The sequence below is a fragment of the Zingiber officinale genome, chromosome 8A (genome assembly GCF_018446385.1).
Source record: "Zingiber officinale cultivar Zhangliang chromosome 8A, Zo_v1.1, whole genome shotgun sequence".
In the NCBI taxonomy this organism is placed as follows: domain Eukaryota; kingdom Viridiplantae; phylum Streptophyta; class Magnoliopsida; order Zingiberales; family Zingiberaceae; genus Zingiber; species Zingiber officinale.
In genome coordinates this window covers 111,421,270-111,493,358 of record NC_056000.1, presented here as the reverse complement: position 1 = coordinate 111,493,358, position 72,089 = coordinate 111,421,270, and the positions used below count along the sequence as shown (strand labels likewise).

At 36.8% G+C, this 72,089-nt stretch overlaps 3 protein-coding genes across 3 annotated transcripts; 1 reads left to right on the top strand and 2 right to left on the bottom strand.

The window, feature by feature from the left end:
- Window positions 1-15,111: 15,111 nt before the first annotated feature.
- Window positions 15,112-20,209, top strand: LOC122009957 (protein disulfide isomerase-like 2-2). Its single transcript, XM_042566281.1, has 11 exons — window positions 15,112-15,339; window positions 15,866-15,950; window positions 16,134-16,231; window positions 16,333-16,388; window positions 16,507-16,624; window positions 16,726-16,753; window positions 16,866-16,957; window positions 17,758-17,914; window positions 17,993-18,117; window positions 19,643-19,742; window positions 19,848-20,209. The coding sequence occupies exons 1-11, from the start codon at window positions 15,179-15,181 to the stop codon at window positions 19,914-19,916; spliced, it is 1,089 nt and encodes a 362-aa protein (XP_042422215.1). The 5' UTR covers window positions 15,112-15,178; the 3' UTR covers window positions 19,917-20,209.
- Window positions 20,210-20,833: 624 nt separating this feature from the next.
- LOC122009955 lies at window positions 20,834-37,555 on the bottom strand. Its single transcript, XM_042566280.1, has 6 exons — window positions 36,940-37,555; window positions 36,630-36,847; window positions 22,816-23,044; window positions 22,657-22,742; window positions 22,442-22,530; window positions 20,834-21,507 (listed from the first exon to the last, which is right to left on the bottom strand). Exons 1-6 carry the CDS (start codon window positions 37,300-37,302, stop codon window positions 21,242-21,244), a joined length of 1,251 nt encoding a protein of 416 aa, XP_042422214.1. The 5' UTR covers window positions 37,303-37,555; the 3' UTR covers window positions 20,834-21,241.
- Window positions 37,556-38,105: 550 nt separating this feature from the next.
- On the bottom strand, window positions 38,106-46,525 carry LOC122009954. Its single transcript, XM_042566279.1, has 7 exons — window positions 46,059-46,525; window positions 45,056-45,253; window positions 44,671-44,943; window positions 43,515-43,617; window positions 40,625-40,743; window positions 39,465-39,632; window positions 38,106-38,971 (listed from the first exon to the last, which is right to left on the bottom strand). The coding sequence occupies exons 1-7, from the start codon at window positions 46,404-46,406 to the stop codon at window positions 38,333-38,335; spliced, it is 1,848 nt and encodes a 615-aa protein (XP_042422213.1). The 5' UTR covers window positions 46,407-46,525; the 3' UTR covers window positions 38,106-38,332.
- Between the last annotated feature and the right edge of the window lie 25,564 nt (window positions 46,526-72,089).

Sequence of the window (72,089 nt, the reverse complement as noted above, 5' to 3'; positions counted from 1 at the left end):
CGTAATGCCTACCATGCCGTGATACCTATCACTACCTCGATCACATGTTGTTGTTGAATCTGCCAAAGCAGAGCAATACATATTATCTTGGTAGGGTACGGAGGGACAATCTTGGTCCCGCCTATCAACGCATGGGTGAGTACAACTCAATTAGATTGAGTAATTAGTTAACTCAATTGGATTGAGTTTAATTATAGGCATTTTTCAATGGTTGGTAGATAGGTCAAAATCACGTTTATATTAACTCTTGGGCGTATTAGCCAAAGCTAACTCGAGTTTTAATATAAATGTGGATCTTGATCCTATAAACAAGAGTTGCATAGAGATGTAATTGGTAATTAGTTATCTACCGATCATATTAAGTCTTGGGCGATTTAGCCAAAGCTAACTCAAGGCGTAGTATGATGTGGATCTTGTCCCACTTGAATTATAGAATTCAGTGGGAGCATCATTTAATTAAAAGCCTAATTAAATGATTAATAGAATATGATATTTATTTATTTTTCTGCATTTTTCTGTTGTAGATAACCATAACGTCAAGTACGAACTCTTTCTCCCTGCGTTCCGTCCTTGAGAAGGACAAGCTCAACGGAGCTAATTTCCTGGACTGGTACAGGAATCTGAGAATCGTTCTCACACAAGAACGTAAACTGTACGTTCTGGAGCAGCCCATTCCGGAGGCACCTCCTGTCACTGCCACGCGAGCTGACCATGATGCTTACAAGAAGCATCAAGATGACGCATTAGATGTGTCATGTCTTATGCTCGCGACCATGAACTTTGAGCTTCAGAAGCAACACGAGTTGATGGGCGCTTATGATATGGTTGAACATCTTCGTCAACTCTATCAAGGACAAGCGAGGCACGAGAGATTTGAGATCTCTAAGGCACTATTTCAGTGCAAGATGCAAGATGGGACTCCCGTAGGCCCATATGTACTCAAAATGATTGGGTACATAGAAAACCTACAGAGGTTGGGATTCCCACTTGGCCAAGAGCTGGCCACTGATCTGATCTTGCAATCCTTGCCAGATAGCTATAGTCAATTCGTTCTAAATTATAACATGAACGAGATTGACAAGTCACTGCCTAAGCTGCTTAGCATGTTAAGAACTGCTGAGCTCAACCTTAAGAAGGTTAAGCCCAACTCCATTTTGCTGGTGAAAAAGGGCAAAGGCAAGGGCAAGCCTAAAGGCAAGGCAAGGGCAAAGGCACTGAAACCCAAAGGAGGGATCGCCAAGGATGCTACCTGCTTCCACTGCGGTTAGACCGGGCACTGGAAGAGGAACTACAAAGTGTACCTGGAAGATCTTAAGAAGAAGAGAAGTGAGACTTCCACTTCAGGTATCTATGTTATAGAAGTCAATCTATCTATTTCTTCATCATGGGTATTAGATAATGGATGTGCTTCTCACATTTGTACTAATGTGCAGGCGCTGAGAAATAGCAGGGCATTGACGAAGGGCGAGGTGGACCTACGCGTAGACAATGGAGCACGGGTTGCTGCTGTTGCTGTAGGAACTTATCATCTATCTCTGCCTTCTGGGCTTGTATTAGAGTTAGATGAATGTTGTTATGTGCCTGCTTTAACTAAGAACATAATTTCAGTTTCTTGTTTAGACAAGAAAGGTTTTTCATTTATAATAAAGAACAAATGTTGTTCAGTTTATTTAAATGATATGTTCTATTGTAGTGCACCTCTGATGAATGGACTCTATATTCTAGACCTTGAGAACCCTATCTATAACATTAGTACCAAGAGGTTCAAGTCAAATGACATGAACCAAACCTATCTCTAGCACTGTCGCTTAGGTCATATAAATGACAAACGCTTATCCCAGCTCCATAAGGATGATTTGCTGGACTCATTTGATTTTGAATCATATGAGACATTGTGAGTCATGTCTTCTAGGCAAGATGACCAAGACTCCCTTTAGTGGACATAGTGAGAGAGTGACTGACTTGTTAGGTCTTATACATAGTGATGTATGTGGCCCTTTCAATGTCACTGCTAGAGGTAGTTATAGGTACTTCATTACATTTACTGATGACTTCAGTAGATATGGCTATGTGTATTTGATGACACATAAGTCAGAATCCTTTGAAAATTTCAAAGAATTCAAGAATGAAGTACAAAACTAGCTTGGCAAGAGTATTAAGATACTTCGATCAGATCAAGGTGGTGAATACCTTAGCCATGAGTTTCGTGACTATCTAGCTGGGTGTGGGATACTATCTCAACTCACTCCTCCTGGAACACCACAGTGGAATGGTGTATCCGAAATGAGGAATCGTACCTTATTAGATATGGTATGATCTATGATAAGTCACACAGATCTTCCTATGTATCTTTGGGGCTATGTTCTAGACACAGTAGCCTTCATTCTCAACCGACTTCCATCTAAGGCTGTAATAAAGACATCATATAGGATATGGACTGGGAGAGATGCCCAGGTGTCTTTTATGAGGATTTGGGGTTGTGAGGCTTACGTTTGACGTCAAGTCTCGGACAAACTGGGACCCAAATCCGATAAGTGCTATTTTATTGGATATCCCAAGGAAACGAAGGGATATTACTTCTACATTCCCAGTCAACACAAGATAGCTGTGGCTAAGACTGGGGTATTTCTAGAAAGGGATTTTGTTTCTAGAAAGACTAGTGGGAGTACGTTCGATCTTGAAGAAGTTCAAGATGTGAACCATAACACTGAAGCCTTGATGGAAGTTGAACTGGAACCACAAAGTATTGTGGATAATGTTGTTCCACAAAGAGTTAAGGAACAACAACCAGTTCAAGTAGACCTACCTCTTCGCAGATCTAATAGGGTACGTCGTTAGTCTGAGAGATACTCATTTCTCTTGTCTGACCATCATGACGTTGTGCTCATTGAGGATGAGCCTACCTCCTATCAGGAAGCTGTGATAAGACCAGATTCCAAGAAATGGCTAGAGGCCATGAGATCCGAGATGGAATCCATGTACACCAACCAAGTATGGACTTTGGTTGATCCACCTGAAGGGGGCAACCCCATAGGGTGTAAGTGGGTCTTTAAGAGAAAGACTGACATGAATGGACTTATTTATAAGGGTCGCTTGGTAGCTAAATGTTTCAAGCAAATTCATGGTATTGACTATGATGAAACCTTTTCTCTAGTAGCGATGTTTAAATCCATTCGGATCATGCTTGCTATTGCAGCGTACCACGATTATGAGATCTAGTAAATGGATGTCAAAACCGCATTTCTGAATGAAAACCTGCTCGAGGATGTGTACATGACACAACCTGAGAGTTTTGTAGATCCACAACATACTGGCAGAGTATGCAAGCTGCATAGGTCCATTTATGGACTAAAACAAGCTTCTCGGAGCTGGAATATTCGATTTGATGATGCAATCAAACAGTTTGGTTTCATCAAGAATGAAGATGAACCTTGTGTCTACAAGAAGGTTGTTGGGAGCACAGTTGTCTTCCTTATATTGTATGTGGATGACATACTACTCATTGGGAAAGACATCCCTTTGCTGCAGTCTGTCAAGACTTGGCTAGGGACTTGTTTCTCAATGAAGGACTTAGGTGAAGCATCCCGCATTCATGACATACAGATCTATAGAGATATATCTACGAGATTGCTTGGCCTAAGTCAGAGTACATACATTGACAAGGTATTACTTTGGTTTGCCATGCAGAACTCCAAGAAGGGATTTCTGCCGATGTCACATGGTGTGAGTCTTTCGAAGACTCAAGGTCCCTCTTCTAGAGAGGAGAGAGACCGCATGGATCAGATCCCTTATGCCTCAGCCATATGATCTATTATGTACGACATGTTATGTACTCGTCCTGATGTCTCGTATGCTTTGAGCATGACGAGCAGATACCAGTCAAATCCAGGTGAAAGTCACTAGATAGCGGTCAAGAATATTCTTAAGTACTTAAGAAGGACTAAAGAATATTTCTTGATATATGGAGGCGATGACGAGCTAGCTGTAAAGGGTTACAGTGATGCCATCTTCTAGACCGACCAGGATGATTATCGATCGTAGTCATGGTTCGTGTTTTTGCATAAATGGTGGTGCTGTGAGCTGGAAGAGTTCGAAGCAGGACACAGTAGTTGATTCTACGACAGAGGCCGAGTATATTGTTGCATTAGAAGTAGCAAAGGAGACAGTTTGGATCCGTAAGTTTATTACCGAGCTTAGGGTGGTTCCTAGCATAGCTGATCCCATAGAGCTCTATTGTGACAACAATGGAGCAATAGCACAGGCTAAGGAACCTCGCTCACACCAGCGGAGCAAACACATACTACGGCGCTTACATCTCATTCGAGAGATTATCGAGAGAGGAGATGTGAAGATTTGCAGAGTACCCACAGAGGCTAACATCGCAGATCCCTTGACCAAGGCTTTGGCACAGAGAAAGCATGATGGTCACACTAGGTCATTAGGCCTTAGAGCCTACACTGATTGGCACTAGTGCTAGTGGGAGATTGTTAGTTAGAGCCCTAGAGCCAATCATTTGATGATTATTGTATGGACTCATTGTATCATATTCTTGTATATAAATAAAGGCATTTGTTTTTGGTTATTATACTTACTTGTATTGGTGTCAAATAACTAAGTATAATAGCGTCCTTGAGTAGAAGGTTCTTACCTATATCAATCGATTAGTTGAATCGATAGTGAGATGATATAGGGAACACTACTCTTAATCATTCCTAGTCAAGTATTAGCATTCAAGGACAATGTTAATGCGACGAGACTAGCATGTAGGTCAACTCGATAACTTGATCTCATAAGTCATGGATATGGAGATATCAAGTTGACACATGGGTATGCATTGGAGAATGTATACTGAATGACCCGTCATGAGAAAGTATCATGGATCGTTATATGAGTGTCATATACTTTCTCATGTGGTTATTAATATGACTACTAGTCCTTGGACCTGAAGTCACCATGGTTCCCTACATAAGGAGTTACGTACTTTGGCTTCGTCAAACGTCACCCGTAACTAGGTGGACTATAAAGGCGATTACTGGGTATGTAACAAATTATGCGGAGGGATGTGAGTGATGTAGATGAGATCTATACCTCCTATATAACGGGAGTGATATCGATATTCTTGATAGAGCCACTAAGTGCATAGCCATGCCCAAATGAGTCAATATGAGATATTGAGCTCATTTGATTGAGTGAGTCTACTTGGGATTCAAGATTTAGATTGATTAGAGGATGACACGGTCTATACCTCACATTGATCAATCTAGATGTCAAGGATAGAAGGACACTTGTCATATATTGTGAGGAGTCACAATTAGTAGTCACAAGGTGATGTTGGATCTCAACATTCTTATAACTTGGGTAGTAATGATGTGTTGCTAGATATCGCTCATTACTTATGCTTCTAAATGAGTTTAGGAGCATTGCCAACGTTACAAGAACCTATAGGGTCACACACAAAGGGCAATTAGATGGAGATTAGGTTCATTTGATGAACCTAAAGGATTATGTTCATGTGATGAACCAAATTGGATTAAGAGTAATCCAAATTGAGCTAATTGAGTTGGACTCAATTTGGTTCATGTGTTAAGTGAGTCTAATTTGGACTTAGACTCATTTAATTAATTAAATTCAATGAATAGAGGTTCATTAAATTAAAATTGACTTGAGTTAAAATTAATTTAACTCCGCCCATGATGACCGGTCATAGCCGGCCCCAAGCCCGGATAAAGGAGGAGGGTTGCGTTAGGTTGCCAGCCAGCGTCAAACTATGGCAAATATTCAATGAATGAATCCATTAAACTATTGTGTTAATGCTAGGTTGTTCCCCAGAAGGAACGCGTTGCAGGGTCCGACTGTAACGTCTCGGCAAGGACCGCTACATCTCCAGAACTCGGGTGTAGTGATAAATATGCAAGAGTTCGCGTTACAGGGTCCGACTGTAACGTCTCAGCAAGGACCGCTACATCTCCATGAGAACATGGGTGTAGTATTAAATAGGCAAAAGTTCTCACACCATAGATTAGATAAGAACAAATATGATAGGAAAACTAATAATTTAAGATTTGGAACATGGAATATAGGAACTCTCACTGGTAAATCAATGGAGGTAGTAGATATGATGATTAGGAGAAAAATTAGTATTTTGTGTGTACAAGAGACAAAATGGATAGGCGAGAAGGCAAAGATGATAGAGAACTCGGGTTTTAAGTTATGGTACACTGTAAAGAGTAAAGCAAGAAATGGAGTGGGTATCATTGTAGATAGTTTGTTAAAGGATGAAGTTGTAGGAGTAGTTAGAAAAGGGGATAGAATTATAACCCTTAAGATAATAGTGGCGAAAGAAACTATGAACATAATTAGCGTATATGCACCACAAGTAGGATTAGATGAAGCTACCAAATCAAGATTTGGGGAGGATTTAGATGAAATATTACAAAATATTCCACCAAATGATATGATTTTAATAGGAGGTGATCTAAATGAGCATGTTGGAGTGAAAAATGAGGAATATGAGAGAGTACATGGGAGTTATGGGTTTGGAACGAGGAATGAGGAAGGGAAAACTATATTAAATTTTGTGATAGCATATGACCTTATATTAGCTAATACGTTTTTTAAGAAAAGAGAATAACACTTAGTCACATTCAAAAGTGGGAATAATAAATCGCAAATTGACTTTCTTATGGTTAGGAAGAAGGATAGAAAGATTTGTAAAGATTGCAAAGTCATCCCTGGAGAAAGCTTAACTACCCAACATAGGGTAGTAGTGTTGGATATACGCCTCTAACATAGTGTCAATAGAAAGAAAATATATACAATTCCTAGAATTAAGTGGTGGAAATTAAAAGATGGAAAACAAAATATATTTAAGGAGAAGGTAGAAGTACAAGCATTAGGTGAAATATACGATGACTCTAATACAACATGGGATAAGATGATATCAAAGTTGAAAATAGTAATTAAGAGTGTACTCGGTGAGTCAAAGAGACATGCACCACTAAGTAAAGAATCTTGGTGGTGGAATGAGAAAGTACAAGAGAAAGTGAAGGAAAAATGAATAGCTTATAAGGAATTATATATTTGTAAGAACGAGGAAAACTTAAAAAAATATACAATAGCCAAGAAAGAAGCTAAGAAAGTAGTGAGTGAAGAAAAAAAATGAAACTTTTGAACGCTTATATTAAAAATTGGATACAAAAGAAGGGGAAAGAGATATTTATAGAATAGCTAAAGTGAGAGAAAGGAAAACAAGAGATCTTAGCCAAATAAAATGTATTAAAGATGAATATAATAGGGTATTAGTAAATGATGGAGAAATAAAAGAGCGGTGGAAGAGGTATTTTCATCAACTTTTTAATTAAGGTTTAGGTGACCAACTTAACTTAGGTAATTTAATTAGGTCGAATGAGCATAGAAATTTTAATTTTTATCTTAGAATTCAAACTTCAGAAGTAAAACAAACTTTAAATGAGATGCACAATGGAAAAGCCGTTGGACCAGATGATATTCCGATAGAGGTATGGAAGTGCTTAGGGAAACAAGGTATTGAATGACTTACAAAATTATTTAACATGATATTGAAAACGAAAAGAATGCCTGATCAATGGAGGATAAGTACCCTAGTTCCCTTATATAAGAACAAGAGAGACATACAAAATTGTGCAAACTATAGAGGTATTAAACTAATAAGTCATACTATGAAACTTTGGGAAAAAGTAATAGAAAAAAGATTAAGGAAGGAGACCATAGTGACAGAAAATCAATTTGGGTTCATGCCTGGAAGGTTGACAATAGAAGCTATACATCTCCTTAGACAATTAATTGAAAAATATCGAGAGCAAAAACAAGATCTACACATGGTATTTATTGACTTAGAAAAAACTTATAATAGAGTCACAAGAGAAATTATATGGAGAATTTTAGAAAAGAGAGGTGTTAGCGTAACATATATTGAACTAATTAAGGATATGCATGAGGATGTAACGACCCGAGTAAAGACTTCAGGCGGAGTAACTGAAGCATTTCCAATAAAGATAAGGTTACATCAAGGACCAGCCCTAAGTCCCTATTTTTTTACACTAATTATGGACGAACTCACTGCGCACATTCAAGACACAGTACCGTGGTGCATATTGTTTGCAGATGATATTATTTTGGTAGATGAGACATGTGAAGGAGTAAATGCTAAGCTAGAATCTTGGAGGGAAACACTAGAAGGGAAAGGTTTTAAGCTTAGTAGATTAAAGATAGAATATATGAAATTTAAGTTTAGCAATATTAGAAGTAATGAAACAATTGTTAAGATAGGAGAGAACGAGTTGCCCGTAACCGAGAGATTTAAATATTTAGGATCATTTTTACAAAATGATGGAGGGATTGAGAGAGATGTCTTATATAGAATACAAGCAGGATGGGTGAAATGGAGGGGAGCGTCGGGTGTTTTATGTGACCGTAAAGTACCTCTTAAACTTAAAGGTAAGTTCTATAAAACCGCAGTTAGATCTACTATGTTATATGGAGTTGAATGTTGGGCTATGACTCGAGCACATGAGCATAAGATGAGAGTTACAGAGATGAGGATGTTAAGGTGAATGTGTGGACATACGAAGATGGACAAAATAAGGAATGAGAGCATTAGAGAGAAAGTCGGAGTTGCATCTATTGAGGACAAACTCCGAGAGACATGTTTAAGATGGTACGGACATGTACTTAGACGACCAATAAATGCTCCAGTTAGGTGATGTGAAACTATGATAAATATGCATATTAAACGAGGAAGAGGACGACCAAAAAAGACTTGGTTAGCAACAATAAAACAAGATAAAATTTATTTAAATATAGATGATGATATAATAGGAGATAGAGCTCAATGGCGTAAAAGGATTCAGATAGCCGACCCCACCTAGTGGGAAAAGGCTTGGTTGTTGTTGTTGTTGTTGTTGAACCAATGGTTAGATTAGATCAACCAAGGGAGAGAAGTGATCAAGTTTGACTTGACTTGAGAGGAAAATGAAGAGTCAAGTTTGACTTGACCATTTGCCACCTCATTGGTGAGTTGGCATTAAGTGGCTAATGGTGATATGCCACATCATCAAGGTTGCTTAAGTGGAGTGCCACCTCATGTGGGAAATCAAGAGCCTTGACTCTTGATATTCCATGGGGGTTACAAGCCATTAAGTGGTCGACCACTTAAAGATGTGAATTAGTGCATTTTGTGTGCTAATTGATTTTCATCTTCTTCACTTTGTTTTTCTTCTTCTCCCTCTCCTCCTCCTTGCCGAGACCATCAAGGGTGCTAGCACATCCTAGTGGTTTCTCTCCACCTTCTTGCTTGTGTGGATACACATAGAGGAGTATCTACTTTGATACTCTCAAGATCCGGCGAACCGTGGACGAGCGGAATTAAGCGAAGGGCTTCACATCAAGGGTAACCTCCTTTCCTTTGTAGATCTAGTGTAGATCTAGGTTAGAGAAACTCGTACACGAAATTTTGTTTTATAAACTTCGCATGGATTCGGTGGCATGGGGATTTCGGGGGTTCCACAACGCAAAAAGCGGTTTTTACGGCCCGAAAAACCCAACACCTACTAGATTTATCAAGAATTTTTTAGGAACACGTTTTCTAGATAATTTTGTAATTTACCCCTTGTGAAATTTATAATACCAATTCAGCTTTCGATGATATTTGAAATTTCTTTCTGGAGCAAGAGAAACATTTATGCATGAATTATCCATTTCTAATATTTCTATTTTATCTTTTAATTTTATATTTTCACCTATTAATTTCTCAAATTCTTCTTTTAGACATGCAAATTATTTATTTGATTTGATATACTTTTGTTCTCTTCTTATACAATGATTTACTTAACATTTGCACAAATTTATATATTTGCTCTGGAGGAAGTTTACTTACCTGACTTACCATATTGTTTTCTAATGCTTCTCTTGTAGTGATGCTTTCTTCTGACGATGCTTCCTCTTCATCGATGCTTTCATTGTTCATTGAGGATGGGCTTGCTTCGTCTTCTGGTAGGTACTCAGCTATTAGAGTTGTTCTCACGATTTCCTTGGTTTTAGATTCTTCTGATGATGACTTGGTGTCCATCGAGGAGTTGGATTCGACTTCTTTTGGTTCTTCATGGAGCTTCAAAAACTTTTCCCAAAGTTCTTTTGCACTTTAGTAGTCTTCGATTTTGTCAAGATCTTCAACCGATAGTATGCTTAAAAGATGAAATTCAACCTTACCATTTGAGGTAAAATCGTCACATTGCTTTTTGGTCTAGAGGTGTTTTTCGATTTCTTCTCTGTTCTTATTCTTCGGTTCTTCATAACCATATTTCATTATTAATAAAATATTAAAATTTGTTCTGAGAAATACCTCCATTCGTCGCTTCCAAAACAAAAACTCCCCCTCGAATGTTGGTGGGTAGATGCTTGGTCCGACCATTTCTTGTTTGTTTCAGTCGGCGGTTAGTCCTTCTGAGGCGTCCTAGCTCTGATACCACTTGCTATGACCCTTTGGCGGCTGACTAGAGGGAGATGAATAACCCTGCAAAATTAAAATAACCTTTCTCAATTTTTAATAGCTAAATTAAACTAACACTTGCATATAATATATATGAGACTAAAAGAAAGAAGAGACTCAAACGATTTACTTGGTTATAACCGGGGAAGTTATTAATCCAAGATAGTTGAAAGTTACTATCAAAGTCTCCTTCAGGCTGAGAAGCTTCTTACAACGTTGATGGCTCACAATAACAAAGTTAGAATCAATTACAAGTGTTTCTCAAGTTCTTTATCTAGCTTCTAGGACCAGAGCTGTATTTATGACCCTAGTCGGAGCGCCTAGAAGGGTTCCAGGTGCCTGAAGGGGGATAAAACTTTATCCCCATTGCAACAGATCTCATTTAACATGTTCTGGATAAACATCACAGTCCAGGCGCCTGGAAGGGTTCCGAGCACCCCGAACTAGGTCGGGGCGCCCCAGACCGAAAAGTTAACAATTTGTTGACTTTCGGTCTCGATCTTCCACTCCGGTTCCACTCGCATTGGTCCGGATCTTCCGCTCTAGCTCCACTCACTTGGGTGATCTCGACCATCTGGAATAGGGCTCACTCAAAACCAACTTCCGACTTTCTCGTGCAACCTTCCGCTCCTGGCTTCTCGTCCCTCGGAATCACCGTGTTCTTCCATCTCATCTGCCGGCGTACTCTTCCGCAACGCCTCGTCCCTCAAACGCACCGAGTTCGTCAGCTCTCTCCCGCGTCGTCCTTCTCGCTGGCTGGGTCTTTTGCTCGTCTCCTCGAGCAACCTTCTGCTCCAACTTCTCATCCCTCAGAAACACCGCACGTTTCCTTCTCATCCGCCCACGTACTCTTCCGCAGCATCTCGTCCCTCGGATGCACCGAGCCCGTCAGCTCTCTCCCGTGCTGTCCTTCTCGCTAGCTGCGTCTTTTGCTAGACTTTCTATGCTCCTAAGTTCCTGTACACTTACACACAGGGTTAAAAATCAACAGGATCAAACCTGACTTGATTGATCACATCAAAACCATCTTGGGGTACCAACACATAATACCTTGACCCCCTTTTTGTAGGAATAAGAGAGAGTCCTCACACATCAGAATTGATAAAATTAATAGAGCAAAAGAAAAAAAGAAAGACTTTTAGAAAATAGTAAGATAAAAAATTTGACCAGTTTACAACCACCACAATCATAAATATCAGAACTTTTAAGCATTCTAATACTCCTATAGAAGCTAAAAACTGTAAACGAGACGCTGAAATATGACCTAAATGAGAGTACTACAAATAAAAATCAGAAGATGAATGAGTTAGATGAAAAGATGATAAATCCACACTCGAAACTACAACTTATAGTACTTCGAGTTGATCCAAAACATAGAGTCCTCCTTGCCTAGGACCTGTCCCAATCAGTCTCTGAGATCGCTAGTCCTAAACATAACAATTAGATGAAGAAAAAGAGACTAGGTATCCAGACTCACATAATTAACTAATAGAAATAAAATTTAAAGTAAGACACGAAATATAATAAACATTAGTAAGAGATAAATAAGATATAATAATTGAACCTAGGCCTGTTCAATCGGTCGGTTAACCGGTTTATCGGTTCCGGTTAATTCCGGTTTACCATGGTTTATTTAAAACCGGTTAACCGACCGATATCTTACCGGTTATATCGGTTTCGGTTGAACCGGTTCCGATCGGTTAACCGGCTCCAACCGAGAACCGGTAAAGATCATTGGGCTTGGGCAAGTGTACTTAGTGAAGTGGGTTATTGGGGGATTTTTTTTTACAAACTAATTAACTAAATCAGAATAGTGGATGGTGATCTGACTAAATCGGTGGGTTTAATTCGATCGATTAGACCCAACGCAGGGAGATGGAAGGCGAGGCTTAAAAGGGAGCGAGAAAAATAAACAAGGCAGTGACATAGAGTTACCTTGCGAAGTCTGCGCTCGAGAGCGGAGAGAGAGAGTTTGGGCGATAAAATCTGCTTCGAGGTGATAAGAATATGTATTACTAAAAGAATAGAAATCTAAGGAAAACTAAGTTTACAACCAAATATAAAAAGTAGCTGGAACACATGATTTATTGCTTGCTTTGGTTAATATTGTCATTTGCTGTTAACTTTGACGAATAAATCAATTGTTTAAACAAAGTTTGCTCTCACATGTCTTCAAGTTATTTTCCTCTTTATGCATTCTAACAAGTCCAAGCACACGTTCTTCATCTTTTAATTCAGTCTTTGTAAAGAAGTGTTTTTTTCTGACAATATTCATTGCAACATGTGTTTTTTTATTATATTTATTTCCTTCCCTTATTTTACCTCAGCTGTCGTCGGTGGAGACATTGTGGAGAAAGGGTTTATGTGCTAGTCTTTTTGAAGGATGCTGGATTTATAAGATATTTAATTCAAAAGTAGCTGGAAGGATGAATGTAAGTATTATTTAGTTTTTTTTGTTGTCAACACTGGTGTGTTTGATGCAAATTTCAAGTTTATTATCTCCATTCAGATTGAAGATTTTCTGAATCGGTTCAATCACTGCTTCCTTTTTTCTCTCGATTTGGATTGTCCCTTCCTTCTCTCGCGCTTCCTCCTGCAATAATCAATAAGACAGCTAGACTTCGTCTTCCTCTTCCTCTGATTTTTGCTGCCATGGTGCTCGAGGAGCAACAACACAAGTCGTCGAAGGATCAATAAGACAGCTAAACTTCGTCTTGGTAAGAGGAAGACCCTATGATATACCAGTTGATGCCTAGTTTTACCGGTTTACCGGTTAAACCGGTAAAAAAAATCCAAAACCGGGAACCAACCGGTAAACCGGTAAAAATCGGTTAACCGGAACCGATTAAAACCGATTAACTGGTTAACCGGTAAACCGGAACCGGTAAGCTACCGGTTCCGGTCCGATTTTCGGTTTGTCAATTTTTTTTGCACAGCCCTAATTGAACCAACTACGAATGGTATAGGAGTACCATCAGCAGTCACAATAGATATAGATGAACTAGGAGAAAAAGAAACAAAAGATGACAAATTAGATGACATATGATAGGGACACCAAAGTCCAAAATCTACAAGAATGAAGATATACCTGAAATATCAAATGATGACAAACATATATAAGAGGAAGTTGATATGACGGAGGATTGTGAAGCAAGAAATTGTTGAAACTACTCCAACATATACGGGATCAGATTTACATGAAGCAGTTGTACAACCAAGCATTGCAATAAAACGAATAGTGCACAAAATAATCAAACTATACGGAAACCTTGACACGAATAATGACAGGCATGGTGATGATCCATGAAAACTGGTGTCAGGACGACCCATGGTCACATAAAAAACCTGAGATAGAAAAGGACGTCAGCGATAAAATCAACAACAATAGTAAGAGGCGGCAGTAGCAACAGAAAACAACAAGAGGCGGCTGAAAAATTAGGTCAATAAATGAGAACTTGACTCTAATACCATATAGAAATAAGAAGAGGAAAATTAATCATATTATTGAATCTAAAAAAAACATTAGAAATACAGAGTATAAAATGTTATATAACTTAGTCAAGAAACTCTAAACCCTAATAAAAAAGAGAAATATATTAAATTATCATAAAAATTATAAATAAATAAATAAATAAATAAATATAAAATAACAACTTCTTTGTTTTTTTTTAAATTTTATTTTAGTGTTTAATCCCTTCTTTGTGCACCCAAAGTTGTGCAAAGTTACATTCATAATATAGAATATGAATACTGCAAGCAGAAAACCTAATATCCTCATGCCTACAGTATAAAATTAATCATATAGAAATATGAAAAGAAAAATTAATCATATTATTGAATTAAAAAAACATTAGAAATACAGAGTATAAAACATTATATAACTAAGTCGAGAAACTCTAAATTCTAAATCGTTATATAACTAAGTCGAGAAATCCTAAATCCTAATAGAAAAGAGAAAAATATTAAATTATCATAAAAACTATAAATAAATATAATCTAACAACTTCTTTATTTTTTAAAAAAATTTATTTTAGTGTTTAATCCCTTCTTTGCGCACCCAAAGTTATTCGCCCCTTGTCATGGGCAGCAATGTTGGTAGGCTCATAGGTCGATCATGTGAGCTTGCCTGCCACACTCCAACTCTAACTTTTTCTTGATAATTAAACTAAGGCAAATCTTTATTTCTAAGTTGTGATCTAACCCTCTATTATTCCTCATCCAACATATTATTTCATTGTTTTCAACATAACTGCTCACGACTTTGAAACATTACATTACTATTTCATTATTTTTCACGATTTAGTTTTTATTGTTTAATTTTATTTATTTTCTTGGTTAAATATCAGACCGACATAAAATAAATAAATAAATTAAATAAAATAAATGTAACTTGACAAATTGAGTTGTTGCGATAGAGGATGAAAATTATTGAAAATAATAGCCAAAGTAAAAATCCTGACAGCAGTATCAAACCTGATCGGACGGTCAATTTGCCCTCGATGAGGTGTATCGAACAATCTCCACCTTTGAATCTACTCACAGTCAACATTTAGATTTGCACAAATGTCTATAAAGCAATCGCCGCCATCGTGCATCGAGCAATCTCTACTATTACTTCGATCGGGGGACGAGGGAGAAGGAAGAAGAAGAAGAATGGGGCGATCTCAGATTTGGTTTGCTCTTGGAGCCGTAAATCTAGCTTTGCTCTTCGCCTACGCCTTCGCCGACGGCGACGTGGTCGTCCTCACCGAGGCCAATTTTGAGAAGGAGGTCGGCCAGGATCGTGCCGCCCTTGTCGAGTTCTACGCTCCATGGTATTCCCTTTTTTTTTTTCTTTTTTAACTGGATGATCTGCCGAAGTTTTTTGCAACCTTCACCCGGAAGAATCTTTCTGTCAGATCCTTGATGGTCTAAATAGTCTGGTTTGCGGTTGTTGATTTTCAGTGGTTCTTGTAGTTTTCGTGATGGATTTGGGGACGCTGAGTTCGCGTTTGATGGAAAAATTCGAACGGAGAAAGATAGAACATGAAACTGTCTCATATTTATCTTAGCTTATTGTTCGGAAATCGAAACGTACTTCTGTGCCCTTGATGTCGAAATTCTTATTTGCTCTTCACCATTGTTTCTTCTTGTGTGGAAATTGAAACCGCGACTTGTATTTCTCTTTAGAAGATACACTTGAAATGCACTGTATATGGTCGATTCTTATAACTGATTGTTTGCCAAGACTATAGAAGATGAATGTAGACTCCATTAAGTATCTAGTTTAAAGCAAAGGATCTCCGTGTGTGTGTATTTTAATTGCATAATTTTAGCCCTTCTAATACTATTTTGTCGCAGGTGTGGACACTGCAAGAAGCTTGCCCCTGAATATGAAAAGCTTGGATCGAGCTTTAAAAAGGCTAAATCTGTTTTGATAGGGAAGGTTAGCATCGTTCTAAATCAGGCCAAGAACCATCATCTCTTTTGCTGAACATGACATGCTCAGATTCCTTTTTTGGTTTTATCTTTTCTGATCATTTTGAGTCTAAATGTCGCACATTACATAGTGTGCTATACTGCCATGTAGTGATTGGGCTTAATTTACCTTTTTTGTTGTTATATTTAGGTGGACTGTGACGAACATAAGAGCATATGCAGCAAGTATGGAGTGTCAGGATACCCAACAATTCAGTGGTTTCCTAAAGGGTCCTTGGAACCAAAAAAGTGTGTATGATCCTGTCCTGGAATTATATACATCATTTTGGTTTTATGTTTTTCTTTAATCTTTCGCAGAACATGCATAATAAATATGAACAATCATGCAGATATGAAGGTCCACGAACTGCAGAAGCACTTACTGAGTTTGTGAATACTGAAGGGGGTACAATGCAAATTATATTTACTAAAAATTCTTGAAATGACAATTTCAGATATGGTCAAATATTATTCTTTCACCTGAATTAATTTTTTACCTTTTATTTGTGGGCTTTTTGTTGTAGGAACAAATGTGAAACTAGCAACTATCCCTTCTAATGTAGTAGTATTGACTCCAGAGACATTTGACCAGATTGTTCTTGATGTAAATAAGGATGTTCTTGTTGAATTCTATGCACCATGGTTAGTGTATTTGCTGAGGTTCCTTTTTTTCTCTCCATTTGTAGCATTAGATACTTTTCCTTATCCACTGTAGATGACTAAGTTTCTTAATCTTCAAACAGGTGTGGCCACTGCAAGCATCTTGCTCCTGTGAGTATTTTTGTTGAGACAGTGCTTAAGCCCTAGATTAGCCTAAGGTCATATTTGCCATGTTTTTAATTATGAGACTACTAGATCTAACCTGATTTTTTTTTTGTTGCAGATATATGAGAAGTTAGCCAATGCATACAAATTGGAAGATGATGTTGTCATTGCTAACTTGGATGCTGATAAATACAAGGATTTAGCAGAAAAGTAAGTCTTGAATATGCAATTTTCATTTGGTGTACACTGTTAAGTTTCATGCACGATCACAATCTAGAATCTGGTTCTTTATTCTAGTAGCTAACAAATTGAGGTTGAAAGTTGATTTATTCATTGATGTGGATTCAGTCAATTGTGTACCTTGAATGCTTCATTAGTTCTGCTACCTATTTAGATCTTGGAGAAATATTATATGATGTTAATTTAGAGTAAGTTGAAAGTAGGCATCAGTTATTGAATTATATGTATTTTGAAACTTACATTTTGATAAAAAGTTGTCGAACTAAGAGTTTTGTATTTCTAATCACCTATGTACTAGATTTACATTTGGGGAATTGTGGTATTGTGATGCCAGTTGATACCTTACATGCAGAATCAACATCTGATTGAGAGGAGGATCAGATTCACTCACAATTCTTGTTTTCTACAAATTTAATACTTGAATTCGTTGATGTTTGAGAAGAAGTGTGATCCTAAAATGCTTCCAACCTTATCCAACATCTGACATGAAAATTGTGTGAAAATGTGCATTATGACCTGCTATATTTTGTGCTTAATCATTATTATTTCTCAAATTATCATGATGAAGTCCTCTTCAGTCAATTTTTTTTTTGGTATATCATCCTTACTATGATAGGGTGTTAGCAATAATTTGGTTTGATATGAATGATTTCATCTAAAAATTCACTATACTAAAGACTATTTAGTCATTTCCTATGTGGGAGGACCAGAATTTTCAACTTTTTCATTCTGAAATTAGTTTGTTAAGTGGGATGCCTTCTGCGTTTCAGGTATGGAGTTGGTGGTTATCCTACCTTGAAGTTTTTTCCCAAGGAAAACAAAGCTGGTGAAGATTATGAGGCTGAACGGGAGTTGGATGATTTTGTTAAATTTATTAATGAGAAATGTGGCACTAGCCGTGATGCGAATGGTCAACTTACTTTCCAGGTGAGTGATAGATGTGAAGGATCATATTGACAAACTTTGTTCTTCAGCCGTATTTGAAGATTGGTTTGACTAATGCAGGCTGGTATTGTGGCAAGCTTAGATGCTTTAGTGAAGGAGTTCGTGAGTGCTTCCAATGAAGAGCAAAAGGCAATTCTCTCTAGGATGGAAGAGGAAGTTGCAAAGCTAACCGGTTCATCTGCAAGGTAAGGCATTTTTTAAGTCTTTAGCTATTGCACTCACTACTACCGAATATGTTTATGAATGTGTTGTCAGCTGGTTTTCTTCAATGCATTTCTTTTATTACAGCATATGTTACTTTGTTTTGGTATTCTCTCTCATATTTAAGAATTTCTCTCCCCTTAGATGATATATATAACATAATGCATTGTACATTTATACTTGATAAGGTCGAACAATGATTAGGAGTGATCCTGGGATGTTATAGTTGATATTTTTTAGTTTATGTTGTGTATTTTTTTTAAAAAAACTACACCAGTTAGACACTGTTTACTGTGTAGTTTTTGACCCTTGACGCTCCTTTTTAGCCCTCAAACCTCCATTTTTTCCTTGGAGCATCCAGAACTTGGGCAAAACATGAGAACGTTGTGTCCATTATGTGGTGCCTATTCTTAACTCGACTTTAAAATCCTGGTATCCAACCCAAGTACAGAGGTCTTGAAGGATTCCAGTGAAGAGAGCTGGAATTACAAATTCCAGAAAGGTGGCAGCTATAGTAGAGGGTCAAGGCTGAAAATCCAAAGAAAATGAGGTCAATTGAAGAGGTGTTGGTGCTAAGGGGGTGTTGGCAAGTGCAGGCGGTGTCGCCGGTGCAGAAGGGTTCAGGATGGGTACATAAGGGTTTTGATGGCCCTTGACAGTTGTATTGTTGATGCCCATGAAGAGAGCTGGATTTGCAAATTCCAGAAAGGTGGCAGCTATAGTAGAGAATCAAGGCTCAAATCCAATGGAAAGGAGGTCAATTGAAGAAGTGTTGGTGCTAAAGAGGGTGTTGGCAAGTGCAGGTGGTGTCGTGGGTGCAATAGGGTTCAGAGAGGGTACAGAAGGGTCTAAGGAAAACAGCAGGGAGAAACTGTTTTTTTGTTATGCTCTTGCATCTTTAAAACTCACATGCGACTTTATTTTACAAGTGCATGACTCTTATCCGTTTCCCTAAACGGCTAAACTCTGATAGAGCCCATGGCCTACCACGCGCCACAATAATCCATCCTGATTGTTAGTCAACCATCATCAGTTCTGGTGGCTTATGTTATGTGCCACAATCTTTTGGAATTGATTGGCTGCATTCTTAGCTTTTCATACATTGATACAACTCATGAGATCCATTTGCCATGTCAAGGTCTCAAGATTGTGTACAGTATACACCGAGTTGAAGTTTCTGTGTTATTACAGATAGTTAATTGTTTGAGGAAGAGATGAACCTTCTCTGCTGTTTGGTTTTCATTCCTTGTTAACACTACATATGACTGTGCTGATCCCAATTTCCCCACTCAGATCGTTTATTTTGCACCATTTTCACTCCTTTGTCACCATCCAAAAGAAACACAGATGAATAATGATGAAGGCAAATAACACAGACCTACTAAACAATAACATCCATGAACATTCCAGATTTAGATTTTCTGCTTGTACACATTTGATCATTCGGCTACCGAAATCCTACCTTCTTGGATTTAAGTTCTGTTGATCCTTTGGCTTGTGAAACTTCAGGTACGGCAAGACCTACCTAAAGGTTGCTAAAAGCTCCTTCATAAAAGGCACAGACTACGCCAAGAAAGAAATTGAGCGTTTGCAACGCATCTTAGAGAAGGTGAGTACAATGCTTCTTTTTGCTTGATCCGCTGATGTAGAGGATAAATTGTTTTAATCTTCTGATTTGGAAACCTAATTGCGGCTTATTCTTACATTATATCAGCCGATTAACACGGTCAAGGCGGATGAGTTCATCATCAAGAAGAACATTCTCTCTACCTTTGCTGCTTGAGCTGTTGTCATCCATAATGACTCCCTTTGCACCAAGATTTTGCCGTCAGACATTATTGGAGTGGAGTTACTGAGACAATACTTACAGCTGGAGATTTATTAGCCTTTCAAGTTAGAGATTCCAATTAATTTTTGTTTCACTCTAGACTGGATCTTGTTTATTTTTCAGGACTTTGCTTTAAATATTTAATTGGAAACTTGTTTTTTTTAAGTCAATTAATGTATGATTAAGCGTGATGTAGCACAACAATAAACAAATCTCACAGAGAGAATAAAATGATCTCACAAGAAAAACCATGAAAGCATGAAGTAAAAAATTATTAACACGGAAATTAGAGTTTTCTTTATTATCCTTTGATTTAGGCAGCGTAATGACTACAATTAGAGTTGATTATGCTAGAATTCAGTCATCAATTGAAAGTCGAAGGCATTATTTTTGTTGTTGATGATTTTAGATGTATTGATAATCATTTTTATTTAAGGATGAAAGTTATATTTAAGTTTAAATTTTAAAATAACTACTAAGTTTTGTAATGATAATGTTTATGTTTACATGGAGATTTAAAGGTAATTTCCTGATAAATCTAATTCAATTTACTTTTTGAGTATTAGAAGAATAGATAAATAAAATTCTAGTGTACCCATCGATTGTGCTAGAATTGAAAAAATAAAAATAAAAATCTGATGCAATGAGTGAAATTTGTTTAAATAACAGAATCGGAAAAGCAATAGAATAAATATGATATGTTTAAATATATAATTAAGAGCAAATACATCCGACCTGGTTAACCATTTAGCATTTAACTACAAAATTAAATTATTTAAAGCTTTCAAAACAATAAAAAGGGAAAAATTTACTCCTTTTGACTAATTTAGGAGTTAACCAGAAATTTACAAAAAAAAAAAAAGTGAATACGATAAAGGAATTAATTTCACATTTCTCTAATACTCATACAATAGAGCCATGTCAGAAGAACACTGAGGATTTTCAATAAGCAATGAAATTATAATGGGGGAAATCAAGCCATTACCGTCACTGGAAATCACATCTGCTTCTTCACATCTTGTTCCTCCATTTGCTCTTAATATGTAGATTTTATTATGCAAGCTCTCTTCGTGAAAACATACAGCTCTTGGTACAGTGAAAGCTATACCGCATCATGTGTGTATATCTGTCGAGCTCTTGGTACAGTGAAAGCTATAGCGCATCATGTGTATATCTGTCGAAAACAGTGTATGGCGCTAAAACTGTCCCAAGGGAATTCAACACCAAAGATTTGATAGATACATCATTAATGCTAAGGGGCATCCCGGTGTCTCCAAATATCACCTTCTGGATGCGCCATAACGGGATATGAAAAAGCTGTAGTCTGGATGTTCTACTTGACGACGGCGAAGCCAGTCATCTGCAGCCTGAAGCAGTGCACTTACTTGCTGTTGCTCGTGCTGTTCATCAGACATCCAAAGGGATCCCCATAACTTGTATGAAGCAAGCCCAAAGACGGGCAGAGTTAGCTTCAAAGGCTTGTCTGATTTCTTGGCAGTTCTAGCAGATCGAGCTCCAGCATCTGCACACATTGGGCTGGTTCCATCTGTGGAGAGAAAGCAAAAGGACATTAGATAGCCGAGCGTTAGTAAACTTTGTTCTTTTGATTTTCTAATAGAACCCTATTATATTTGCATGGACGCAGAAAAAGTAAATCCTTAAATTGGATTTTAGCTGTCTAAGGAACTTAATCATATTATAAACCTTGGTTTTGCTTATGATCGTTCAATAATTATCGGGCATAAAAAATTGCAGAAAGTTCAGTTAAAAAATCATTTCAGAATTGAATGCTTGCACTTTTTGAGTTCTCACTGGGATGAGATACTAAACTTGGTCAAAATTGACATTCCTCATCGTGGTGAAATGCTATTTGCAGTTACAAGTAAAAGGTAGATGAAGTAAATGCAATACGTTGATAACAGGTAGTTGTAGGCACGTTTAACGAAATTAGTTCTTCCTCAAGAGAACATACAAAATTTCTCTACAAATTATTGCGCACTGCATAGAAGTGAAGAGATATGCAATCACTTCTTCTAGGAGCAAAGCTAAATTTAGTTGCAACATTTAGAGATGTGACTAAGGATATGAGCTTAGAGCATCCACATCAGATACCCTATTCAAAAATTTTACTTTAAATTTTGGATAGGATAACTAAAAAATCTTTGCATAAGTTACCCTATCCATTCCCTAAATTATGCATTTATGAACTGTACTTCTCTAAATTTAAGGAATGGAATCCATTCCCTAAACATTATAGAGGAGAGAGAAGAAATAAGGAAGCTGATATATGATGTATTGAAAAGTGGATATCCAAATTTAATAAAGTAACTTTTTTACCCTAAATTATGCATTTTGAATAGGGAAGCTGGTATGGATGCTCTACCGTGGATTGTTCAGTATGCTAATATCATTAATCACGGCAATATGATAATAAAATTACAGACCATAGGTGCATGTATGATCAGGTAATAGCTACTTACATTTAGGAGTTGCCAAACGATGGAATGTCAAAAAACATGCATCCAAATCCTTTAATGTTGGGCCTGTAGGTATTCTGTATATTGGATACCTGCAGTACAAAAAATCATATCACGAGTGATCCAATAAGAGAACAGAAAGGAATATCCAAGCATATGCAATCTAAACCAATTGGTACATGAAGAATATATCAAGAGGTAATGCTGAAGAAACATACCACGCGACAGACATCCAACTTGATGGGTGTAGATCACAACTTCTGTATGTCTTAAGTCTTGGAAATTTACTTGCAAGAGCTGATATCTGCAACAGATACACGTAGGTGTAAGAGACAAATTTATGAGAAAATAGTTAGTATATTCAAGACCAGCCTTGCCTTGTTAGCAAGAGGTTCTCTTCCATGTGGTGGGTCTCTCTCTAGGTACTGAAATACAGGAGTCACTGGAGTGCAAGCATTGGCATCATCGCCAGTAGAGCTTCCTTGTGCATTGTGATTGGTAGTTTCCAAAGATGCAAATCTTTGTTGTAACTGGTCTACACTTGAACAACTGCCATTGCTGCTAGCATCCAGGCAATGATCTCCATCACTTTCGTCATCATCTTGCCTTAAAACAAACAATAGAGTTATTTAAGTAAATATTTCATATTTAGTTATGATGGTTGTTAGGATTCAAACATTCCTTACTAACACCAATAGCCCAAATGATAAGATACAGGAAGCAAAGGCAGCACCCCATAGGCGCCAAGGGGAGATGAGTCCCAATACCATTAATATTCCCAAACAGAGCCAACCATCAATCAATAATTGCATGTTGTCTTATGGAAGTATCATGGACTCAAAGTAATACTGATGCATTTTGCAACTATTCATCCTTGCAACGCAATAACTTACCCATAACACTACAATTAGATTTCATATATAACAACTAGCAAACCTAGTAGAGCAAGAATCCTATTGTATTATGCTACTAGTGGTAATATTTTTGTTCTCACCAACCTTAAGTTAGACAAATAGCAAATATATGTATCTTCTTACAACTTGTTTTGACTAATGCTTGAAAAATCCACCTCCATTAGCCTTTTATACTTAAAATGCCGCAATAGATATCCTTCAGTTGTCATGTACTCAAAGTAAACAATGTAACTAGATGCTTTTAAACAACCCAGATTGTAGGGAAAAAAATTCAAAATCAAAACTACACTAAAGAATTATCCATCACTAGAACTGCAAAACTGTACATCCACGCACACTCAATAAGGAATTTTGTAAAGCAAAGCCCTTGTAGGGCAAGGTAGAACACAGACGTGTAATAGTGCATTAATGAACTCAGAAAGATAGCAAACGTTAACCATGATACATAAAGATATTCATAAGTTTAATAAATTCCAAGTGTCTATACAAATTCAAAGGTCATTTTGTTGTAAATTGCAAATTTGTAGAGTATGAAGTGAAAACTCATATTATACAAATCTAAATATCTATATTATGCAGTACGCTGAACTTGTACATATATAGATACATAAATGTGTACAAACATATACATACGCCCATATATAATATTCAATATTATCCAGAAAAAAATTTACATATCTTCTTCTAGTTTAAGATGCATTGTTGGCATACCACCCATAGTTGTCAAAAGCGCTCGCTTAAGCGCAAGGCGCAAGCTTCCCGCTTCTAAGAACTTGGAAGCGCAAGAGGTCCAAGAAGCATGCGCTTTGCTGCACCTCACGCAAAAGCGAAGCGCAAAACTTTCCTCTTCTGTTCGTTTTTTTTTATATATACAAGTTTAAAGCCCTAAACCTCTTTATTTTCATCTACTTCAAACCCGCTGCCTCTTTGTCTTCCTTTCGCCGCCCATGCTTCTTCAATCGCCTCTTCGAGTATCCCGTGATGCTTCCGATGGCTCGGGAAGCATCACGGGATGCTTCTGACGCCACGGGATGCCTCTAGGGCCGCCGGAAGCGTCGCGGGACATCTCCGAAGGCGCCAGAAGTGTCTCGCGACACCTCCGGTGCCGCCGGAAGTCACGATCACCGTTTATTGCATATTTTTTTTAAAAGATTTAATAAATCTTACAATTCCTAACTTAAATGGGGTATTTCAAATAGGTGTTTATAAAACTTAATTAAATTATCCAAATAAAATATATAAAAATATATTTTAAATAAAAAAATTCTAATAAATATTATAAACTAATATAAATCAGATTTAAAATTTATAAAAAATATATTTTAAATATAAAAAAATTTCTGATTAATTTATATAAATCAGATTTAAATATATAAAAATATATTTAAAATTTAAAAATAATTTTTTTTATTAATTCAAATAAATCAGTAAATCAGATTTAAATTTTAAATACATAAAAAATATATTTAAAATAAAAAATCTGATAAATTTTATTAAATAGATTTAAATATATAAAAATTTATTTTAAATTAAAAAATCTAATAAATTTTATTAAAACATATAAATCAGTAAATCAAATTTAATATATAAAAAATATATTTAAAATATTTTTTAATAAATTTTATTAATTCAAATAAATCAGGAAATTAGATTTAAAATTTAAATACATCAAAAATATATTTAAAATAAAAAAAATCTGATAAATTTTATTAATTAGATTTAAATATATAAAAAATATATTTTTTTAATTAGTAAATCAAATTTAAATATATAAAAAAATACTTAAAATAAAAATAATAATAAATTTTATTAATTCATTAAATCATATTTATATTCTATAACTATTTTTTTTCCTATTTTATTAATTAATTATTATTAATTTCAATGGTCTTGATTCTTAATTTTAAGATCTTAACCATGTCAAATACATTAACTCCATCAACTAGAAAGGATATTGCTTAGAATTATGTAACATGTTCGGATCCTAAAAATTCAAATATTGTCAATTGTATTTTTTTAGTAAAATAATAAATGGTAGAATTTATCGACACAAGCTACATTTAGTTGGGAGCAATAGAAATGTGAAAGCTTGTCTGAAACGTCCCGAGCATGTTAAAGAAGAAATTAGAGAGTTCATGCAAAAAAAAAAGAGTAATTTGAAGAATCAAATTGATGAAATTCCTCATTCTGATGATATTAATGATTTGGAAGATTTGGAAGAACATGAAGATGGCCATCAAACTAAAGTGAAAGGGAAACAATCAATATCCAATTCAAGCATCCATCCTATGGTCGAAAGTAAAAAGTGTAAACAAACAGAACCTATTAATCTTTATTTTATGAAAGATATTGATGAAATTGTCAAACAAAGTCGTGCAAAAAAAATAAAGGACAGTATGATGAAAATAAAAAGAAATTAAGAGATATTGCAATTGAGAAATTTGCAAGTGAATGTATGATGCTGGAATTCCTTTTAATGCTGTCAAATATGATTCTTTTAAGCCTTATATTGAAGTTATTGGACAATTTGGAACGGGATGAAACCTCCATCATATCACGAAGTCAGGGTTAAGTATTTGAAGGAATTGGCAAATACAAACTCGCTTCTCAAATCCCATAAAGAAGATCATGCTAAGTTTGGGAGTACAATCATGGCAGATGGATGGACGGATAAAAAGGGTAGGACTTATAAATTTTTTGGTAAATGATCCCAAAGGAAGTGCATTTGTTGAATCAGTTGATGCTTCAGGTTATTTTCACATAGCTGACAAGATGTTTGAGTTACTTTCTAAATGTGTATCGCATTGGTGAAAAAAATGTAATTCAGATTGTAACAGATAATGCAACCTACAATGTCAGTGCAGGTAATATTTTAAATTTTTGTTTATTTCAATTAATAATTGGATCATTTTTTTTTTACTAAATTTATTTATTTTTTCAGGTTGTCTTTTGGAAAACCGATTTCCAAACTTGTACTGGACTCCCTATGCAACTCATTATTTAAATTTGTTGCTTGAAGATATATTCAAAATTCTTCATCTCAGAAAATTGCATGAATGGACGTTAATGGTGAATGGTTATATTTATAACAAACCACAAGTATTGAGCATGATGAGAGAGTTTATGGGACATAGAGACATGGTAAGAATTGCAAAGGCACATTTTGTAACCACTTTTTTTACTTTAAAGCGGTTTCATGTACAAGTAAATCTAAGAAAGATGTTTACATCTAAAAAGTGAACAAATAGTCGATTTTCTAAAGAGAATGCAAGAAAACATGTAGTAGAAGTGATATTGATTCCATCTTTTTGGAAAAATATGATTTTCCCATTAAAAGTGGACGACCCATTGGTGAAAGTATTGCGGCTGATAGACGGTGAACAAAAGTTTCCTATGGGTTATATTTATGAGTCCATGGACAAGGCCAAAGAAGTTATCGCTACGTCATTTAACAATAATGAAGAGAAATATCGTAGCATTTTTGAATTCATTGATAAAAGATGGAACGTTCAACTCCATCAAACTTTACACCCAGCCGGATATTTCTTGAATCCAGAGTGTTTTTAATCAAAACCCCAACATAGAAAATGATACAGCAGTAAAGGGTTTGTACAAGTGCATATCTAAATTGGTGAAAGGTGAGGATTTACAAGATAAGATCACGAATCAATTGGAAAAATACAAGAAAGTAGGACATTTTGGTTTGCCAATGGCTATCCGACAAAGAGCTTCAAAATTACCAAGTAAATTTGTAAATAATATACTGTGCAATATTAATATTGGATGGTAATAAAGTTAATCTTATAATTTATATGTTTTTGTATTTCAAGCTGATTGGTGGTTTTCTTATGGTGCATCAACGCCTGAATTAAAAATATTTGCAATGAAGATTTTAAACCTCACATGCTCTTCACGTAATTGGAGTATTTTTTAACATGTAAGTTGGAGTTTTTTTAATACATATTAAAATTTATATTATGAACTTAACTTTTTTACTTTTTAATTTTTTTTGTAGATACATTCTAAGAAAAGAAATAGGTTGTCTCAACAACGATTGAATGATTTAGTATATATCAAATATAATAGAGCTTTGAGGCGAAGAAATGACATGCGAAATGAGATTGATCCTATTAGTTTGTCAGAGATAGATGCTAGTAATGAATGATTGTTGGGAAAATTGGATGACAGTGATAAAGACAATGATAATGATTTTGTCTATGAAGGTGAAGATTTGCATTGGAGTGATGTAGCACGAGCATTTGGGATTGGTGAAAGTGCATATGATTTTCGATCTTGAAATGCGTCTTCTTCAAAAGGAGCATCATCATCTACTTCAGCAAAAAGAAAGCAATTTTCAGCTCAAACTAGTCTTGTAGATGAAGAAGAGATTAACCTTGATGATGAAACTGAAGAAGAAGATACCGATGGATACAAATCAAGCGATAAAGCTGATGACATAGATTTGGACAATGAAGATGAAGATGATTATTTTGATATTTGATATTTCATCTATCACATTTTCAAAGACTTTTGAGTTATTTTAAGTTTTTTGAATAATCTACAACTTCATCAAAGAATATTTTGTTTATGATTATTTGTATTTTCAAAGACATTTTCAAAGACTTTTAATAGATATAATATTCCTTTTGCTTTTTTCCATAAAGCCCACGCTTCGTCTTGCGCTTTGCGCTTTAAGCCCCAACACCCTTGAGCGTTTTTTTTCGCCTTGCGCTTTTGACAACTATGATACGACCTTTGCAGGTCAGTCTTATGGCAAACATTTGATTTCCTTAGTTGAGTTAATTTTCCTTTTATCATAACAATTTGGAAAAGTTTGATTCTATTTTTATGGAAATAAAAATAGAAGTGTAACCATATGATTACTTATGTAAGAAATGGAATGGTGTTGATGAGGCAAATGAAAAGAGTATAGAATCTCTTAGTAAACAAGGAAAGTAATGTGTTCTTTATATGCATAAATAGACTGTCTTTGACAGAAATTTTCATCACATCTATTCCAAATTATCATTTTTCCTTTATTTCTGTGTTCTTAGGATGGAAACAAAGAATTGACAATTAGAATTGTAGAGCTGAACCTCCAGCAAGTTGATGTTTTTGTCATTGTTTTGTAAGCCTGTTCAACATGCTAGTTTGACTAGGAACCTAAACCCAATCCGGACTGGATTAACCACTAAATTCATGAAACATCAAGGACAAGTCAAGTCAAAGCTAATTGATCAGGGTAGGTCGAACCATTCCAATTATTCTGTCATATCATAATACCATTCAGGTTGAACTGGTCAGACAAGATGAATCCTAGGATTGATACCCAAAACAGTCCAATAACCACCAGTATGGACTTTATGGGTTTGAAACCAATGGAGTCAGCCAAATGGAATCAAGTTAAACTAGCTAAACTTTTAGAGGTGACTCTGTAGTTGAAGGCCACTAATCTTTGAGGTAGTACTAAATAGATTGTGAGATTTGTTTTTTCTCAATGTTGTATTACTTTATAAAAAAAATAATGTATAAAACTATAAATGATAAATAGTTAAGAAATCTTCAAAGAATGTATTTATTGCAAAAGAATTTGAGGAGCTACAAAAATCTGAATTTTTATATTGAACGATCAGATATTTGTGTACGGCATTAGCATGCACTAACAGTCAAATATCATAGCTTAACCTCAAAACATCAAATAACAAACTTTACAATAACCCTAGTTATGTGAGAAATCACAAGGATGATATAACAGGAAGTAAAAGAATTAGCCATTGAGAAAGTTCTTTTCTAACAGGGCAATCCTTACATTATCTGACCAAACTATCTAACATAGTATAGAGAAGGCATCACAAATACAGAGTTAAAATGGAAAAAACTGAGCAGAAGAAAACAGTGAATGATCAAAATAAGTAATTCCAGGTAAATTCTGATCTCATATACAGACATGTTTTTTTATCATTTAGGCAATGAAAATTGGGATACATCTCAAACGTTGAAGCTGAAGAATAAAAACATTCTCAAACTAATTCAATACACGTGTTTCTGAGCTCAAGTAAAAAACTGCTGCCATAGGAATACTATTTAAAAAAATCCACCACATAAACACCTTAGATGGCCACAAAGGTTTATGTAGTGGGAAAAACATCTATTCCGCAAATGGCTACATTAGGATCATATCCAAATAAATAAATATATTGCATGGATTGTAGGTCAATATGCAAAACTTCTTTTATATGTATAAATTGGTTGGCATGCATTGTTATATGCTATATGTTACATGTTTCATATTATATTGATCACAGTTGTTAAAAACAGTATGGGATTAGGATTGTATAGTCAAAGAATCAAAAATTCGAAATGGTGGGGGAAAATCATTTAATATATGAGATTAGATGTTCTAAAATCTTAAGAAGAATGCCTATTATATGCTACATATGACATTATTAATAATACATGAGCCAGCTTAAATTGTAAATTGGACCCCCTTAATGACCTGAGCCCAAAGCCTGCTGTTGGGAAGGCCAAAAGAAGTAAGATTCAGCAAGGGTAAAGAACATGGTGTTTTGTCAAGCCAATAAGTCTTACTAGGAGTTGGTCTCTGTTAGAACCTATGTGGCATTTTGATGTGTTGTCAAACAAGTTTAAGTAGGGTTTGTTGTGTTGTGTTGTTTATATGTGTGTCTAAGTGTGTTGGGACTTAAGAGAATAAACAGGTACTTGCTTAGAGACTTAGGAGAACACACAGGTATTTGATGGCTTAGAAGCATCGGAGACAACAAAGCCTTACCAAAAGATGATGGCACAACAAAGGAACTGACGGTCTTGATGCATATGAGGTATAAGGATCTGTGAATAAGTCCTTCGGCGGAGCAAGGACGCACGAGGAGTGATCTGGAAGAGCTCAATGCATCTGATGGACGAAAAGCCGAAAGGAAATCGACTCAAGTGACCGGAATAGAGTACGGGTGACCTCAATTTCGAGTGACCAAAGAATCACCTAAGCGACCGGTGAAGGCAAGATTAGTGAATAGTCAAGTATAAAGGTTGGTCATGTTCCAAGTGACTGAAAGCATTCCAAGTGACCGGAAGCCTCCACTGTTGAGTCATCTAGACCCGTTGTCAAACAGCCACATCAGCAGTTTGCAAGTGACCCAAAGAAGCTTCTAAGCGATCGGAAGCCTCTGCTATTGAGTCATCCAGACCCGTTGCCAAACCGCCACAACAGTAGTTTGCAAGTGACCCGAAGAAGCTTCTAAGCGACTGGAAGCCGTGAAGTCATCCAGATCCAAGATAAAGCTTGAATCCACATTAGCAAGCTCCGGGCAACAGGAAGTCTTCCGAGCAACAGGAATATGCCATGTCAGCACAACGGTCAAATCGAGATGAAATCTATAAATAGGACTAAAGCTTGAAAATCAAACACCACACATTCGAATACTTTCTGTTTTAGTTCTTCTATTCACTCTTCTGCTTAATCACTGTAAGAGACTTCTCTGCCTCTGAAACGTTTCTGAAGAGAAGAAAATAGTGGACATACTTGCATAGTTCTTGGACTAGCAATTTGTGGGTTGCAAATCAAGTAAAGCATCGAGCCTCTTTCTTTTATGTGTTATTTGTTTAATTAATGTGTGTCCTTGCTAAGTCATTAGCAAGAAAACACAAAATTTGAATTGTAGGTTTTGCTATTCACCCCTCCCTTCTAGTGATCCGAACCACTTCCACAACACCAACAATTGGTATCAAAACCGGACTGCCGAGAAGGACCTAATCGCCGATTAAGCAACTAGAACTGGAGGAATGACCAGATCAAGCATTCAACCGCCAAAATACGAAAGTGACTTTGCGCTTTGGAAGCGCAAAATGGAGGTATTCTTTCAAACTGATTTCGATATAATGTTATCAATTAAATATGATTTTGATATACCCAAGGGGAAGAACAAGAGGAGCATCACTGGACAAAGAAGCAATGAGAGGACTTCACTGCAATTCTATAAATGGTAAGGTCGGGTACCATTTACTAAGTACCCATGCAAAAATTAAATAGAATTAGTAAATACAATTCGGCAAAAGAAGTCTAGGGAAAACTCCTAGAGAGATCTACTTAGAAACCAACTTAGCCACCTCTGATTGGAAAAGTAAGAAAAATGGCTTAACTACATGTAGAATGAAGGAGATCCTCACTAGCCTCACCAACCTTAAGGAAATAGTGTCAAATAGGGACACGTTGAGGTATGCCCTAAATGCATTTCCATGGACTCAAGAACAAAAACAAAGTTAGCAAAGAGAGATCTACTAAGAAGACAACTTAGCAACCTCCGATTGGAAAAAGGGGAAAAGGTGGCTCAACTACATGCCAAAATGAAGGAGATCCTCACCAACCTCAACAACCTTGCGGAAATAGTATCAAATATGGGCATGTTGAGGTATGTCCTAAATGCATTTCCATGGATTCAAGAGTGGATGTCAATGGTTGACTCCTATATTTCAAAGAACATCGAGGTAAATAGTTTAGAAGATTTATTTTTGACCATAGAATTGCATGAGTCTAGATGTGCAGGTTTGACAGAAATAGAAAAGATGAACAACAACACAGCACTAAGAGTGAAGCAGAGTGAGTCAGATTTGAAGTCGTCAACGGATGGAGATGAACAAGCATAGCTAATAAGGAAAATGAAAAGATTTTTTAAATCTAATAATTTTGTGAGACAAGCCACCAAATTGCTAAAGAATCAGAAATGAAAGGTCAGATGCTTCAACTGTGACAATGAAGGTCACATTAAGGATAACTACTCCAAGCTCAAGAAAAAGAGGAAAGATAAGTTGAAGCCCTAAGAAAGAATCCTAAAAGTAACATGGAGCGACACCTCATCTTCAGAGGATTCAAAAAACTGAGCATATAGTTAGTTTTGCACTGATGGCAACTCATCAAGAAGAATATGCCGAAAGCTCATCATCAAGCAAAGAAAGCAACAATGTAGGAGTCTCAACCTATGAATCTGACACGGTGATATACGTAATCTACCCTCAGATCAATTGTATGACGCAATTAAAATGCTCTCTAGATCATTATGAAAGGTTAAAAATAAATGCATGGAACTGAAAAAGATTAAATTTGAATTAGAAAATAAATGCTCTAAGAAAGAATTTGGAAAAATATCGGATGAAAATGCAAAATTAAGTGAACAGGCAGAAACTCTTAACTTTGCATTAGAAAAATTTGTTATTAGTTCAAATAATCTAAATATGGTGTTAAATAACCAAAGAACAAAATTTAGCCGACAAGGATTAGGGTATGGAAGACCAACATATTATTTTAGAAACTCTAGCGGCCAAATTAGAAAAGTGCAAAAAAAATTATTTCTCAAAAATATTTGATAAATCCAGTAAGCACAAATCTATTTTTGGTACCAAAATTAATTTTGACTTATTAGATTTTTTTAAGACGGCCATAGAAATAGAAATAGAAATTACTCAATGGATGATTGACTCGATATGCATGATTAGAAATAAATATTTTATTTCTATACAATTCTGTTGAAATTTTTTAGAAATTATTTTTTTGGAAACATATGATGTGCTCTGTCATTAGCCAAAATTTCATAATTTTTGGATGTTTCAAAATTTTATAAAATTTATTTTTAGAAAAACATGTTTATTTAAATTAAAAAGTTAATGAAATAGGATTTTTAGAAAATTAATTTTTTGTGATAGGAAATACTGTGTTTGCCACTTGATAAAATTTCAAATTTTTATATTAACTCTGAATATGTTTACCAAATTTTCAAAAGGGTAGAAATTTTGAGTTTCTCGAATCCCATCCTTTTGTTGTCGTCAAAGGGGGGAGAAAATGGAAATTAGGTATAACAGCAAGAGGAGTTAGAATTATTATTATTTTTATTATTATTTGCATTATGATTATTTTACCCTAATTTAAACTTAGCTTGATGAACATAAAAAAGAGAGAGAAAGTTAGAACCCCGAGTGGTGTTTTGATGTGTTGTCAAACAAGTTTAAGTTGGACCTTGTTGTGTTACTAATAAGTGTATCTAAGTGTGTAGGAACTTAGGAGAACAAGCATATATCTGATGACTTGCAGTATCGGAGGTGGCAAAGCCTTGGCAAAAGACGCAAGCCGACCAGAAGAATTGCACGGTAAAGGAACCGACGGGCTTGATGCGTCCGAGATACGAGGAGCTATGAAAGAATACTATGGTGGAACAAAGATACACGGGAAAGAGCTCAGTGCATTTGAGGGATAAAAAGTCGAAGGAAGTTTGCCCAAGGGATCAGAGCAAGGTATGGGTGATTTCAATTCCGGGCGACCAAAGAATCAGTCACCGACGACGGTGAAATTAGCAAATGGTCAAGATAAAGGTTGACTATGTTCCAGGCAACCGGAAGCATTCCAAGCTACCGAAAGCAGCCACCACTGAGTCATCTATACCTGTTGTCGAAATGAATCAGAACAGCCATGTCAGTAATTTCCAGGCGACAGAGAAGCTTCCAAGCGACTAGATGGGAGGCTGCTGAGTCATCCAAGGTCGTTGTTGGGCAGTTGCTGAACAAGATAAAGCTTGAATACACATCAGGAAGCTCCAAGCGACCAGAAGTCTTTTGAGCAACTGGGATGTGCCACGTCAACACAAAAGTCAGATCGAGATAGAATCTATAAATAGGATTGAAGCTTTGAGAACAAACACAACACACATTCGAACACTTTCTGTTTCAGCTATTTTATTTACTCTTGTGCTCAATCGTTGTAAAAGGCTTCTTTGCCTCCAAGACATTTCTGAAGAGATGATAGTGGAAAAACTTGTATAGTTCTTGGATTGGCAACCCATGGGTTGTAAACCAAGTAAAGCATCAAGCCTTTTCTTTTACGTGCTATTTGTTTAATTAATGTGTGTGCCCTTGCTAAGTCGTTAGCAAGGGAGAACAAAATTTGAGTTGCAGGTTTCACTATTCACCCCTCCTCTCTAGTGATCCGAACCGCTTCCGCAACACCAACAATCTCTATGCATCAATGTGGTAGATCATCTAAAACTTGGAGGTTGAGAGCCATTGATGCATGAAAACATTGCTAGGTAGACTGGTATTTGTATGTGTAGGGGAAATAAGACAAAGTCTCATATGACCTCCCTACTCCGGACATGTGCCAGACTCTCAATGTATGGCCAACACCAGTGTTGTGGGCCTGTTGCGTATTTGTGCTTCCACATGTTGGGTCATGGTGGACCAAGATTGCTCTTACTGGGCTGGACAAAGCTCTTAGAGTCTTAGCAGGAACAAATCTTCAGGTATGCATTGCCTAGTCATAGGTGGCAGTGAGTGCGACAATTAATGTCAAATATTGATTTTTGTTAAATAAAATATATAATAATAATAAGAAATAAATGAACTAAATCGTCAAACACAAAGTGAGGAGGCTGAGTTCGAACTAAATCCAATGGATCGGCGTGGAGATAAGGATTACGTTAGTTCAAACTGGGATTGATTTGAAGTTGATTTGGCCAAGTTATGGACGAACAAAGTTTAAAGCTTAAACCGGTTCAGTCAGTTTAAAATAAATGTGGGTGTTTTTGAGGAAACTCTCTTTCGTCTTTTTTTTCTCTTTTTCCTCGCCGCATACAGCAGTCATACAACTGCCATCCCTCCTCTCTTATTTCCTATTCCCTTCTTCTTCTCCCCATTGCTTCTCTTCTTCTCCTCCTCTTCTTCTCCGACAGCAACAAAAAAAACAACTGTAGCTCTTCTCCTCCCTTTCCTCCATCAATGAGCAAAAGCAAGAGCAGCCTGTTGCTGCATCTCTTCTTCTCTGATAGCTCCAACAGAATCACCCTCCCTTTTCCCCGCCAACAAGTGTTGCTGCCCTGTTTCTTGGCAGCAGTCGCCGGAGCTCGTCGGAACTCGCCAGAGCTAGCCAAAGCCACCGGCGAAAAGGAAAAGGTTCTCCTTCCTTTTCTTTCATTGTTTCAGTAGGTTTCTTCACCATCCTTCCATTTTCTCTTGGGTTTTAGCAACATTGTCAACAACCGTTTCTTTTCCTCATTTCCAGCACTAGATCCAGACAATAACTATCAATAGCAGCAATGCAACCCCTTTTCGGTGTCACTAACACAGCTGCAGCTGTCTCAGCTCCTTAGAAGGTATACTTTATGTTAATCGATTTGTTGTAGGATGAGTAAATAATTAGATAGTAATGGAGGTCTCATTTAGGAATGCTAAGTGGTACGAGATAGCAAGATCAAAAATAATGATCTATCAGCTTCGAGTTGTAGATAATGTTTAGATTTTATGTCATGATTTTTATAGAGTATTATTTTGAGTATTTGAGTTATTATTGTATTATATTGTAGATATGAGTTCGAGTGGAGTACGGTGATCTACCGACACTCGAAGATTTTGTTGTATATAAAGTAGGTGCGACTCTTATACATTTATCATTGTGCATGAATAAACAAATAAATGAGATTATATATATACTTGTATAATTGTTTTCAAAAGGGGATTAAATGATATTACAAATAACGAAATTAATTAAAATAATAAAATCATTGGAGGGTAAATAATTGATTTTACTTTCTGTTCACATGTGGGCTCATATGGGGATTAAGATGGGAAATGTTGTTTTAAAAAATTAAATGGATATTCTGACCTACTCTTCCATTGATATCTGTCTTTAAATTTGCTTGACCTTTCATACTCAATATTGTTTTTTTTGGATAAGTTTCATACTCCATATTATTGATATTGCATGTTGCTGTTACTTGCCCCTTTACTTGCAAAGCTTATGATGATATCGTAATGAATTATCCTGATTCATATTAAAAGTTGACTTGGATTGAAGATATTAACTTAGAATTGAAAATGATGGTAAAAAGGATTAAAGTAAAATAACAAAGATGGTAAAATGGACTCCTAAAAGTGAAAACTCTGAGCCTAACCTTATACCAGAGTACTGGACCGCCATCTCAAACTATCACGATGCTTTTATTTTCACCAAAAAAAAATATAATAATAGGATAAAACAAAGAATTCTGGAAAGTTGGTTAAGTTCTAAACTCCTGCAGAGCTAGTCCAAAAGAATGTGGCTGCATTTAGCAATGTTCAGAAAAAAGATAGACACCGCAAAGAAACAGTTTGACACATACAATGTCATAAATCCGTGTATCTTGGCATTGAAATCAAGCATCGCTAGTTGGAACAGTTCAAAAAATTGTAGAAGAGAGAGCTAATATAAAATCACTTAAAAACAAGCGATCATCCATGTATACCTTGAGCTCACGGACGAGTTTGAGGCGCCCACATATAGCTGAACAGCTGAAAGATATGGCACATAGTACTGCACAACAGAGTCGGTCCCGTTCAGCTCCAGCGGCACCCCGGCACCATAAGCACTCCATTCTTTGAAATTCTCCCACAGATCTCCAAGGCAAAAGTATGGATGATAAGGCAACGCTGTTCTTCCATTCCTCAAATCTCTCACGCTTGTCTGCCACAACTCAAATGGTGAGATGCACACAACAACGTTAACACAATAGCGGAAGACAGGAAAGGCAACTCCTTTCTCGTATTTTAGCGGACCTTAGACAAGCATAGAGCGTGCACGACTGGTCTGATCGCCTCAAGAAACCGGTCGAGGTTTCCAGCAGTAGGTGGCAGCGGCAGCTGGGGAGCCGAGGGCAAGGAAGGCACCGAGGGCTCCGACGACGACTCGTCTGATTGGGCCCTGCTCGCAGCCACCTCGCGGGGCTCTATGGGGGGCGGCACCGTAGGTGGAGATGGCCGTGGCTTAGACCGTGCCGGCCGTGGCGTCGGTGGTTGCTGCTGCTGATTCTGAAGTTTTTGGTACTGCTGCTGCTGTTCATTCAACCTTCTGAGGGCCGGCGGGCTGTAGAAGCGATCGTTACCGAAGCGGGCCGACGACGAGCTACTGGAGGCGACCATATCGGGGGAGGACGGGAAGTGCGAATTCGACAGATTAGGACCAGTCTAGATCCCCGTATGGATCTATGGAATCGAAAGGATTCGCGAGGACGCCAATGGCGATCGATCGAAACTGCTTTTGTTCTTGATTTTTAGGGTTCTGGGGGGTCAGTGGAGGAACGGCGACAAGAGGAGATCTATGGGGCGATTTAGTGTGAGGACGAGTATGGTTCTCCGCCTCCCTTCGGTTCTTACTTCTTAGGCAAACTTGGAGATCCCGTCACCTCCTACTGGCCTACTGTAACCACACTGCACAGCCGAGCCGCAGATCTCCTATGCGCGCGTCCGCTTGCATCGACTCTGTGCGACAAATTTATTTTATCCGTGGAATATACGAGTACATTTTTCTATTTAATAATATAAGGAACAAAATAGTAACCTGCATGTTTTATTTGTTTAGTAAACTATATATATCAAATTTTTATAAAAATTAATTTTATATTTTTAAAATTTTTGGTCAGATAAGTTTAATAAATACGATTTTAGGACTCCATTTGCTTAAAAAAAAATCATAACATCCCAAAAGGATTATTTGCAATCTTATATAAAGTAAAATTCTACAAAATTAATTATCTATATTTTAAAATTATTAATTTCCATCAAAATTAAGATTAATTCTTGTGCCTGCACCTCGTCAGGCTAATGAACTCAAGGTTATTGCTGAGGGAGGAAGCACAGGGTGCTTAAAGGCCCTGACACAAATTTAGTCTGATAACCTCGATAAAATATACCTTTTTGTTATTGAAAACACTGAAGTAATAACCTTGCCAAACCCAAGTTCTTCAATATAGAATCCAATAATCATTCTACAGCTTCAACAATTATTGAACTGAATGTGCCATTAAACAATATCCTTACGCACAAACTGCAGTATCTGGTAAAACACACAAATAATATACAGTTGAAAGATGGACTAATAAGAAACTGTACACGAATGCAGAATCAATCAGAAGAAAAAAAAATCCCTCCCAAATGCCCCAACCAACCGCCACTAAAAAGTAGTTGAGATGTTATTTTCTCTTCTTAGCTTATCAATTAACAACTCCATCATTCTTTTATACCGAGGCATGTAGTGATCAGTGATCATGGTCTGCGATAGACGGATTTTCCCATACATATCTCTTGGAGTTTCATAGATGCCTATGCTTCTATTGTTGAAAGCATCTTCAAAAGATTCAGAGTAATCCAATGCAGGAACTGTGACCATATGAATGATTCTACCAGGAGGAAACAACTGGTGCACCTCTTGATCATTTGAGCTTGTAGGTATTGCATTTAGCATTGTTTCAATCCACATTTTTTTGTCTATATTGTTTCCTAAGCCCTGCTTATCTTCATTATGGAGGTCGGCGTTGCTTTTTAGCACTAGCGACCGAACTCCGAGTGCATGATCAACAATCAAAATTTCCTCACCTTCCGCTATTTCTTCATAGCCAGAGGCACTGTTGGTAGGCTTTTCTGATGATGGCTCCTGTCCAGCCGACTCAACTGCAATAGTGTTGCTTACTGGCTGGACCTGCCCATCCTCATCAGGGCTTGTGCGTGTAATGAAGGATCGGCGCTTTCTATTTTTGCCCGAACAACATGAGATAGATGAGTGCCATGTAGCTGTTGTTTTTTTAATTACAACCTGTATGTCAGCCAGAGAAGACAATGGATGAGCATAGCTAATTACTTTGAATGTTTCAGCTAGTATTTGCTCGAGTAAAGCTTAGAGTAATGCAAATATGGCAGGCACAACATTTTGGATTGGGACATCAGATAGTATCCTTGGCCATTGCAGTAAAATCTATAGGGAAAATATGGTATCAGAGGATAAAGAAAGGCATATAAATTGATGGAAAACCTGGATAAAGTTCCTTCTGTATACAAATTATTGTTCAGGGCAAAAAAAAAAGATTTAATCTGTAAACAGCATATGGATGATGATGTGAGCACTAGCTAAATAAATAGTGATGGTTTAAAATAGTTAAATAATATAAATGGATCTTCCTCATATACAGCATGGTTGGTAGTCGAGTACAGGTTCAAGAGAGTGCTTTTCTTGGCAGTGCATAATGAATAAGGAACTACAACTTGCAAAAAAACAACTCAAGAGTGCAGGTCTATAACTCAGAAAATACCTCAGTGCTTTTTGACACAGGATGTAGGAACGTGCGAGCCTCTCTAACCCTATACCTCGCAACGGATAAAGATGGCATACAAGACCTTAGAGTAGTCATAAAGTGATATAATCCTTTTAAGAATGTTGTATGCTGAATTTCATTTTGTAGCCATGAAGAGGCCTTAATCTGCAAAAGAAATGAATGAGAGAACTTAAGCACTTTTTATAGTGTGCAAAACCAGTGAATTAAGCATTGATTGCGGAAAATTTAACAAACCAAAAAGTCTTATCAACTGAAACTAATTGATGAGGCTTCTAGAAATAGAATGAAGAAAGGTACATGTCAGTGTGGAACGAAGATATTATTCGTGGGGCATTGGCAAAGGGAAGATGTGGATGATGTAAGAAGATCGCTTCTATAGAAGCCTATGTTGGAGATGTGCCGGCAAGTAATTAAAATAATCAAAAGAAAATTAAATTAAACATATACAATATTCTTGCATTTGGAATGTTTGAGCATAGGGTGTTAGTGCTGATAATGATTAACCATTTTTTACATAAGTTGGTTTGCATAACAAAGTGGCCAGCACTTGGTAAGTCAATTTTAGCATATGTTGGAAATGTATTGGCAAGGAATTAAAATAACCAAATGAAAAACCATGTTCTATAAAATAGTTGTATTTTGGGATACACAAGGTGAGAGTGTGTGGCATTAGGCTGATAATTCATATTTTTCACATAAAGCAGTTACACATAACAAAAAGGCCAACATTAAGTAAAATCAATTAATGCATTCCAAATATACAAATGTCGAGCCAAGTACTAGTAGATATCATCTATAGATTTCTAGACATTGCAATCAATTGCATAAAGTAGTGCTTATATATTTCTTCAGTGTCCTGGAACCTGTTCCCAAGGAACCAATCCCAATTCTGGTTTATCTACGGTTTTCCACTATATCACCTTACAGATTTACTTCTGGTTCCTAGGCTAATCAGTTGAAGGAGCTGGTGTGATGTAGTTTTAAAAACTCTTGGTGTAATTTAAAAAAAAATCTGGTTCATTGCCCTTAAATATTTCCCTAAATTATACAACAAGTACACATGAAAAAAGTAATCAGCTTCAGCATATTGGAAATGTAGAAGTTCCAGTGTACAGGTGTACAGAAACCAGCATTACCTCAGAACGAAGATTGTCAACAGAAACAGCTGAAAAAGTTGGCACAAGATCAGTTGCATTGACAACAGAAGTAATAAACTTTTTGCCAGACTCTGCTAACTCCCATGACATGCAAGCAGCTGTGGTGAACACAAATTTCATTTATGAAAATACATCCTGAAATAATGTTATATATATAACTATTCTTTTAAAAGATATTTATCATTTTCCCATAAAAATAATTGACAACATCAGTTTACACAAAATCGCATTTGTGTAACTCAAGAGTCCTAATCATCTAAAAGAACTAACCGAGAAATCAGGAGCCACTCAAGCAAACTAAAGTTATATCATAAGTACACAGTTTGCTCGAGATATCTGTGGAGACATAACATCCGCCAATATGATTAGCGATTTGTTTGAAGAATCAGTGGAGAAATAGCGCCCACAAATATGAACCACTTTCTTCATAGTTCCAATTTCTCCAATTTCGAATGTACACTATAAAAAATATTACCGAGAGATGGAAGTTATATATGTAAACTTTGATAGCAACTATTAATTAATATATGATATCTTTGTTTGTGCAGTCAGCTCCGTGATCAAGGTTACCCATGGTATGGATTGAGTTTCAATGTTTAAAAAATATGTTTGTTGTTTAAGCAATATGTTTATGAAGTAGGTCAAGGTTGGCTAGATACATTATATTAAACAAAGTCTAAATATGTCAAGGTTGACCAAACACTTGTAGCATGGAAAGCTCAATAAGTTGTTGGCAAGGGAAAAGATCAAGTGGGTCAATGTTGACTAAATACTTAAGTTAAACAAGTGTTGGCGGGTGATGAAAGTTCAAACAGGTCATAGAGGATTAGATGTCTGCAAATGATGGAAGTCTAGGCAGGTGATGAAGGATCGAATGTCTAGCATATGGAGGAAGTCCATGTATGTTGATGAGGACAGAATCCTTGGCTTGGTAGTGAAAGTGCTAGTAGATCAATGGTAACTGGATCTTATGCAATGGAAATCTTGGTAGGTTGAAATCAATTGGATACTAGATATTTGATAAAGTTCCGGAGGCATGAGGAGTCTCTTGGCATATTGAAGTACGAGAAATATGGAGGCTTCTTGGCATGTTGAAGCCCCATAAGCATGGAATCTTCTTGACATATGATGAAGTCCCGAAAGCAAGGAGTGCTTTCGGCTACTTGGCATGATGAAATCTCAGAAGCATGAATCAGAAGCATGAAGGCTTCTTGGCATGATGAAGTCCCGAAGACATGGGGTCCTTTAGCACAACACAAATTCAATTTTAGTGTGGTGAGAGTCAGAGTTCTAATAGATTGATGAACCCAAAACCACAAAGTTGTGGTTTGCTTAAGTTTGACGTTATAGTAGTCAACTGATATGGATATGTAGTCAACTGATGGTACAAACCACTGATGGAACGGTCTAGTCAATTGAAGAATCTGAAACCATGAAGTTGCAGTGTGGACAGATTCAGAATTTATTGCAGTCGACTGAACATGTCAACGAAGAGAATGTCAGTCTATGTTTGGTGCCTAGTTGACCGGTGTATCAAAAATCAATTGAGATGGTAATATCAATCAACTAATGTCAAATCAAGAATCATGAAAGAGACATCGAGGGGATAAATTTGTCGCAAAAAGTTAAATTTAACTTTGCTATAGTGGAAGACCGATGAAAATGAAATAATCACCAATTAGCAGATTTCAAACTGGATAGAAGGTTGATTTCATCGAGACGGTTTTTGAGTGAGTGTTGTTACATTCCTAAGCTATCTTGTTGCAAATACAAAGGCAAAACAACACTTCGTTGTTGTAATTTTCATTTCTTGTATTGCTTTTGTTATTACTAATATTTTTTGTATTGGCTCTTGTATTTGAGCAACATGTGTTGCAAAAAATTTCTTCACCTCCGAAAGGTATCTAAGGAGGAAGCATAGAGGGTTTGCGTGAGTGTACACAGAGGAGTTCTGAATCATGTTATATGGGTTTGTCTTTCTTATTGCTTTGAATTTTTATTTGTTTTTGTATTCCACTATGCAAATTTATTGTGGACAAAGAACACAGATGAATCAAATATCGCTTGCTAATTGCTATTCCCGCCCCCACCCCACCCCCAACTGCACTCAATGGTCCCAACACTCTTGGTGCTGAAAACATTTAACAACATTTAAAAATCTGACCCTTCATCAAACTACTGTGTATTATTGTAGTGGAAGTAAATACACAAATAATTTCAAAAATTAGGAAACTCCAAGGAATTCTTCTAAAGCTAGTCCCAAATTCTTGATCAAAGGCAAATACAAAATATATGGGAATTGCTCAAAATGTTTAAAAGCAATTTCTTGGAAGAAAATTCAAAGCAAGATACATAATAAAATAGTTTGGAAGGAACCAAATACAAAAAGGTTACAAGGTGGACAAAGACACATCTGGCACGATTCTATCCCAAAGCACGGGCGCGCGCACACACACACAAACACATTTTATGAAACAATAACCCTTGAGATGAGTTTTCTTGGCTTTGGCCATTTTTTACACAGGCATAAGGTCATCATACGACAAATAAGTGTGCTGGCGTTGCGACATGAGAGCAGTAAATGACTTAACATTGTCAACAGATCAGTGGGTATGAAAAAGCTACTGTGTGATATAGGTACATGCAAAACTACAGTCATATCCAAGAACTAGAATTTGAGTCTAGAAGACACAAAAAGAAAATACAGACAGACAATAAATATCTGAAAGTAAAAAAAAACATCATTGCAAGACTCTAATCAACGCAGGCTGAGGGTAGGAATGGATTGTGCAATCTAAGCCATGAAAGCAGGGAATTCTTCTGCACGAATAACTTGCATGGGTGAATGAGCCTCTATAAAGAAACATACCTGGACCAAATGCAACACACGTGGTTGACGAGAACTCTTCATGCTCTCGAAAAATATATGTTAGAATTGCGGCTATAGCAGCACCCATTGAGTGTCCAATAATCTACATTCAATTAAGTGTTAAAAAGACGAATGTCTGTGGATACTGGATAAACAACTTTTCTGTGGATAAACAACTTTTAAACAAACTGAAAGGAGCAGTAAATAACTTGACAGAAAGCTGGAATATTTTTCAAACATTTTTGGAATTCTTTCAACTTGCTATGCTAAAATTTAAATGAATTTATCAGAAATTTTTAACACAAAGGGGCAGAGCAACCTTGCACAGATGTGGCAGAAATGCTTTGGCTAGGGCTGTAGGGGATATGCCTCTGTTGTGAGCGTATGGGCAAAATCACCAATCCAAAGGCGATTTTTACTTGGAACTTTTATGGTTGATTTTCTCGCCTATGATCCAATTGCACTTATGAGTCTCTTTTATGGTGGATTGCCAAATTATCTTTGTTGTCGTGGTGACCTAATAGGAACTCTCCATAGAGCCATGCAAGTAGTCAACCATATTAAACTACATAAAAAAAATTGCACATCTTATAATCTTGTTTGCTCATGATTTCGTGTCTTTCTTTATGACATAATTTGTGTTTCTCAATTGCTGCAGTCTATAAAAGGATAATCTACTTATGAGTTGCCAACCTTGTACTATCAGTTTAGAATCAGACTACCACATTTCCCTCAAATTCCTTCCAACATGCCAACTATCTTCACAGGTAATGTGAACAGCTCAGCATATGAGTCTCTAAACACAAATGTCCCTAATCTGTACCAAATGTCATAATACCAGAAAAACTGATTATCTGATGTGAATAGTTCAGGATTCTCACTAGAAAGAAGTCACTAGCCATGTGTGATGACTACTACACTCATTTTCTACCTCTATGTCGACCTCTAGGCTTGAAACTAAGCATCTCAGTATATAAATAGCAGCAAATCATGAAAATCCCAATTGAGCAAGAAAATGAATTTGTGATGCATATTTAGGGATGCCAACTTCTTTTAGAAAACAAAAATGAATAATCTCTTGCATTAGTTTCACATAATTGTGTTTTTTTTACTTTAAATTGGCAATAACCCACTGACAGATAGATTAGTGGTTTACCAGGAAATTGTAGTCTGGATATTTGTTCATTGCTTTTATTAGATGAGGAATGGAACGTTTAGCGATCCAACGAGCTGCAGCAACCATACCAGAGTGTGCATATCCTATAATCAAACTGTCTGTGCGACCTTCAGTTGCAACAAAATGGTGAAATTGAACCATAGAACTAGTTGCTGCTGTCAGTTTATCCTTCAAGCTTATGGCCCCACGGATCACAAGAAAAAATGTCTTGGAATTTCTGTCACGCAAGATTGTGAAGGCAGGCTTCAAAAGCTGCAGTGTCAAAAACCATCTGAGGAATGAGCATTAAGAATGGACAACATTGTGGAAATTAAGTCCGCAACAACTAAGATCAAAGAAATTGAAGAGTTGGTTACTTACGCACCCCTGTCTTGGGCTCTTTAATAATAACATCTTCTTCACTGAATCCGCCAGATTCCATAAGAACATGATAAGGTTTCTTTGAGAATAAAAAACACAACTGCAACAAACTTAGCATATGGGTCAATTCGGCCAAAATTTCACTGCCTTTCAGCTCTATGCAGTTGTTCCCAGTAAACACACTTGCAACCTCTAGGTTACCCTGAGATACAACATGGCATACACTTCCAATTACAATATACTTGAAACATCAAACCAAGACCACAAATAACTATTTCTCAGTTGTGTATAAAACGGAAGTGCAAAGTGCAAAATGTAGGCAGAGAACGAACTTAGAGAATTAATTGAGGAGAGCAACAAACAATTGTTGTACAACAACACCAGAGATACGAGCCAGGAATGTATCCATGAAAAAAAGCAGTAGAAAATGTCTTATACGACTTCTCAACCAATTTTTTACCGTTATCATAAAGAAATTCTAGGTCATTCTAACAAATAGTAATAGAAGGCATTAAATCCAAACACAAATGCGAAAGGATAAAGACAACCGATAAAGAAGAAAGTAATTATAGGATTTATCTGTAACCTAGTGAGCAAAGAAATGACAGAACTTTCCCATTTTGAGTTTTAACATGAAAACCGACGGAAAAAAAAAGAAAAAGAAAAAAACTCTGATTGGGATTTACAAAGACAACAACAACAACAAAAACAAAAATCACTTCAAACACCATTGCGTACACAGTCTGAAACTGAATCCACAAACCAAGCCAGAAGGTCTAGAAACTCATGGTTTGAGGATCCTAATTCGTTTGATACAAAAAGTGAAGAGCAAGACGCGCCAGAAAACAACTAATCAAAACAGGAACGGGCAAAAATAGAATCCAACTTTAATGAGCATAGCTGCCAAAGAACCAAAAGAAAGAGGGAGGCAATATATTCCACGATCAGAAGACCTAAGAAATAAGCCAAACAACTCGCCAATTCCTCCCCCCAAGACTGCAACTAACCTGCCGCCGCATGTGGTGTCTGATCCCGAATAACAGATCAGAGAGCGGCCACCTACCCATTGTCTCGGAGTAGGTTAGACGGACCGTGCTCGCTACCAGAGCCGCCTTCCCCATCCACGTCACCGGCGGCTCAGCCGACCGCCGCGCATACATCCTCATTCGCCGTCTCCTGCTCCACCTCTTCCCACTCCCGCGGCTCTCCACGACGACGGATTCGCTGCCGCTCTCGCCACTCTCCTTCTCCTTCTCCTTCTCCTTCTCCTCCTCCTCCTCCGACACCCTCCCGCAGAGGACCAGGTACAGCAATACTGCCCCGGCAGCCGCCACCGTTGCCTCAGCCACCGCCATCAGAGATCAACGATGTCAGACGAGCCCTACGACCAGGGGCGGCGGAAGGAGAAAGATCAAGGGATTTGGGCTCTACTCTCCGGCCCCCTTCTTCTTCACTTCACACCGAACCGTTGCGTAAGCAAATAGAATACGAGATTATGTCCAATTTACTAAAAACCCAGATTCCCAGTCTTCATCCGCGGGCCTGATGCCAAATAAAACAATAATATTAAATTCAAAACGAGGATAAATTTGTAATTTCGTGGATAATTCGCGCTGGAGTATATTTTGAAAGGGGGAATTATCGAGAGCATCTAATTGCTGTAGCGGGGCCAGATCCTCCCACAAAAACGAGTAAAGGATCCTCTCCAATCGATACCTGTAACATAAAGTTTACAATTCAGTGTAAACTCAGAGCACAGTCCCACTCGGCATCTCGGCCGTCCAATAAAGAAATGTTGCGATTGGCTTCCATTTCAGGCTAAATTATTATGTGGTTCCCGTTCCGTGGCGGCGACGCTCCGTTGATGGAACGGACGGTCATGATTGGAAGAACTGCAATCAGCGATTGATCGATCAAGCCTGAATCATCAAGTCAGTTAATTTGACCAGCACAATCTAATTTATTATTCAAAAATATAATAGATATATAAAAGATATTTGTTCGTAAAATACAGAGAGAGAAAAAACCATACCTAATGGATTTAAAATAGGTATTCAATAAGTATTTTAAAATATTTTTACAATTAAAATACTGACAACTAAAAAAATAGTAATATTTATTCTTTTAAAAAATCTAGTACGATAGTTAAATAGTTCGTTGTCGGATCACAAGTTGACTTTTTCTTTCATATTTTAGTGTTGAGATTCCCAGTCAAATAAGGCGATGACTGAGATCATGCATGGTGATTCTCAGGCATTGTTTTTTTATTCAAATAATGATCACCCCAGCGTAGTGTAAGGGTAGGGTGGAGGAGCATAATCATGTTTTTATTATGATGGTAGAATCAGGGGACTACTTCCTCGTATATAAGGATTTGAATTTCAAATCCCTTATGGCATAATTGAGTTGATGGTTGCTTGGGTTGAATTAAAGTTTTATATTAAAAAGATTTAGTAAAAATTATAGATTTTAAAAAATATAAAATATTTTTATTAGGATGAGACTTTTTAAAGAGGGTCTTAGAATAAAATAATGAAGGTCTAAGTCTAAATGGATAATATCATATTATTGTAGAGATATATGGACATCCTTTGGACACAATAAATTGCAGAGTCATAGTTCAGATCAGATATTATGTGAGAAGACCTTGAATGAAGTTAGCTGGTCATAAGTGACCTAATGTGAGAGACCTTGAGTAAGTTAAAGGGATCGGATACTTATAGGAAAATCCCGGAGCAGGTCAGGGTGACCAAATACTTATGGGGAGGTGAGTAGGTCAGGGTGACTGAATACTCAGAGGGAGGCTCAAAACAGGTCATGAGTAACCGGATGCTCGTGGGAAGGTCCGAAGTAGGTCAGGCGTGACCGGATGCTTGCAGAGAAGTGCAAAGCAAGTCAAGAGTGACCGAATATGGATACTTGCAGGGAGGCCCAAAGTAGGTCAGGATGACAGGATGCGGATGCTCGTGTGAAGACCCAGAGCAGGTTAGGATGACAGGATGCTCACGGGGAGATGTGTGGATATAAGGATTTGAATTTCACTATGGTAATTATGTTTTTATTATGATGGTAGAACGGTGGGACTCTTCCTCGAATATAAGGATTTGAATTTCAAAACCCTTAGGGCATAATTGAGTTGATAATTAATAGGTAAGGATTTGAGTCACAAGACTCACAACTTGGGTAAATAATCCTCCTATTTTAAGGGCCGCTTAATATTTAATTTATCTATTTTCATTTCATTGTGGGCCCGACGATAAAGGAAGTTTGACATGAGTTGGACGTGACTATTATCATATTTTTGCGTTAATCAAGTATTTAAAATTCACATTGAATATTTCTGAATGCTCGGAGAGTTCAAATTACCGGTGAAGATGAGACCTCTCCATGATCTACTTGTGATTTTTGAATTTATATAATAGTCGATTTGTGGGGTAGAATCGTCCACCTCCCAAATTAATCTGATCTAAAGATTAGATATCTCAATCAATTTCGTTTGCTAAGTAGCCAATTTAGAGAAAATCTTGGATAAATGAATAGAATCTAATTAATTAAACTCCATCTAAATTGTCCCTGTGGCTATGGTGTAGCGGTAGTACATTCAATTTGTCACCCAGATATCCACAATTTGATCTTCAGTTATGATAAATTTATAAGAATTTTCTCTCTAAATAGAGAGTGCAACCAAAGGATGCTGACACTTTCTGATTTATCCTAGTAGCTAGTAAAAATTTTTTATGAGATCGGATCAGTCACCCTATTAAATTAGGTTAGATTGCTCACCTTTAGGATTATCGATTTGAAGAGTTAATACCTGGATTAAAAATAAATAATGATATCAAATTGGTTGATCCGATCAATTGTAATGAGCTAGTTCATGTGTGACGGGTTGAGCTAAGCACGAAATATGCTTGTGTAGAGATTTTTTTTCCTAATTTTTTTTGCTATATTAATAAAAGGTATTAATATGTGCAGATAAAGAAATAAATATTGTAAAAAATAATATTTTGAAAATAAATAAATAAAATTGATTAAAAGGAAAGAAATTTTTTTTTTTAAAAAATAGAAAATAGTCACGCATATATAATAAATAAATTTTAAAAATATTAATGATGGACCAATCTATAACATCATAAATTAATTTTTATTATTTGATAATTAATATTTCCTATTTTGATAATAAATAAAAAATAGCTATAATCATACTAAAATTATATATTTCCTTTATTTAGAATATTTAATTTCATACTTGTTATCGAGCCACATTTATTAAAGAATTATAAAATTTAATATTTTAGTCATCTTTCATTTAATACAATTTCTAATTTGATTTCTGTAGGCAAGAGTTATCCTTTAAGTGAGGTAATTTTCTTTTTTATTGTTTCAACTTCGATCCTAATTCTTAGATAATTTGACAGCTCGGTTTTGGTATTGTGTTACTCTTGCTCCTCATTCTCTCATATTTGTTATTTATTGTATTCTCTTCTCTCATAACTTATGCATCACTTATGCCTTATTTATTTTTAAGGTGGCAAAAAGTGGTGTGTTCATCTCTTGATTGTACTATTCGAGAATTGAGTATTAACCAAATTATATATATATATATATATATATATATATATATATATATATATATATAATATGAATTATGTAATATTGAATCTTGGTCATCGACTCAACTTCATGAAAATTTTTCACTGATCATTAGAGTAAATCGGAAAATACTCATGACTGATGGCCTAGAAATCCAACATCCTATGATTGTGCATCCTATTTAAAGAAAAAAAATCCCTACAAATGTACTATAATTGAATAAAACAAGGTGAAAAACTTGTGCTAGATTACTTAATTAATTATTTTTCTATATTAATTTGGGTCGAATAATGGAAATCTACAACTAAACTAACAAGTAATTAAGCTTCATTATTTTTAAAATTGTATTGATGATTGAACAAGTATAGCATGTGTTTACTTGCTTAAAGCTAGTTTTGAGGCTCTTGATGATATGTTCAAAATGATTTATGGTGAAATTAGAAACACAATTCTTTACTTCCAAATAATTCTCTTAAATATGTGCAATTCTCTAGCAAAATAGAATTATTGAATGCATGCTATGATACCTCTCAGTCTCTGATACGAGTGTGCCTAAGCAAAATTAGGGAGATGTGATGCTCACCTCGAGTTATTTTATATGTATACTCAATGGTAAAACACCTTGCTCGATCGTGTCATTATTCTAATCATCATTAAAATTTATTGAGATTCTCAAGTAATCCACAAAGTTCTTCACGATCCATAGATGGAAAAAGCATTGGAAGAAGAGATGCTCATTCATATGCAAATCGAGACAAAGCAAATCGTTGATCACATACTCATAACGATGAATGCAAGGTATCATCGATGTTTAAAATATCTCGAAAAAAAAAAATTGTTATTAAAGATTCAAGATGACCATAATATTACTTTTCTTGGAGTAAAAGGTGCATATAATTGTTAATGGACACCATTGTCTTGGATAAACTATATGATGAATGTCTTGCAATAAGTTGGATTGCATATAGGTGTAAACCTAAAAAAATTTAATTATCCAAAATGATAATAAATGGCCTAAAATTATGACTTCGAAGACTCTTTTTGTTGATTATTATGGGACAGGTATTGTTATAATGAACAAGGAATCAAAAGTCGGGAAAAATATTCTCCCTTAATGATTAATTTGATTAATTGTATCTTTTTGATTTATCTTTTTTTAAGCGTAAGATAGTTAAAATGGTGGATTTCGCCTTCTAGCGCATAAGCACATAATAATAATACATATAAATAATCTGGATAATATTCTTTTTGAAATCATTTGCTTTTGCATCAGTGTGACAAAAAGTGATTCGTTCGTCCTTAGCGTTTTCGTCAATCCGTCCCTAAACTAACACGGAGGAGATAAATCATGGAGGCTACTAGCCCGGACAATGACTAGTGCATAGGGGAGGATAGAAACCTAACTACTAGTCAGGATTTGACCTCCAAATCTCATTATGATAATATCTTATGTACTAACCACTAGTCTATCTCGAAAGAACTATTTACTTTTGCATCATTGAACTAACGAATGATGGATAATTTATCATAACTTTTTTTTACTATTTAATTTTGTTTTAATTTAGCAACTTACTCATAATAGATATCTACGCTTTACATTGATTGATGAAAAGTGTCAGAAAAATAGCTTTTAATTACGTAGCATTTAAGAAGAAGGTGTCCGGACATTTAGGTGTAGAGAATCATAGCGTTAAACATAGTTATGTGGAGTGAAAATCATCTAATTTTTTTCAGAAGATTCATGCAAAGGAAAAAAAAATATATTAAATTTTTCATAAGATTATAAGAGATTATACCTTTGGTGCGTACACACGATCTCCCGGTAACTCGGATCACAGTACGATCTCACGTTCGCGCCTCTATAGTATCCACACGAACAAGCGTTCGTTTATCTCACAAACTCACAAAATGGAGATAGGTTGTGCTAGCAACCTAGAGAAAGGATTTCGGTTAAGAGAGGAGAAGAGCAAGGAGAATGAAGAACTATATCAAAAAAATGGAAAGAAATTGCTTAAGTATTTTCATCCAATTAAAATACTTAATTAACATTAATAACCTTAATGAGCATTTACGCTCCATTAAAGACCACACTTGAAACTCCTCATTTCAAATTCAATTTCGAAAATTGAATGAAATGAATCATTGAATTTTAAAATTCAATAAATCTCTCCATTAATCCTCACTTAGGAGACTTGAGTCTAACTCAAATCTAATTCACTTGAGTCTAACTCAAGTCTAATTCAATCGAGTCTTACTCAATTAATCTCATGCAATTTCAAATTCAATTCATCACATTTCATTAATTTGAATTGACTCCTTTGAGTCTAGTTTGAATTGGACTTAATCCAACAATTAGATTCAATTGAGTCTAACTGAATAAGTCCAATTCGGATAAGACTTAATCCAATGATTCATCATATGAACCAATCTCCAAATCTGCTTATTTTTTGTGTGTGACACAATAGGTTCTCGAAACGTTGGTAATGTACCCAAATCAATATTTAGATATATAAGCAATGAGTGACATCTAGTAAGACATCATTACTATCCAAGTGACGAGAAAGTCGAGATCCGACCTAACCTGCTCGTGGCTATTATCTTGTATAACTTTGTCCCTCTATCTTTAATATCTAGATTGATTAATAAAGCATAGACCGTGTCATCCTCTTATCAACTTTTGTGTTTCTTGAACTCTACGTAAACACACTCAATCAAATAAGCTCAATATCTCATATTGACTCATTTGCACATGACCATGCTTTCTTGTGTCCTACTAATCAAGGGGCCCACAAATATCGCTTCCGTCATATAGAAGGGATAAATCTCATCTACATCACTCACATCCCTCCGCATAATTCATTGCATACACAGTGATCAGCTTTATTGTTCACCTTGTTACAGGTGACGTTTGCCGATACCAAAGTACACAACTCCTCATGTAGGAAACCGTAGTGACTTCAGGTTTAAGGACTATTCATACTAATAGTCACATGAGAATGTTTATGACACTCATATAACGATCCATGAAACATTCTCATGGCGGGTCATTCAGTATATATTCTCTAATATATACCCATGTGTTAACCTGATATCTCATATCTATGACTTATGAGATTAGGTCATCCGTTGACCTACATGCTAATCTCAACGCATTAATATTGTCCTTGTATATTAATGCTCAACTAGGAATAGTTAAGAGTAGTGTTCTATGTATATCTATAATATCTCACTATCAATTCAACCAATTGATATGCTGTAGATAAAAACCTACTACCCAAGGACATTATTATACTTATTCAATCAGCACTGAACTGAAATAAATATAATAACCAACTTTGTCTTTTATTAATAATAATATATGATACAAAATGAGCCCTTTACAATCATCTCATAATTGATACTAGGGCTAATACTAATAATCTCCCACTAGCACTAGTGTCAATACTCAATGACCTAGTGTGATCATCATGCTTTCTCTGTGCTAAAGCCTTGGTCAAAGGATCCGCAATGTTAGCATCAGTCGGGACTCTACATATCTCACATCTCCTCTATCGATGATCTCTCGAATGAGATGGAATCACCGTAGTATGTGTTTGGATCTTTGATGAGAGCGAGGTTCCTTAGCCTGTGCAATAACCCATTGTTATCACAATAGAGGTCTATTGGGTTCGCTATACTAGGAACAACACCAAGTTCTGTAATGAACTTCCTGATCCAAACAGTCTCCTTTACTGCAGCTGAAGCAGCAATATACTAGGCCTCTATTGTAGAATCAGTGATTGTGTCATGCTTTGAACTCTTCCAGCTCATAGCACCACCATTTAAGCAAAACACATACCCTGATTGCGATCTGTAATCATCTTTATCCGTTTGGAAGATAGCATCGGTGTAACCCTTTATAACAAGCTCTTCATCGCCTCCAAAAATCAAGAAATAATCTTGAGTCATTCTCAAGTACTTAAGAATATTCTTGATTGCTGTCTAGTGGCATTCAACTGGATCTGACTGGTATTTGCTCGTCATGCTTAACACATACGAGACATCTAGGCGAGTACAAAGCATGGCGTACATGATAGACTTTATAGCAGATGCATAAGGAATCTGATTCATATGGTCCCTTTCTTCCTTAGAAGAGGGATATTGAGTCTTCGAAAAACTCACACCATGTGACATAGATAGGAATCCCTTCTTGGAATTTTCCATGGCAAAACGTTTAAGCACATTGTTAATGTATGTACTCTGGCTTAGGCCAAGCAATCTTTTAGATCTATCTCTATAGATCTTAAGGCCTAAAATATAGGCTGCTTCGCCTAAGTCTTTCATTGAAAAATAATTATCAAGCCAAGTCTTCATTGACTGAAAAGTAGGGATGTTATTTCTAATGAGGAGTATGTCATCTATATACAATATGAGAAGATGATTGTGCTCCTACTAACCTTCTTGTAGACACAAGGTTCATCTTCATTATTAATGAAACCAAACATTTTGATCACATCATCAAATCGAAGATTCCAGCTTCTAGAAGCTTGCTTTAATCCACAAATGGATCTTTGCAACTTACAAACCTTTCCAGCATGCTTTAGATCTATAAAACTCTCAGGTTGTGTCATGCACACATCTTCGAGTAGATTTCCATTAAGAAATGTGGGGTTGACATCCATCTACCAGATCTCATAATCATAGTAAGCTGCAATAACAAGCATGATTCGAATGGACTTGAGCATCACAACTGGTGAAAATGTTTCATCATAGTCTATACCATGAATCTTCTTGAAACCTTTAGCTACCAATCTACCTTCATAGGTATGCATACGTCCATCCATGTTAGTCTTCACTTTAAAGACCCACTTACACCCAATGGGTTTAATCCCTTCAAGTGGATCAACCAAAGTCCATACTTAGTTAGTGTACATGGATTCCATTTCGGGTCTCATGACCTCTAGCCATTTTTCAAAATCTAGGCTCTGTACAACTTCCTGATAAGATGTAGGCTCGTTGAGACCAACTAGCACTACATCAGCATTGTCAGACAAGAGAAATGAATATCTCTCAGGTTGACGATGAACCCTATCAGATCTGTGTAAAGCATGTGCTACTTGAACAGATTGTTGTTCCATAACTTCTTGTGGTACCTGTTCAATTTCCATCAAGGCGTCGGTGCTAGTTTGTGTATCTTGAATTTCTTCAAGATCGACTTCACTTCCACTAGTTTTTTCTAGAAATAAATTCCCTTTCTAAAAAGACACTAGTTCTGGCAATAAACACCTTGCCTTGTATGGAATTATAGAAGTAATATCCCTTTGTTTCCTTGGGATATTCAACAAAATAGCACTTGTCTGATTTGAGTCCTAGTTTATCTGAGACTTATCATTGAACGTAAGCCTCACAACCCCAAATCTTCATAAAAGACATCTTGGGACTCTTCCCTGTTCATATCATATATGGTGTTTTTATGACAGCTTTGGATGGAACTCGGTTAAGTGTGAAAGCGACTATCTCTAGAGCATGTCCCCAGAAGGAAGTAAGAAGATCTGTATGACTCATCATCGATTGCACCATATCTAATAAAGTACGATTTCTCCTTTCTGATACACCATTTCATTGTGGTGTTCCAGGTGGAGTGAGTTAAGATATGATCCCACACTCAACGAGATGGTCATGAAACTCTTGGCCAAGGTATTCCCCACCTCGATCTGATCGAAGCATCTTAATACTCTTACCAAGTTGGTTTTGTACTTCATTCTTGAATTTTTTGAATTTTTCAAAGGATTCTGACTTGTGTCTCATCAGATACACATAGTCGTATCTACTAAAATCATCAGTGAAGGTAATGAAGTAATAATAGTCTCCTCTAGCTGCTATTCTGAAAGGGCCACATACATCAATATGTATGAGTCCTAACAGATCATTAGCCTTTTCACCGTGCCCACTAAATGGAGTCTTTGTCATCTTGCCTTGAAGACAAGATTCGCATGCCTCATATGATTCAAAATCAATTGAGTCTAAAAGTCCATCCTTATGGAGTTGGGATATGCGACTCTCATTTATGTGACCCAAGCGATAATGCCAGAGATATATTTAGTTCAAATCATTAGATTTGAATCGTTTGATATTTATGTTATAGATTGAGTTTTCAAAGTCTAGAACATAGAGATCATTCATAAGAGGTGCATTACAATAGAACATATCATTGAAATAAATGGAACAACATTTGCCCTTTATTACAAATGAAAAACCTTTCTTATTCAAACAAGAAACAAAGATAATGTTCTTTGTCAAAACGACCACATAACAACACTCTTCTAGTTCTAAAATAAGCCCAGTGGGCAAAGATAAGGAATATGTTCCTACAACGATAGCAGCAACTTTTGCACCATTGCCTTCTCGTAGGTCCACTTCGCCCTTTGCCAATGCTCTACTATTTCTCATCCCCTACACATTAGTATAAATGTGAGATGCACATCCGATATCTAATACCCATAAAGAAGAAATAGATATATTGACTTCTATAACATATATACCTGAGGCAGAAGTCTGATTTCCCTTTTGTTTCAGTTCCTCTAGATATACCTTGCAATTCCTCTTCCAGTGTTCGGTCTCACTGTAGTAGAAGCAGGTTCCTTCCTTAGCAACCCCACCTTTGGGGTTCAGTGCATGAGTATTGCCCTTTCCTTTAGCTTGGGTCTCACCCTTACCTTTAGGCTTCCACTTGCCTTTGCCCTTAGACACTATCAAAATGGAACTAGGCTTTGCCTTCTTAAGGTTGAGTTCAGCAGTTCTCAACATGCTCAACATTTCAGGCAGTGGTTTGTCAATTTCATTCATGTTGTAGTTCATGACAAATTGACTATAGCTATCGGGCAATGATTGCAAGATAAGATCAGTGGCCAATTCTTGGCCTAGTGGAAATCCCAATCGCTGTAGGTTTTCTATATACCCAATCATTTTGAGTACATATGGCCCTACAGGACTTCCTTCTTTCATTCTGCATTGAAACAACGCTTTAGAGATCTCAAATCTCTCATGCCTTGCTTGTCCTTGATATAGTTGTCTAAGGTGTTCAACCATATCATAAGCATCCATATTCTCATGTTGCTTATGAAGCTCAGAGTTCATGGTGGAGAGCATAAGGCATGAAACATCTAATGCATCATCTTGATACTTCTTGTAAGCATCCCTATCAGTTCTAGTGGCAGTAGCGGGGGGTGCTTCAGGAATTAGTTGCTCTAGGACATATAGTTTTCGTTCTTGCTTGAGAACTATTCTCAAGTTTCTGTACCAGTCCGGGAAGTTAGCTCCATTGAGCTTGTCCTTATCAAGGATAGATCGCAGAGAGAGAGAGAGTGTTCGACGTATTTGACGACATGGTAATCTACAACAACATAATGCAGAACTTAGTATCATATATCGATCATTTAATTAGGCCTTTAATTAAATGATTTTCCCATAGAATTATAAAGCTTGATAGGAGCAAGTCATGGTTGTGGTTTTACCCATACTACTAGCTCTATTTCCAATCGCAATAACATTCATGTGGGACAAGATCCATATTATACCTCATCTTGAGTTAGCTTTGGCTAATCACCCAAGACTCGTATAATGTAGGTAGGCATCTTATACCAATTGCATCAAATGCAACTCTTGTATAGCTAGATGAACAAGACTATTTGTTCATTTTCCCATCTTATGAAATTCATATTATAGCTCATCTTGAGTTAGCTTTGGCTAATCGCCCAAGACTAGTACAATTTGAATTCCATCTTATGGGATATGCCTCTAAGCTCTCAATCCAAGTGATATAACTTAGTTAAGTCGCACCCAAGTTTAATAGTCGGACATCACAATTGTCCTCTCGCACTCTAGCAAGATAAATTGAGTCACTTTGCTTTGGCAAAACATGACCACAATTGATCGAGCTAGAAGTGAGTATTAAACTTTTGGTAGGCATATATTAAAAGACCTAATTATATTTAAACTAGACATGCATCGAATACAACCAAGCACACATCACATATATGCATAAATTAAAACATGACATGGTTATGACCCCCATAAACTACGATCTTCTCAAGCCAATGAGAAGAGCGATAAGTCAACCTAGGCCAAAGCAGTTTCTCCGAGCACTTCCTTGGTCGTCGTGTGTTGTTGTCCTTCCTTCCTTTTCACTCGTCGTCCAGTAGACTAACTCCTTTTAATTTGTACATTACAAAATCTAAAGAAACTCGAGTTACATTCGAGTGTAGTCTAAAATTACAATAGGAATGAAAAGATGAAGGCACGACACGCAGGTCGTATTATGAATTACAACATCACACACAATCACATTGGGGTTCAAGGTTCATAACCATGCACCATGTCATTTATATTCACAATATACTTATGACATAAATTTACTATGATGTGAAAAACAAATTATGAGCCGCAACACCACAGCGATCCCGCTAGTCGGTTAGCGAGCGGGGTCAAGGGGCAGCGCCCCTTGCGGGGGTTAGGGGCAGCACCCTTGAAACAAAATTTATTTTCCATACTCGTTTATGAGTTGCTGCCATACCCGAGACCCTACTACCCTCAAGACCGACTATGTTTCGTTCCAAACAAAACACCTTTAGCCGAGACCTTGCTGGTCACATACCAACTATGTTTCGTTCTCAACAAAACACTAAATTTTTTTGATCGAAACTCATAATTTTCACATCATAGTAAACCTATCATGCATTTCTATATCACATATAAAAATCCTAACAACTTAGTATATCCCTTCGCAAGTGGCTCTGATACCACTGTAAGGAATTAGAGCGCTAAACACGCTTATGCGCAGCGGAAATCATCTAGTTCCTTCCAGGAGATCCATGCGAAGGGAAAGAAAAATATACTAAGTTTTTCATAAGATTTTAAGAGGTTATACCTTTGGTGCATGCACATGATCTCTCGACAGCTCGGATCACAGCACGATCTCACGTTCGTGCCTCTACGGTATCCACATGAACAAGCGTTCGTTTGTCTCACAAACTTACAAAATGGAGATAGGTTGTGCTAGTAACCTAGAAAAAGGATTTCGGCCAAGAGAGGAGAAGAGCAAGGAGAATGAAGAACTATATCAAAAAAATGAAGAGAAATTGCTTAAGTATTTTCATCCAATAAAAACACTTAATTAGTATTAATAGCCTTAATGAGCATTTACACTCCATTAAGGACCACACTTGAAACTTCTCATTTCAAATTCAATTTTGAAAATTGAATGAAATGAATCATTGAATTTCGAAATTTAATAAATCTCTCCATTAATCCTCACTTAAGTCTAACTCAAGTCTCCTCACTTGACTCTAACTCAAGTCTAATTCACTTGAGTCTAACTAAAGTCTAATTCAATTGAGTCTTACTCAATTAATCTCATGCAATTTCAAATTCAATGAATCACATTTCATTAATTTGAATCGACTCCTTTGAGCCTAGTTTGAATTGGACTTAATGCAGCAATTAGATCCAATTGAGTCTAACTCAATAAGTCCAATTCGGATAAGACTTAATCCAATGATTCATCATCTGAACCCATCTCTAAATCTACTTGTCTTTGTATGTAACCCAATAGGTTTTCATAATGTTGGCAATGTACCCAAATCAATATTTAGATATATAAGCAATGAGTGGCATCTAGCAAGGCATCATTGCTACCCAAGTGACGAGAAAGTCGAGATCTGACCTAACCTGTCCGTGGCTATTATCTTGTATGACTTTATCTCTCTATCCTTAATATCTAGATTGATCAATGAGGCATAGATCGTGTCATCCTCTTATCAACCTTTGTGTTTCTTAATCTCTAAGTAGACACACTCAATCAAATAAGCTCAATATCTCATATTGACTTATTTGCACATGGCCATGCTTTCTTGTGTCCTATTAATCAAGGGGCCCACATATATTGCTTCCGTCATATGGAAGGGATAGATCTCATCTACATCACTCACATCCCTCCGTATAATTCATTGCATACCCAGTGATCGACTTTATTGTCCACCTTGTTACAGGTGATGTTTGCTGATACCAAAGTACACAACTCCTTATGTAGGGAACCATAGCGACTTCAGGTTTAAGGACTATTCATACCAATAGTCACGTGAGAATGTTTATGACACTCATATAATGATCCATGAAGCATTCTCATGGCGGGTCATTCAGTATATATTCTCTAATATATACCCATGTGTCAACCTGATATCTCATATCCATGACTTGTGAAATTAAGTCATCCATTGACCTACATGCTAGTCTCAACGCATTAATATTGTCCTTGTATATTAATACTCAACTAGGAATAGTTAAGAGTAGTGTTCTATGTATATCTATAATATCTCACTATCAATTCAACCAATTGATATGCTGTAGATAAGAACCTACTACCCAAGGACATTATTATACTTATTCAATCGACACTGAACTGAAATAAATATAATAACCAACTTTGCCTTTTATTAATAATGATATATGATACAAAATGATCCCTTTACAATCATCTCATAATTGATACTATGGCTAATACTAACACTAGGAACCAGAAGGAAGGATGGATGATTAACACTAATAGTTTTATCTAATTGATATATTACAGTGGAAAGCTCGAAGTAATGGTAACACTAAAAAAAATGATAGATCCATTACCTTAACGACCTCCCTAGTGCCAGCCTACGAATATGGAGGGAGGAGCAATGCTAATATTATAATTTACTTGGTATCCACCTCCTTGAGGTAACTAATCCAAAGATCCACATAGTGCACATACTCCACTATGAAGAACACTCCTTAAAAATAATCTGAAGATGGAGAAACCTTATATAAGCTTATAACAAGAAAATAAATACACAATACAATAAACACCTTGCTTGATCTCTTGTAGCTTGTAGATGCCTCTTCACTTTTGGAAAGGGCAGCAACACTTGTCTTCTAAGGGCTCAAGAACTGGCGGAGAGTGTGTGAGAGCACTTCCATTGAAAAAGTCCACGAAAACCCTTTTCTAGGGTTCTTTGACGCCTCCCAATCGATTAGGTTCACTCCTAATTGATTTCCATATAGGATTTGCCGGTTCAACCTGTAGAATGATTTTTTTTTTTAAAATCCTAATCGATTGACAAGCCATCCCAATTGATTTAGAGAGCTTTTATCAATTACCCAATTGATTCTGTAACTCTCTATTTGCTCACTAAAAGGCATTAATCGATTAGCCCAATTGATTCTTCCTTCTTGCGACAAATCACTACCTAATCGATTAGCAGGGGCTAAATCAATTGTGCCAATCGATTCAGCCATTATTTTTGTGAATTCTCTTCACAAAGAAAACATCCTCAATTGATTCTTCTATTCGATTAAAATTGCCTAATTAATTTGCTCAATCGATTGGCCCAATCGATTTAGTACATTTCTGTGCCCTTGCGATTTTAGCTCTGCGAAGCTCCCAATCGATCAATTGGAACATATCCCAATGGATTACACTAATCGATTGTCCAACCCTAACTCACTTAATCCAAGTCTAGGGTTATCCTTGCCCAACATCCGATCAACCATGACCTGTTGGATCTTCCCCACCATGTGTCCACTTGGACTTTCTCTTTGTCAACATCTCATCGGACTTCCGATTACTAAATGTGGTCCTTCTTGATTCACTTGAGTTTTCCTCTTACCTAACCACAGTTAGATCTAGTCACTCAATAGACTTCCATCCTACCTAACCTCAATTAGAGTTTTTCCTTTTCTAACCGTAGTTAGAATTTTCCTTTATCAATGTGTGATCCTCTTTAACCCACTTGGACTTTTCTTTGCCTAACCGTAATTAGAGCTAGTCATTCGGTAGACTTCCACCCTACTTAATCTTAGTTAAGGTTTTCCCTTTCCTAACCGCAATTAGGACTTTTCTTCACCTAACTTTTCGTTAAGACTTTTTAGTCAAGTATCCGATCAATCTTGACATACTTGACCTCTTCTCACATATTGTCCAAATATCAAAACTTAAGCTCGAATCCACTCGAGCTTAGTCAAATGGGTCAACTTTGACCCAAGGATGATTGCACCAACAATCTCCTAATGGAAGAATTTTAAATTATTTTTTATTTTACATTTTTTTTAAAGTAGTTATTTCATATTTATAGATATAAAAATGATAATTTTTTAGATAATTAAAAATACAATTTTATTCTAACTTCATGCTAACATAAAATGTGAGAAATGGGAGGAAAATCAATGATGATTTTAACAATCATATACTATCTTTCCAATCTTTTCACTTTCATATAAAGTTAATTATTACAAACATCTCATTTTGTTTATGAATTTATGATGTAAATTTGAGACAACATGACATTGACCAAAACTCTAGAGTCAGAATACGATGGCTTAAACTTGAGGCAACTTATTAAAAACTAGCTCAATAAGTAATGCTCTATGCCATAGTTTGGAACAATTAGTATCTATATGGGTATTTGTTTTAATAAATTTTGGAATCAATTTTTAATGGATATAAAATACATTGTTAGATATTTGATCTCCCCCATACAAAAGGTATTAGGAACCGTGTAAGCTGGGGGGGGGGGGATGAATAGAGCTGATCATTTCTCATCGTTACTTTGTGCTCATTATTGAATGCGCATCGAAAACTTGAATCAACTTTGATTCCATATGCACAACTTCAGAATTTTACTTGGTATCCATCTTCTCAAGGAGATTAATCCAAGGATCTACTCCAACGATCACTTCCACTATAAATACTCTCATTCTTAGAAACTTTTCGGATATGGAGAAGTCTCATACAAGCTTTTTGTTACAAGAACACAACAATAAAAGCAAATATGATTACAAAATAAATTAAAAACAATTTTATAATGAAGAACCTTACTTTGCTTGTTCTTTTCTTGCTTTAGATTGCCTTATGGTGGTAGGAAATGTAGCCGCACTATCTCCAAACTCTCAAGAACTAGCTTATTCTAATATTCATGAAACCCCCTTTTCTAAGATTACTTTTGAACTGAAAAATGTATCCCACTAGATTGACCTTACCCCTAATCGATTGCCATGTGTCAAATCTGACAGTTTAAACTTATAGTACGACTCTTTTTTACCTAACTAATCAATTGGTGAGCCACACAATCAATTTCCAGCTTCTAATCAATTCTGAAGTCTTCTATCCACATAGAATGTTAAGACACTTATGAGTAGGAGGCGATGAATAACTCTGATCACTTCTTTAAACTTGAACTTGCAGTGAAAATTTAAAGCAATGCTAACACCTCGATTTACTTAGTATCCACTTTCTCCAGGTGACTAATCCAAGGGGCAGTCTCTCTCTCTCACAGTATCCACTATGAAAAACTCCTTCTCGAAAATCTTCTAGAGGTGAAGAAATTTCGTACAATCTTGAGCACAAGAAATACAACAAGAAAACAAGATAGCAAATATGAAATACAATCGAACATGACTTTACAACAATAAACCTTGCTTTGCTTGCTCTTTTCTTGCTTTGGATTGTCTCTTGTTCGGTTGGAAATGCAATAGCACTTCTTTCTCAACACTCTAAGAACTGGCAGCTTCAAAACATTAATCCCCCATTTCTAGGGTTTCTTTCGGGCTAAAAAACGTCTCTCAATCGATTGCCATATAGGATCTAACTGTTTAAACATGTAGAATAACTCTTTTTCGCTCGATCAATCTATTAGTGAGTCATTCCAATCAATTAATAGCTTCCCAATTGATTGAGTGAATTGATTCTGAAGCCTTTTATTTTTGCGAGAAAATTCTCCCAATAGATTATAATTGATTGACCATGTTGAATTGATTACCCTAATCGATTCAACACCTTTCTGTTTTCTCATCAAAACTGTCCAATCAATTGCCCTAATTGATTACTGATATCAAAATCAATTGCCCTAATCGATTCCGGCTCCTTTTATTCTCTTACGATGACACCTTCAATTGATTATCCTAATCGATTGACCTTTGTTGAATCGATTATCCTAATCGATTCAACACCCTTCTATACTTCACTAAAACAACTCTCAATCGATTACATTAATCGATTGTTTTAGGGCAATCGATCACACTAATCGATTGCCTAACCTTAAATTCTGAACCTGAGTTTCGGGTTCTTTTCCTTGACCCTCAAGTAATCCGTGATGGACTTCTTATTGCCTAGAATAAAGTCCATGTTGACCTTCTAGAGCTTTTTACAGAGTATTTAGTCTTTTTTAACCCTCTTGGACTTTCCCTTGCCAACTTATCGATGTACTTCCGATGACCAAGTGTCTGATCACTCTTTGATCCACTTGGGCTTTTTTCTTGCCAATCTTCCCGTTGGACATTGTTGGATTGAGACGCGCTAGAAGGGGGGGGTGAATAGCGCCCGTGGCTTTCACTTTTCATATTCGGAAAACTTAGGAGTAAATGCAGCGGAATAATAAATAACACACACACACACAGAAGACTCCAAGATTTACCTTGGTTCGGAGCCTAGGGCGACTCCTACTCCAAGGCCCACGCTCGTTGAGTATTTACTTTTGGTAACAACTATAATCACGCAAACAGTACAAGAATTATTACAATGACAGTATTGAAAAAGCTATACCGACAACAAAGAAATGAAATTCCGAGGCTTCGGGTTGTCGGGGTCTTGTTGTAGCTTAGTCGAGTCGTCTCGTTAGTAGTGCGCTGAAGAAAGGTTGCTTAGAACTTGAATTGATGATGATGCTCGAGACTGCCTTTTATAGGCTGTTGAGGGCGCCTCCAATCACCGGGTCAGTCGCGCGTTGATAAGGCCTGATTTCTTCATTGATCATCCACTTAAGGGCGCCTCCAACCTCCTGGAGGGCGCCTTCAATGTCGTCCGAGGTACCTCAACACTCCATGAGGGTGCCTCTAGCTTCACTGCGCGCACTCCTCAGCCTTTACACCCAAGGCGCCTCCAAGCTCCATGGAGGGCACCTCGGGTACTGTTCATCCGAGACAAAACTTGCTCTTTTGTCCCTGTAAGATATGTTAGTCCACAAAACAACAACATATCTTGCAAAATAAAGTTAGCACATAATAATCACATAAATATAAATGTTTGACAGTCATCAGGATGTCCGATTTCGATTTCGGATTTTCGACCGGAAATCCTAGGTCGAACTGATGCCTATTGTTTCCTCTCCGAGGAAGGCGTCCTCACTTATTCCACTGAGGAGAGTATACCTGTTGCCAGACCGACTGGACTTTTGCTCAACGCCCGAGTCTTCAGGTCTTTCTGCTGGACATCCGCTCCACGACCTGCCCAGACTTTCACCTGGTTCACGACACCAGGACTTTCCACCTAGGGTTACCGCCCCTAGGATTTTTGCCCGAAGCTTCGACCTGCCAAGACTTCCCGCCTAGGGTTACCACCCCTAGGACCTAGGGTTACTGTCCCCTAGGGTTTTCCACCTGCCTAACCACAGCTAGGTCTTTTACCTAAGATACCTTAGGACTTTTCCTGCAAACTCATTCAGCACATTAGATCACAAATAACCTTAACTTTGAATCATTTGCCATTATCAAAACTGAGATTCGATCGTCGGATGCTTCCCACACCAACAATCTTCCCCTTTTTGATTATGACAACCAAAATTCAAAGTTAAGTAAAAATAATGCTATAAGGAATTTTCAAGAATAGTGCAAGTATAACTGAAAATAATAGTACAAGCATAAATGAATTTAAGCACAAAGCTCCTCCTTAATAAAAACCTCCCCCTTAATAAAGGCTTCTTGTTTTATATTTCTCTTTTAGATTTATATTTGAACTTTTGAATTTTCATATACTCTCCCCCTTTGCCATATATCAAAAAGAGCAACAAAAAGAAGGTATAAAAATAGGCCTTAGTTAAGAATTTAGCTCTAAAAGTACATAGCTAATAACTGGGTTTGAAAAATATTTTAGCTTTTAAAACTCGGCCGATCGATTACCTTAATCAATTGTTGTAAGCCAATTGATTGCCTAACCCTAAATTTAAAATCTAGGTTTTGGGTTTACCAATCGATTGCCACCTCTCATTAATTGATTGGTAATCTTAAATTTAGCCTTTTCAAGACTAAATTTGAGTCTTGCCTAGTATTCGATATACCTCAACCTACTGGGACTTTTTTTGCTCAACATTCATTCATCCATGACATGTCGAGACTTCCTGTTGCCCAATATCCGATCAACCTTGACATATCAAGACATTCTCACTGAGTGTCCAATTAACATTTGACTTACTTGGACTTTCCTTTTGTCAACTTTTTGTTGAACTTTTGATTACCAAGTGTCCGGGCGATCCTCTTTGACTCACTTGGATTTTCCCTTGCCAACTTTCTATTAGACTTTCAATCACCAAGTGTCTGATCTTCCATGACTCACTTAGATTTTTCTCTTATCAACTTTCCATTGGACTTCCGATATTGTCAAGTATCAGGTCAATTTTGATTTTCTTCATATTTTACTAACATATTAATCAAAATCGAAACTCAAGTTCGAGTTAATTTGAACTTGGTCAATCTGGTCAACTTTGATCCGAGATTGACTGTACCAATAAAAGGTCATCATGCTAAAACAAAATGTCCTTCATAATTTATCTATAGATATCTTACCATGGAGCCGATGATACTGATCACTTGAGGTGAGTCATATAATCTTTTGCACTAATGCCCAATTAATTGAACACTTTTACCTTTCACTTACAGGGAAAGGAGGATGAAATATCGGCGCAAGCAGAATAACTAGTGCGAATTAAAATTAATAAATAAATAAATAAAAAAAGGGATGAAAATCACAAATATCTAGAACTGATAAACGAGTTGTGCAAGTTGATGATCATTTCAAGTAATTGAACTTAAAATAAGAATAATTATCTTATCCATAACCTGTATAATTAGCTGCCCAAAATGACAAATGAACAAAAATAAAATCTATGAGGATCGGAAGAAGAGGACACTTGATCTACTTCTTCACTCTAATAATATTATGAGTGGGCTCTTCAATTCCTAATTAATAATGACATAATTGTGATATGATGTCGTATAGTAGATTTCAATCATATATATATATATATATATATATATATATAACCATAGGCGGCATTCAATGTGGATGATATAGTTAATCGTAGGCGGCATTTAACGGCATTCAACACTAGTCATCATTGTGGTGTTGATTTTAAATACCAACATCAAGGTGGTGTTGGTCTTTAAAGACTAGCACCAGGTTCTGCTGAATTTTAATCAGGTGTTGGTTTCTAAAAATCAGCACCTCCTTGTTACTAGTTTTTTAAAAACAGCACCACCCTAATGCTATCTTTGAAAAAATACCTTGGTACCTTAGTATTGATTTTTAAAAACTAGCAATGATGCATAGAGAGAGAACACCAAGGTGTTGGTGCAGGAAGCATCCGACGATCGAACCTATGTTTTGATTATGTCAAAGGGTTCAAAGTTAAGTTGTCTTGTTATCTAATGTGTTTGAATGAGATTTCAAAAAAGTCCTAAGTGTACTTAGTCAAAAGCCCTAACTGCGGTTAGGTAAGTGGAAAACCCTAGGGGTGGTAACCCTAGGTCCTAGGGGGTGGTAACCCTAAGTGAAGAAAAGTCCTAGTTGTAGTTAGGCAAAGGAAAAACCCTAGGGGGCGGTAATCCTAGGTCCTAGGGAGTGGTAACCCTAGGCGGAAAGTCTTGGCGGGTCGAGAGCTTCGGGCAAAATCTTAGGGGGCGGTAACCCTAGGTTGAAAAGTCATGGTGTCGCGAACTAGGTGGAAGTCTGGATGGGTTGTGGAGCGGACATCCAGTAGAAAGTCCTGGAGCCTCGGACGCTGAGCAAAAGTCCAATCGATCTAGAGGACCGAACTGGCAAAAGGTAATTTCTCTTGAGAGGAGTAGGTGAGGACGCGCTCCCCGGAAGAGGGAATAGTAGGCGTTGGTTCGACCTAGGGTTTTCGGTCAAAAATCCAAAGTTAGAACCGGACATTCCGGTGACTGTCAGATATTCATATTTATATTATCATTATGTGCTAACTTTGTGTTGCAGGGTATGCTTGGTATTTTGGGACTAACATATCTTGCATAGACAAAATAGCGTGATTTGCCTCGGATAAATAGTACTTGAGGCGCCCTCCATGGAGCTTGGAGGCGCCTCGGGTGCAAGAGCTGGGGAGTGCGCGCAGTAGAGCTGGAGGCGCCCTCATGGAGTGCTGAGGCACCTCGGACGGCCTTGGAGGCGCCTTCTGTTGGTTGCTACTCGGAATACCATCCTAGCTCCCCTGTACAAAAATTTGTACAAGCATAGAACTATCCTAGCTACCCATGTGTTCTACTAAAGTTAAATTTGGATTGCAAACGATGCTTAACATCATTAATCCAAATTTTCCCTTTAGAAGTTAAACTTGAATTGGGAACGAAATTTAACATTCTTACTTCAAGTTCAACCAATGTGATCTTTCTAAGTTAAACCATATTACAGAAGTTGATCAAATATCTATTTCATGGATCGGCTTCCAGGTCAAACGTGGCGAGGCACTAGGCCTTCTTGGGTATGGGATCATCCACCACTGCCTAGACAAATCCTTTCAAAGAAATCGGATATTTAAACTTCTCACAGTAAACAAGGTTTAACAAAAAAGACCTCAATAGAAACACATTATTGAAACATGAAATCGAAACGAAAATTGATAACAAAAATGATAATTAAAATCGATAACCTCTTGTGTTTGGTTTTTCAAGATCTATACAAAAGATGAACTAGTTATGATGCGGAAACTAATAACTAGTTATACCTCTTGTAACTTATAGACCTCTTGATCTTTTATTGTATTTCTCTTCTTATCTCGGACATCGTATAAGCGACGATCTACCAAGACGAGAATCCACTCAAGCCTTCTTCTTCCTTTCAAGTTTCGACCACCAACTTTCTCCAAGGGATGATGAAGTTCGGACACCAACTTTCCTCCAAGGGATGCTAGACAAGAGAACATCCTTCTCTTCTTCCTCTCCTTCTAGCAACTGGCAAATCAATGGATCTCCACACCAATATGTTGTTAGCTAGAGCCCTAGAGCCAATCATTTGATGATTGTATTTTGGACTTGTTGTATCATATTCTATATAAATAAAGGTATTTGGTTTTTGGTTATTATACTTACTTGTATTGGTGCCAAATAAACTAAGTATAATAACGTCCTTGAGTAGACGGTTCTCACCTATATCAATCGGTTAGTTGAACCGATAGTGAAATGATATAGGGAACACTACTCTTAATCATTCCTAGTCGAGTATTAACATTCAGGGACAATGTTAATGCAATAAGACTAGCATGTAGGTCAACTCGATGACTTGATCTCACAAGTCATGGATATAGAGATATCAAGTTGACACATGGGTATACATTAGAGAATGTATACTGAATGACCTGCCATGAGAAAGTATCATGGATCGTTATATGAGTGTCATATACTTTCTCATGTGGCTATTAGTATGACTACTAGTCCTTAGACCTGAAGTCACCATGGTTCCCTACATAAGGAGTTATGTACTTTGGTTTCGTCAAACGTCACCCGTAACTGGGTGGACTATAAAGGCGATTACTGGGTATATAACGAATTATGCAGAGGGATGTGAGTGATGTAGATGGGATCTATCCCTCCCATATGACGGGAGCGACATCGGTATTCTTAATAGAGTGAGACCACGAAGTGCATGGCCATGCCCAAATGAGTCAATATAGGATATTGAGCTCATTTGATTTAGTGAGTCTACTTGGAGTTCAAGATTTAGATTGGTCAGAGGATGACACGGTCTATGCCTCACATTGATCAATCTAGATGTCTAGGATAGAAGGACACTTGTCATATTTTGTGAGGAGTCACAATTAGTAGTCACAAGGTGATGTCGGATCTCGACATTCTTGTAACTTGGGTAGTAATGATGTGTTGCTAGATACCGCTCATTACTTATGCTCCTAAATGGGTTTAGGGCATTGCCAACGTTACAAGAACCTATAGGGTCACACACTAAGGACAATTAGATGGAGATTAGGTTCATATGATGAACCAAGAGGATTAGATTCATTTGATGAATCAAATTGGATTAAGAGTAATCCTAATTGGGCTAACTTGAGTTGGACTCAAGTTGATTCATATGTTCAATGAGTCTAATTTAGATTATGACTCATTGAATCAATTTAATTTAATGAATTAGATTCATTATATATTAAATTGGCTTGAATCAAATGGTTAGATTAGATCAACCATGGAAGAGGTTTGGTCAAGTTTGACTTGACTTGAGAGGAAGATTAAAAGTCAAGTTTGACTTGACTTTATGCCACCTCATTGGTGAGTTGGCATTGATGTGGACTAATGATGTTACTCCACATCATCATCATGGTTGCCACCTCATGGGAGTTACTAGTGAGTGCCACCTCATGGAGGTTACATTCTCTCCTTGATGACAACTTAATGCATTAATGAGGGGAGTTACACATGAGAAAAGTGGCCGGCCACATTTTGAATGGTGTGTGAATTGATTTTCATTATTCATTCAAGTGTGGAATTTTACATCTTCTTCCTCTCAAGCTCTCCCTCTCCTCCTTCCTTGGCCGAACCACATAGGTGCTAGCACACCTTGGTTTTTGGTCACCTCCACCTAGTGTGTTCGTGTGGATACGTGTAGAGAGTTGTCTACATTGACAACTTCGAGATCCGGCGTACCGAGGACGAGCGGGATACGCAAAAGGGCACGCAACAAGGGTAAAGATCTTCATCATGTAGATCTAGAAGTTTTGTAACTCGTACTCGTATGTTTTCGATTTTTCTTCGCACGAGATCCGTTGGCTAGGGTGATTCGGGGTTTCCGCGATGCGAAAAAGTGGTTTTCGAGGCCCGAAAAACCCAACAGTGGTATCAGAGCCACGTGCGAAGCTTGTACGAGTTTAATTTGATTTTTATGAAAAATTAAAGCTTCTGTACATTTCTGTAAATTTATGGTTTTTATAGTTTTAAGAGTAATATTTCTCGTAGAAGCGAAGCACAAGTGTTTATACACTTGTAGGCTTCGACTACCGAGAAGTTTTTTCCGAAACGGCATCGTTTCGACCCAAATCTTTTTGGGACAGTGGGATAAGGTGCTCTTGGATCGCTTAGGAGCAACTTGCGATGGTTAGATCGCGGGTAGGGGTACTGCCCCTAACCCCGCAAGGGGATTTGCTCCGCGATTGCGCCCGAAATCGCTAATCGGGACCGCCGGGAAAAATTTACTCATAAAATCTGTAAAATTATGAAAAAAAATTACAGAAAAATTATAGAAATATATAATTTTGTGATAGTCATGGCCCAAATGACCCAAATTAGATTTGGATATTGTGTTGTAATTCATAATACGGCCTGCGTGCCGTTATGTGTTATGCGTGCTTGTATTTTTATTTTTATTTTTATTTTTCACGACCTGCGTGTCGTGCCTTCCTTTTATTTTGGTTGTAATTAGATTTAGACTCGAATGTAACTCGAGTTTCAAAATTGTAATGTAATTTTGAAGCGGTGGAAGGTCCACACGAGACGGAGTTACGAGGAGGGCGCGAGCAACACAAGGTGGTCAAAAGGAAGGCGCTTGCGAAGTTGACCTTAGGTTGACCATCCGATCTTCTCATTGGCTTGAGAAGATCGTAGTAGGGCCATGACTAATCACAAAACTTAGTTAATTACTTGTGTATATGATGCATGTTTAATTAAGTAATTAATTAGTGCATAGCGATTAAGATTAGATCTAAATCGTGCACAAGATGCACCCTTACGATTAGATTAGATCTACATCATGTACAAGATGCACTCTATCGATTAGATTAGATCTAATTCGAGTATATGATACAACATCATTTAGATTAGATCTAAATCACGACAACTCAAAATGCCTACCATGCCGTGATACCCATCACTACCTCGATCGCATGATGTTGTTGAATCTGCCAAAGCAGAGCAACACATACTATCTTGGTAGGGTGCGGAGGGACAATCTTGGTCCCGCCTATCAACGCATGGGCGAGTATAAACTCAATAAGATTGAGTATCCCTAGTTAACTCGGTTGGATCGAGTATAACTATAGGCATTCTTCCAATGGTTGGAAAGGTAGGACAAAATCACGTTTATATTAATTCTCGGGCGTATTAGCCAAAGCTAACTCGAGTTTTAATATAAATGCGGATTTTATCCTATAAACAAGAGTTGCATAGAGATGTAATTGGTAATCGTTACCTACCGATCATACTAAATCTTGGGCGTATTAGCCAAAGCTAACTCAAGGGTTAGTATGATGTGGATCTTGTCCCACATGAATTATAGAATTCAGTGGGAGCATCATTTAGTTAAAGGCCTAATTAAATGATTAAGAATATGATATTTATTTCTTCTTTTATTCTGTTGTAGATAACCATGACATCAAATA

Excerpts from the sequence above, each read along its gene's own strand:
- LOC122009957 (XM_042566281.1), top strand. The coding sequence starts at position 15,179 with ATGGGGCGATCTCAGATTTGGTTTGCTCTTGGAGCCGTAAATCTAGCT. Across the intron at positions 16,232-16,332 it reads GGGTCCTTGGAACCAAAAAA|ATATGAAGGTCCACGAACTG; the intron begins GTGTGTATGATC and ends ACAATCATGCAG. Across the intron at positions 19,743-19,847 it reads TGCAACGCATCTTAGAGAAG|CCGATTAACACGGTCAAGGC; the intron begins GTGAGTACAATG and ends ACATTATATCAG.
- LOC122009954 (XM_042566279.1), bottom strand. The coding sequence starts at position 46,406 with ATGGCGGTGGCTGAGGCAACGGTGGCGGCTGCCGGGGCAGTATTGCTG. Across the intron at positions 40,744-43,514 it reads GTGTGTTGCATTTGGTCCAG|CTGCTTGCATGTCATGGGAG; the intron begins GTATGTTTCTTT and ends TGTTCACCACAG. Across the intron at positions 38,972-39,464 it reads CTGTGTCAAAAAGCACTGAG|GTTGTAATTAAAAAAACAAC; the intron begins GTATTTTCTGAG and ends GCTGACATACAG.
- LOC122009955 (XM_042566280.1), bottom strand. The coding sequence starts at position 37,302 with ATGGTCGCCTCCAGTAGCTCGTCGTCGGCCCGCTTCGGTAACGATCGC. Across the intron at positions 22,743-22,815 it reads GAGAACCTCTTGCTAACAAG|ATATCAGCTCTTGCAAGTAA; the intron begins GCAAGGCTGGTC and ends TATCTGTTGCAG. Across the intron at positions 21,508-22,441 it reads TCGTTTGGCAACTCCTAAAT|ATGGAACCAGCCCAATGTGT; the intron begins GTAAGTAGCTAT and ends TTCTCTCCACAG.